At 39.8% G+C, this 72,089-nt stretch overlaps 2 protein-coding genes across 2 annotated transcripts in view; both read left to right on the forward strand.

The window, feature by feature from the left end:
• The first annotated feature begins 8,623 nt into the window (after positions 1 to 8,623).
• LOC116039157 (glypican-1-like) lies at positions 8,624 to 49,897 on the forward strand. The gene is made up of 10 exons (XM_031283956.2): positions 8,624 to 9,367; positions 36,336 to 36,494; positions 38,437 to 38,654; positions 39,281 to 39,454; positions 41,068 to 41,233; positions 41,484 to 41,614; positions 43,159 to 43,296; positions 43,638 to 43,768; positions 45,791 to 45,966; positions 46,316 to 49,897. The coding sequence occupies exons 1-10, from the start codon at positions 9,217 to 9,219 to the stop codon at positions 46,495 to 46,497; spliced, it is 1,626 nt and encodes a 541-aa protein (XP_031139816.1). The 5' UTR covers positions 8,624 to 9,216; the 3' UTR covers positions 46,498 to 49,897.
• A 2,805-nt stretch (positions 49,898 to 52,702) lies between these two features.
• The window catches only part of LOC116039139 (ephrin type-B receptor 1-like), a 101,226-nt gene continuing 81,839 nt past the window's right edge, over positions 52,703 to 72,089 (forward strand). Inside the window, exon 1 of the mRNA XM_031283945.2 lies at positions 52,703 to 52,992. Coding sequence (XP_031139805.1) covers positions 52,899 to 52,992 — 94 coding nt within the window. The 5' untranslated portion in view covers positions 52,703 to 52,898. The remainder of the gene's footprint in view (positions 52,993 to 72,089) is intronic.

Genomic DNA, 72,089 nt, shown 5'->3' on the forward strand with positions numbered 1-72,089 from the left:
TAATTTGTCAAACAAGTGTGCTATTATTTGATTACTATTTAAATGTTATACCCAAATCAGATGAGAATTTGGATTGGAGCCCACCCCTTCATCTTTCACAGCTCTTGCTAGGCGGCCTCCAAAACACCAACACACACCCGTGCTATACAGATAAGTGGATATATAAAAGAGTGGGCAATTGACAGCAATTTTGGACTTATGAAAAATGTAAAAAAAAAATATATATATATATATATTTATGATTTTATTATTTTATTATGAACGTATAAACTTGAAAACATAAAAGCTCTCTTGGGTAATAGTTCAAATGTTATCGTCCGGAAAGTGAAGATGAACTGTAAGCCACTAACTGCTACTGTGTCTGTGGATCACAGGTTTAAATGAGATATATTTGCAGTAAATGACTCTTGTTAGTGCATATTTGTATATGATACCGAGCGATGTTTTTCACATCATCATAGAAGTGACTTTCTGTTGTTCCTCTTGTACTGTGTTGACATAATGGTTCTGTTGGTGTGTTGAGGCACACTGGTGTGCCATGGAGGGAGCTGTGCTGTGTGTCATTGTCAAACAAAAACATTAAATGTACTTTATCAAGGTTTAACAGCTCTTTGTGTGTAGAAATTCTAACGTTGTTGTAGCAGTATGCAGGAACACCAGAACAAACAACCAGTTAGATACAGTAGTATGGTTTCTCTCCCCACACTCTTAAAACTACTGTGCTAATTTATTCAACTTAACCAGTGACAACTCATGTGAAATGTAAAGAGAACTACTGTAATCCATGGTGTCCTGCTACTCTGTTGTGTCATTAATCTGCAGATTAATATCCTCAGTAATAAACAGTTTTCAAATACAGTTTGTACTTTGTCTTTTATATATTGTGTAACAGTCCAAATGTAAGATGGATGTGGGAGCCACAAACAGGTCGGACACAAAAAGTGAGATAAAGAATGATAATTCGAAAACTTCTTTAATTGAAATGTCTATGATAGAAAATAAAATATGACACAGAGTGGTGGTCCTCTATGTACACATGGCTACCTGCGTACAGAGTTTGCAATGTGGTTAAAATTCGAATTTTGAGCTGTAATTGTAGCACTTTAATACTGCAGATATTTTCATTTGTCATTTATCTTACCATAAAATAAAGACTTCATTTAGAAACATAGGGTTGGGTTGTTTTTGTTTAGCGGTGTATTTTACCGTCAGAGTAACCACCATGTCTGGGTGTCTAAAATGGCTTTAAACAGATAGTAGTTTGGTGCCATCAGAGCCTTGTGTGTATATATATGGGAATGCAGCTGCAGCTCTTTGGCCTCTGGCCCTTTGAGAGATTACTGTGATTGGATTGGCATGGTGAGGAAGTTGGCACATATCACTTGGTTGGCTCAGGAAACTGCCAGGGGTTGATGTGAAATAAAGACATCATTGAATGCATATTGCCACAGAGAGGAAGACACACAGAGAGAGAGAGAGAGAGAGAGAGAGAGAGAGAGAGAGAGAGAGCATAAAGGAGAAAGACTGCGAAAAGGTGGAGTGCACCCATTACTCATCCTGATGTTGGCACAATCCAGTCCCACCCATATATTCTGTTTCAGTCTAAGAATGTTGTTTCAAGATATTTATGCAACTTTCTTTTTATCCATTATAACGTTCTCTTCATTCATGGGAAAGGTGTGTTTTTCCTGGATGATGCAATGTGCTGCTTCGATTTATTGGGGTGGCTGTGGATCAGATGTTGAGCGGGGTCGCCCCTTAACCACAACATAGGCGGTTCGATTCCAGGCTTTTCCGGCCACAAGACAGTTGTGCAAGACACTGAACCCCAAGTTGCTCCCCGAGTGCTATATGTAGCTGTCCACTGCTCCTAATGCTTAGGATGGGTTAAATGCAGGGACTCAATTTTACTATGTTGTATTGTACTACTGCATCCTTACCTGGAAGCAAATGTCTGATGCACTTCAAGGGCCAGTATACTCTGCAGACCTCTGAACATACAGTAAGAACACAGAGACAGAAAAGGCAGTCAGCAGGCAGAATGAGAGGCAAAGAAGATAAAACTAGGATGAATCAGAGTTCATTACAGGGAAAAGGAGCGAGACAGGGGATTTGCAAGATGTTTCAACAAGCTGGTGAGGTTGTTGCTCTGATGAATAGTATCCTTCCTCTGTGCCAGCACTAATGAAATCAGAGCTTTGATAATTTTAAATCCTATTTATGTTCCTATCCTCATCAGCGTTTGCAGCCTTCGAGACACACATTATATCAGATTATTCACTGTGAACACGTTGCAGTTCCACATGGTTCAATAGCTGTTTTATGTTTTACCTATAAAAACATGACCAGAGGCTTTCTACGTACTGAGAGCCATGTGGTGATCACCCAGGAAGCACACCTACCACCTTATTGACATAAAAACAACACAACTGGATTTATAATTGATTTATACCAGCTACAAAGGTTAAATGAGGAAATGTATGACCTTCACTGGTAAGTATTTATTTGTAAATCTGGGTATATTTATCTGGAAAGGGTTCCATGTTTTTTTTTCTTTCTGATTTGCCCAAATCAAGTTCTAGTTTAAGTTATGTGTCTGAATAACAACCTAAGACTGAAGAACACGCTCTTGTCCCTTGCAGCAGTAAGTAACACCATCCACAATAAGCTTTACTGACCAACATTGGATATTTAGCCTCTCTTATCCCTGAGATATTTGATTGTGAATGTACAAAGTAGAAGATCCATTTTTTGGGCTTTTCCACCTTTAACTTGACAGCTAGGTGAGAAAGGGGAGACAGAGGGGGAAGACATGCAGGAAATCGTCACAGGTTGGATTCGAACCCTAGACCTCTGCGTCTAGGCATAAACCTCTCAGTATATGCGCGCCTGCTCTACCAACTGAGCCAACCTGGCCGTGATCCATTGTTTTCTAAAGCTTTTGGGTGTTGTTAGGGAAATTCCTGTTATAATCATATTTTTGCTAATATGAATATATGTGTCTCATTTATCCACCATAAATGAAAAACAGTGTTAGGTTGTTTTGAAACTGAGTACAAGAAAGGTCATCATAAAAGTATTTAGCCTGGAAGGGAGGTTGAGGCCTCTTTCTTGTGTGAGAGGGTTCTGAGAGATGAATGAGTTATCTTCCCATAACGACATGTGTGTGTAAGAGTTGAATTGATAGGTGGATATAGGATAAGAAAAGAGTCCTAAGATAAGAAAAAGTCCTGACCAAAGAAAGGATGTAATGACCTCTTTGCTAGGATCATGTGCATCTTGCTGTTGTCAGCAGTTAGTGTGTGTTATTTCAAAGTAAGAGCTGAGAAGAGGCTGCCTCTTGTCAGCCATACCTGCATGACACTGGTGGCTCTTGCTTGCTTGATTTGAATAATGTGTTTTCGGGTATTTGATTTCCAACTCTCATCTGCACTAGACAAGAACAGATGTTTCAGTTTCCGCGACAGTGTGTGAAAGATCCTTTAATGTACGGCAGTGGTGTGGCACTAGTCTAAATGTGGATTGGGTGTTTAGGACTCATTACACCCTGAAAGCTGATCAACTTCACTTGGCAGCCTCCTTATCCACAGTCTACGATGCCAACATAGAGCAGTTCTGCTGAAGCAATCAAGGATTAGGTGTCTTGCTGACGGACACTTTAACATCAGTTAATTTCTTGTGAAAGGAGAGCATTGAATCATCTAACTCACCTTAACACACCCATATTATCCCAATCCTCTCTTCAATGCTCTAAACCAATAATTATTTCTGGTAAACTTGAAATAACAGTTTTTTTTTGCCACTTAGGGACAGCTGAAACAAGCTACAAGCAGTCATATTATCCCCTTTTAAGTTAGCAAAGTTGCCTCTTTACACATTCAGCATATATAGAGCAACATTCATTTGTAGTCTTGTTTCTGTCCACCTAATGCATGTAAGTCCAATATTCTCTGTGCATGGTCTACACCAACTCCTGAGGGAAATATCTGGCTCTTTAGTTGCTAAATGTCGACTTTGTTCAGCCACACCAACAGCTTAGCTAAGAAGTCACAATCTTCTCCCCTGTCTGTTCTCTCACATTTACACTAACTGACTTTGGCCTTCAGCATTAACTTCACGCTGTTTTCAGGTTGAAGCAGGTTCACATTGACCTGGATGCCAGCCAGTCATTCACTCCCATGCCATTTTGTCAGCGTTTATTGACTATGGCTCAGAGATCTTATCTTAAATGACAGATAGTTTGGATCGAGTGTGGCAGGTAAGCTATTAAAGTTTCATCATGTATGATTTATCGTTTGTAGGTGTGTGTTCAGTATGCATCAGGTGTTGGTGGGTATGCTTTGTGATAGACACATAAAGAGTGTATGCTGTGTCTTGAGAAAGCGTTAATCATTTCTTGGTTCAGTCTTGCTATACTACAGAATGACTGACATGTGAGTCAAGAGTGCCAATAGTTTAAAATCTGGTGGTTAGGAAATATCTGTCATTCTGATTTGCAGACTTGACAGGAAATATGTAAAGTATAACAGAGAAATACTTTGCTGCTATGACATTACAGGTCGTAGCAGGCTAAGCTGCCTTGTCTTTCATAATTTTTCTCCCTGACACCTTCATGCTGTGATGCGTCTCAAGCATACACTTGGAAATCCAGAGCCCAAGATCTATGTGCATGTCATGATATTAAAAGTGTAAGTGTGTGTGTGGAGAGCAAGGTGCAAAGGATGGCAAACAGAGAATAGATTAAACAAATGGTGAGTATTAAAGTATTACAACTTTCTACTCTGTGTGTGGGCTTATTTAAGATCAGATAAAATAGGGCAGGATGTTCAGATAAAGAGAAAATAGAAAAAACAAGAGGCCGCCACTGAGTTTAAAAGAGATCAAGAACTGTGCTAAGCTGATGAAACTGGTTCAGTCCTGTGGTTAATTCCAGTGTCTATCTGACCTGGCTTGACTAGCCTCATATTATGTCTTCAGAAAGAATCTCAGAGGTTCAAAACACGATAGAGATTTGGAGGGAATGTTATTTCTATGTCTGAGTACGACAGGATTTTAGTTTGTCCTTTGTGCAAACAAGACCGGTTACCTAACTGACAACATTTAGACATTGTTGGCTCAGTGGCCTGCGCCGACACTAAAATCCTGCACAAACTTGGTGCCAGAAAGAAAATTGAGATGACACTTGTACTCGTCCACAAACAGTATTCACATTGTTACATGAATTAATGACCTGATATTTTTTTCTGGTAGCAGTTTAAACCAGTTTCCACTTTTGGTTGACGTGGAGCTCAGTTGCCTTTTACTTAAATTCATGGTGGATTATATTGATGTTTTGTTATCATTCTATGGTGATTCTCATCCAAAATCTGGCTGCATCAAAACACAACAGTAAAATGCCATTCTTCCACTGGATCTGAAGACAGGAACAGTCTGAGAGAAAAACTGGTATTTAACATGTTCATCACTTTCTCTCTCTGAGGGCTTAAGGTGGCTGGTATCTGCCCGTCTCTTATAACTCACTCATTAACACTAATGGCACTCGCCTGCCAAGGCCATAAAATCATTGGCTGGATTAACACTTGAACTGACGTTACAAGTGTGTACATGGAGTTTAGCATGTGTGGGATTATGTAAAAGTGGGGCTCTTATTTCTCTTCTTCTTTGAATGAACTGGGCCATGAAGGTGTGTCTTTTGGTTGACCTGAAGGTGTGGCTCAACTGTTGTTCTAAAATGAGATGTTCCAGCCAAAACAAATGTTTTTTTGTATTTGACCTGTCCTCAAACAGCCAACAAAGTGGTACCAGTTGTTAAATCTGGTAAATTCCATGATACTCAATTTTATAGTAAAAGTTGTGACATTTAATTTAAATTCAAGATAGACAAGAAAGGTGCTAGGTTGGTGATACATACTGAAGATTTGTGCTTTCATACCTGGCTTAATTTTTACACCTTGCAGTGATGTTTTTTTCTCCTGTGTGTGATTATTGACCAGCTGAACCAAAAGGCAGGTAAACGCAGAGCAATCACATGGTACTCCCTGACTTTACGGGTTGATGAGGACCAGCTGAGTGTACCACAGGCTACACATGTCACACTGTTGAAACACAGGTGTAAATGATAAAATGAATGATGTTTTAATTCTATTTTGCTGCTTCTGTTTGGTATTTTGCATACTGGCTCACTGTCACTGGGACACTTAAATCTACCAGAGCTATTGCTAACCTTATCAATAACACTTGTGTATATCCTACTAAGACAAGTCACAATGTCTGCTGTGGAAAAAGTCTTATTGATGAGTGTGCTGCAATGGAAGGATACATTTCGCTTTTTTTTTTTTGCAATTTTTTGCTAATGTATTGGGTTGAGTGTACAGTACATGGCCTAAACTAAACTCTGATCAAAGTATATTAACACTATATTTTGGGGGCCTGGGGGGGATTTTTTTCAGAGTCAAATCAGGGACATTGCTGTTCATCGTCAGTGCCCCAACCCCTAGGCTTCTCAGGCACCCTGGACATCTTAACATTACACCCATATGTGATTGTTGAGCATCTTATTATAAAACCATGGGTGTTAATACAGTGCTGTAACCTCCTCCACTCTTTTTCCATTCAGTCAAAAGAGAATTAGTGAGGTCCAACACTGATGTTGGCTGATAAGGCCTGGCTTGCATTCAGGTTCATCCCAAGGGTGTTGAATGGGGTTGATGTCATGTTGAAACACAAAAGGAACTTCCTCCAAACCATTACCACAAAGTTGGAAGCACACTGCTGCCTACCAAGAGCCTGGGTCTGTCTGAGGTTTCTCCCTAAAAGGAAGTTTTCCTCACCACTCGAGGTTTCTCCCTAAAAGGAAGTTTTTCCTCGCCACTAAATGGTTGCTCTTGGGGGAATTACTGGAATTGCTGGGTCTTTGTAAATTATAGTGTGGTCTAGACCTACTCTATCTGTAAAGTGTCTTGAGTTATGATTTTATACTATAAATAAAATTTAATTGAATTGAATTGAATTAAAATAGTGTAATGTGCTGTACCATTACTTAGAACAAAGGGAGAGCCCAGACAGTCTACACTTTTGGCCACATATATATTCCAGTCTGGAGCGCTGGGTGATAGGACTTATCATGAACTGGTCATGTACAGTATGTGTAGTGAAGGACAGTGGTGTTTTTACTGTATTGAGCGTTACATGGTTGCCCACCCAACATTAAAAAATCTGTTTAGAATTTTTTGAAGAGAATATTGTGACAAAGAATAGATACTGAGGCACAGTACAATGAGTTCTGCTAATGTACGGCATGTATTAATTAACATGCCTTAACCTTTAGACTAACCTGTGTTGCATTAACAGTACTCACACTGTTACCTTCACACTCATCTGCCACATCCAATTTAAAAGTAATTAGGGTGTATTGAAACCCTTTGTGGATTTAATTTCACCTACATTTTGATTTAATTTTAGCTGCATATCTGAGATGTGAGTCAGATTTCAGGACTGCCAGTGACCTTTCCAGGCCAGTCTTTGGACCCGGCACTGCTGTTGGGGAGGATGTAGAATGTAGGAAGATTGGAGAGCATCTGACAGCTCATCAGTCACGTCCACCAACCCAGCCAGATTGAGCCAGAGGAAGGCACTGAATCCCTACCAGCCGCTGATTTCCCTGCAGGGATACATAGTGTGTTTACTGCTTTGTGTGTTGTTTGAGTCAGGTTTAATTTTCAGAATGTTTCTTTTTTTTTTCTTTCTTTTTTCTTCCCATTTCATATATTTACTAGCAGAAAAAAATGTACCCTTGAACCTTAAATCCTGACCTCGATATCATTGTCACGAGTTTCTGTGGTAAAAGATTTGACTGCTGTTTTAATGCTGCAGGCCGACTGAACACTGTGGTAGAACAATGATTCACTCAGGATCCCTTTAGCATTCCAAATTCCTGACAAACATATTTTGTATCAAAACTAATCTTTTAAAAGAGACTTTTATTAATGTCATGTGCCTACAGTTAAGTTCTAATATCTATTATATTTGTTTATTTAGTGCTTTTCATCATAGTTTATTCTATTTCACTCACTGTACTTTTTTTATTTGCCTGCTTTTATTGCTGAAATGATTTCCGTATGTGAAGAAGGCTACTTTGTATCATTCTTTTAAATTATACACGGTTGAAGATGTGTTTTATGTATGTAGGCCTATCTATACCAAATCATCTGAAAGGTCTTCCATTCATTTTCTATTTAAATTGCTTAACACACATTCGTACACAGATTTCTGGCTGAAAACTAGTTTGTCATGCAAAGAATACCAATACATTAGGATTCAACCCCTATTGGATTTTATACAAATGGCAACTTTTACTAATTTGTGATTTATTATAATTTTAATCCTTCATTTTGAGGATTGTGTGTAGAAATAATGAAACCACGGTGTACTTTGTCATTTTACAATTAATGAGATTAAATATGATGCTTTTTTGATGGGTATTCCCTGAAATCTCATTCTTATACGCCTTCCGTGGGACCTGCAGGTGGCGCTGTTTAGCCCCTGGTCCTTGCAGCAGAAGACACACACACACACACACACACACACACACACACACACACACACACACACAAAGAGAGAGAGAGAACATCTACACTCTCTCCCGCACACTCCCTTAAACACTCATTTCATTGTCCCAAAGCCTGGAAAGAGGGATTTACAGGACAGTTCTCCTTCTGTCTGAAACCTTATTTTAAACAACGGATTTAGCTCGTGTTGCCTTTAAGCCGGCTGATTTCCATAATCATGAACGGGTAGTCTGCGCGTGGATCTACACCGAGTTTGACTGACCGACACCTGCACACTCTCTATCTCTCCTTTCCTCTCTTTTGTCTCTGACATCTCTGCAGCTCACAGCCAGCAGCGCTGGAAGAGGAGGAGCAGCGGCGTGTACCTGACACCTACAGCCGCGCGTCGCAGTTCTCTTCCCGAGCAGAAACACCCTGCAGGACTTGCCCGCCACGGGTGCCTCCTTCTATCGCCAGGTTGTCCGTGTGCAGTTTGAACGGGGAACACGGCTTCTGCTGACGGACTGAAAACTCTTTAAAAAATAAAAAAAATAGCAACAACACATTGAAGACAGGGGACTTCGAACAACTCCTGCTTGATTCACTAGGACCAGACATCTTTAGGATTTTCTGACTGACTGTAAGAAAGAAAAGGACTACAATTCAGAAGATGCGTCCCCCGGTGTTTCTCTGTGTGTTGCTGTGTCTGTCTGCAGCGGCGGGCCCGGTGGCCGGGGCGGACCGAAGCTGCTCCGACCTGCGGCAGTTCTACACCGGGAAAGGGTTCACTCTAGTAGAGGTACCTCAGACGGAGATCTCCGGTGAGTTTTGGGGAAATTTACAACAACAAAAACACAACATTTCATGCACTTTACAGCACTTATTAGGCTAAGTCTGTTTTTATAATTATGATTAAGACATGAAATAACTGCATGGCTTGCTCAAATGGCTACTAGGATGTAGGCTAATGATATGAGATCTCTCTGACATCACCTTATTATGTGGGATTTCTAATATATCCTATAGCAACAGTAACTATAGCCTATATGATTTACAGTGTGTTTGTCATATTGGTATTGCAATAATGCCTTAAAATACAAATACTAAAATTATTTTTTTCATAAGGATGAAATGCTTTGTTTATGCATTGTGAATAGATCTGCACCTGCATCTTGTTTAGCCAAGTTTTAAGTTGCATTGACTTGTTTTAAAAGGCAGTGTGCTTATGATAGTAGTCTACATCTCAGTTTATGCATTTTGTGCAATTCTCCAGCCTCTTTATACACTCCTATTATCCATTTCCTTCACTGAGCAATGCACCCATCCGAACTGAGGTGTTTCCCAGTCTATAGACTCTCCTACACATCTCTATTATAGTCCTTTCTGGGGCATTGTCTGTTGAAGACAGGATTGCAGGTGGGTGTAAGCGATGTGTCTTGTGGCGCTATTATGGTCTATTCAGGGCATTTACTGTTTGGTTTTGCTGCAGGTGTTAACAGCTTTTAATATAAACTACTGAGGAGAATATAGATTTGCTTTCTGCTTGTGGCTGTAACTCCATGTTGGATAGCAGCATTGTGTTCTGGGGCATTTTTCATTGTCTGCTCTGCTCTGGACTGCAGGTGTGGTGTGTGTGTGTGTGTGTGTGTGTGTGTGTGTGTGTGTGTGTGTGTGTGTGACACTCAGTAGATGCTGAAATGTGCTGTCCATTTGCATAACCTAATAATTTAGGCTAGCCTGGGGCACTATTCAATAACAAGTACAGCTCAGCAGGCTCACAGCATTACCTGCTGTAACAAAGTCGGAGAGATTTGGGATGGTTATTGTATTCTTTTGTTTAACCCTGGTACCCTCTCTTGTCAGTCAGTCATCCATCCAAACATTCAAGCAATATTGCATTTGATCAATCAGTTAAATGCCCCGCTAGTCAATTAACCAATCAGCTCAGCACTCAAACAGAAACAGTCAAACAGAAATCACACATCTAAGTCCCTGTATCTCGTCTCTCTGGTCGCCACTCTTCGCACATACTGATTAAACTGTCCCTGCTTTGAGGAAAGTGGGAATTGTGGAAATTGAGTTGGTTTCACCTTTAAGGCAATCACGACTCTCTGTTTCACCCCGTATTTCACCTAAAGATGTACAGAAGAGGAGGAGATAAGAGAGAGGTGAGATTGAGTTGTGCGTATATGTGTTCAGTGTGTGTGATCTGAAGGTCATTTCATGTTGTGTCAATGAAAAAGTCTTGAATGGGCGGGTGAGTTATTAATATTGGATGTGTGTATGTGAGTTTGTGTGTGTGGGTGTGTGTGTGTGTGAGTGAAATAGAGACCAACAAACAAGACAAGGCTGAGCCAAAGACAGGTGGAGACAGAAACAGACAGAAAAAGAAAAAAGAGAGACAGTGAGGTGGGTTGACAGAGACAGAGCAAGTGAGTCACACAAGGTCTCTGTCGGACCCGGCACGACTCTCTTTCTCCCTTTCCATTAAAAACTCATCTTTTATAGACAGATGAAAAACACAATGCTTTTAAGTCACTTGGACCTTGATCTGCTCTAGTTATTTGAGCAAGAGTTCTTCCTTCCAAGAACCCATTAAAACTGACAACCAGATAGGAACAGAAAGATGGCGACTGGCAGCAGAATTCCCCCAGAACAGGGGCTCTTCAATCTTTCTCATCGCAGAGACCCAAGGCTGGTAAATTTAGCGTTTTTCACTCAGGGAGAAACATTCCCCTGCACTCCTGTGTCATTGTCACTCTGGAGGGTGTTAGTGTATTGACCAGGGAGAGAGTTCCTCATATTTTGCCTGGGGTGGTCATGTTTGCACCTGGAAAGACCTAATTGGTAATTTGGATGAATGAATTTGGACCTCATTCATATGGATGCCTTTTTTGCACCTTGACGGCCATTAGGAGGAATAGGCCTATATATTGTTCGGATGATACAGCTATACTTCATTGTTACAGTGTTTGCATTTTCAACCACCGTGAGCTTTTTGTATTTCTTTTCTCTTCACTGTCTCCAAAGGTTCAAACTTACCTGATTATAAAAACATTCAGGTTTGATGCCAGTAAGAACTTATAAAAGGTCTTAAAAGTGACAGACAGAGTAATGCTGGATGAATTTAGGAAGATCTTAAAACTGACGGACAGAGTAATGCTGGATGAATTTAAGAAGATATAAAGGATAAGATAACGGGAATGTGTCTTTTTTTTTTTTCGAATATAAGACTCTGTATTTAAAATTATCAGTAAGGTTATTCACAAAATCACCACGAAACAAATTAAATTTTACTTAATGTTAATGTCTATGAATGTGTGAATCTGTCCTTCTAACTACATATTGATACTGATTGGACGGGTCTCCTAAGGGGGGGGTCTTACCTCATTGGTTACAGTAGTTATAAGTTATAAAAAAATCTAATCACTCACTAGCAGTTCAAGATTAGCATTATCTGCAGAGCACAATAGTGGGAGGGAAGTTTACTGACACCACTGGGTGACAAACCCCTCACATACAGGATACTCCTGGTTAGTGATGGGTATTGTTTGAAATTTCCTTCGATGTCGTAGTTTGAAAAAAATACAAACCCTTTCATAAAGTAAAAGAACATGACAAACATCTCACTAGTGTTTAAATACCAAGCATTCAATGTTAGCTTTCAGTTTCTACTGTAGTTTAGATGGACAAATTTTGTTCTGAAGTCAAACAGTATTGATGTTTGATACAAAGTCCTTTACTCTCTAGTTGTGCTTCTGGTGTCAGTCAGACATATTTGTCTGTCATTTAAACAGCCCCACAAATAAGTGATACAATGTCAACACAAAAGTGCATTGAAAATTAGTAAAACGTAACACAATTGTAGGCAGGAATTTTGTTATTGTAAGTACATTTCTTCTTCTAATAAACAAACATTTAGATTTCCGTGGGTGAATTCTGGCAACTGTAACTACTACTAACTTGATCAATCAGGAGAGACAAGTGAATGAAGTTAAGATGAATGTTTATTATAAAAGATGATATGTGATATTTAAATCTTGGTAGAAAGTCTTTGACGCTTAGACTCTACCGGGAGATTTGTAATCGGGGGGGGCGTCGGCCCTGAGCAGCAGCAAGATAAATCCCCCTATGGAGTCCAAACACTGGTGATGGTCGTGGAGGCTGATGATTCTGATAAGGCTGATGGAGCTGATGGACATGAATTATCTGCGAAGACTGGAGGTGATGGGGACGTGGAGGGGCGCATTGCCATTTGCGATTATTTTTACTGAAATGACAGCTGACAACAACAGAGAAGATTTTAATAGTGTAACAGCCGTGAACGTACCGCGTGCATAACAACAGCATGAATGTACTGTAGCAAGGAGAGAATCATATTCAAACACAGGCAGCAGCAAACTGATTGGCTTACAATGGAGGTGTGTTGCTGAGCTATTGGATAGATGAGATCAGCTGATGTGACCAGCTGATGAGAGCAGCTGATAGGATAATGGACAGGTGTGGACAGGACAGCAAGGAATAATGAGTGAGCATATGTGTAAAGAATAAATGCAGATGCGTGAGAAATAAAGAAGGCCTAAGCATGCAAAAGTATAGTCTTCTTGACTGAGCGAATGCTATAGCTCAGGGGTGGCGAACCTGCGGCTCTTTGCCTGCTCCTGTGAGGCTCTTACTGTGTGGCTGGGGGCTGTGTCATTGGTTGATTGTTGTTTTTAACTTTTCTGAAACATACAGTATTTCAGATAAGTAAAAAAAACACACATTTGAATGCATCTGCCAATACATTTGCCAATTATTTTAAAATGGAAAATAATGCAGCAGAGTTTTGAGGACAGATTCTGCAACCTGAGGAAAAACAGGGGCCACAGATCACCTTCCTCGTTAACCCTTTCACTGCTGAATCAGATTGTTTGAAAGCCCCTTTAGTGACAAATGAGTGAGAGAGTTCTTCGAGTGGCCACAATCGAGTTCAAGCAAGACCTGAAAAGGACTGTGGATAACAAAGACTGTCAGATTTCCCACTGAGTCAATCTAAGTGAGAAAAAAAACTATGAAAACTGCTATGTATAATGACTGTCATTAGATCTGGAAGACACTGTTGCTGTTGTAGTGTGGACGTGCATGTTTTGTGTGGCTTTTTGCTATGGTGCGTTTTTTTTTGTGGCTCTTTATACCTAACTGGTTGGCCACCCCTGCTATAGCTTCATTTAAACATCATACCAAGTTGCTGCATGGTGTAAAGTAATCAAAATTCTCAATCTGTCTCTTTCATGTTTTTGCTAAACCAACGTAGAAGCTCAGCTTTGAAATTTGCAAGCATGCATTAAAAAAGAAGAAGTGTATAATCTAAATATACAGTCAACTGCAAGCGAAAGAAAAGATGAAACACAATTTTATGCCAGGTGTATATCAGATCTAGATGACATGCATGTTATTATCAGGTGTAAACAGGGTGTGAGACCTGTATTTGTAAGTGGATATTATAACTCCAAAGTAACCAGTGTGTAATTTGACAAGCAGATGCTCTTAATTCCTGCACAAAGTAAAAAAAAAGAGCCTATTCTTCTCACACCTATTGTCCTATAGGTTTAACACCATGTGAATGGAAGTTGTCTTTCCTGCTGTCTGCCTGTCTGTCTTTGTGCCTGCGAGCGTTTTTAACTCACACACATTGTACCTGGTCAATATAAAGACTAGCTCGTTCTATAGGGTGTGTGTGTGTGTGTGTGTGTGTTCACGTATGTGTGTTTAAAAGTCAGTGAAAGCCAACACCTTCTCCAGGGAAGACATTTAGTTTCATTCACACATGCGCTGTCTGTGCAGGACAGCACACACCCATGTGATCGTATGTCACTCGGAAACAGAGAGGGACTATACTGTATATCCTGCACATTTCATATTCTGTATTGGGAGGTATTGAATTTTGACGCCTGTGTGTGTTATGTAGGCTACATACTGAGTATTTGTCACAATGTTGCTTGTTTGAAAGAACATAGGAAGGATGTGTGTTCGAATGACAGAGTTTAACATGATACACTGTGTTTTCGGTTAGATTACCTGCAGATTATGATACATTACAGGTTAAGTTACCAGTCAATAACTCTTTAACAACGCTGAGTCAACTATAGGAGCCTCCATTCATTTACATTTACACAATGTCAATGCCCTTTCTTTAGATACACTTACCAGGGGCTGAGGAATAATTCAGTATTATCATTCATTAGTCAAGTTTCCATTCAAATTAAGTGCACATTTTTACAGAATTTTCAGTAAATTTGCAATAAAAATGCAAATTATCCTACATTTCCATTGTTATGCAAATATTATATGAATGTTTCTTATATCCAAATCAGAATACTCATGCACATTCACAGAACCTCAATGGGGTAAGTGTTAGATACAAAAACATCAATGAGAGTACTGTGGAAACATAGTTTTTGTTAGCAAGTTTTATGCTGATCTTCCTCATCCAAATATATTTTGTAGTGATTTGGTGTGTATTTGCCTGAGAAAAAACTGTGTTGGGTTGAAACATCACCAAATTAATAATACAAAGCTAGCTGCACTTAAAAACTAAATTAGTTACGGACGTTTTTCACTTACACATGAGTACTTCTGATGTATTGTGTAACAGTAGAACAGTTTATTGCTTTAAAAACCTTTAATTAGACTTTCACTTTGATTGATTTTATATGGGATTTAGCATGCATAATCATGTAATAATCATATATTTTCTTTTTTTTACTATTTCTGCTCTGATGAAAAACCTGTAAGGTCAAAAACGGTCTGCGTTTTAATCAAACGTTCCCATGCCTAAGAGTGTCTGAAGAACATTTCCTTTCTATGTATTTTTAAGTTTACATTACATATGAGAATACTGCAATACTACAAAGCCCAAGAAAAAAATGCATGTGTGAATTTAAGCCAGCATCAATAGATCACCTGCTGCAACAGTGTCTGTGAAACCCTTGTGTGTGTGAGTGTTTGTGTGTGAGAGAGTGGAAATTGATACTGTCCGTCATCTGTCACACATCACATGCTCACTCAGGCACTCACAGCACACGCCACCAAGTGGAACGCTGAATACCCAGTCCACAAACACACATGTACACACACACACACACACACACACACACACACACACACACACACACACACACACACACAATCTCTTTATACTCTGATAAAATTTGATCGTCCCTATAGGCCTATTCCTCCTAACGGCCGCCAAGGTGCAAAAAAGGCATCCATATGAATGAGGTCCAAATTCATTCATCCAAATTACCAATTAGGTCTTTCCAGGTGCAAATATGACCACCCCAGGCAAAATATGAGGAACTCTCTCCCTGGTCGATACACTAACACCCTCCAGAGTGACAATGACACAGGAGTGCAGGGGAATGTTTCTCCCTGAGTGGAAAACGCTAAATTTACCAGCCTTGGGTCTCTGCGATGAGAAAGATTGAAGAGCCCCTGTTCTGGGGGAATTCTCGTCTTATTCCTGCTTCCATCTCTGGATTGTTTTCCTAGTCAGGATCAGATCTTTGAATGCAGGGTTGCCTGTTTTTGTACGTGTGAGATAGAGGGGGTGTTGCAAGATCTGGATCTGTTAAAAGCAGAGCTGTGAATCTTTAATGATGTCTGATGCAGCGACATAAGAGAGAGCCACAAAGAGATAGAGGTGAGGAGGAGAAGAGGGTGTGAGGAGAGGAGATCAGACGGAAAGAGGGAGAAGGCTCTGTCCTGTCATCTCTTCTTCATTGACATGGGATGGATGTTGTTACAATGGCTTGATAGTCTACTGATTCTGATTCTTGTGTCGCAAAACTGACCATACGCTAATAAACATTTCCACCAAACAGCCATTTACCAATCATAGTTTAACTTGGCACGGATGAATTTCTTGACATGACAGTCTTGAGGATGATTTTGTTGTCTTTTCTAACCTAAAAACAAAAGAGGAAATGCATAAAAAATGGCTTAAGTGTGTTTATCTGTTCTGATGTACGCTGCAAATGTTAGCATGTTGTGTGGCTTACTGATTACTGCTTATAGACTAACCAAGCGTTACTTCATAGGCAAAAGAGCACATGGTTAACTAACAACATAGGTTTATGGGGTTACAGGGTAGGCCTATGTCAAAAAAAGCCCCGTTCGACTAGCACATAGATCTACTGTGTAGTATTTCTTTATTGTGTGGAAGCTGGTCCTGAATTTATTACTGTTTAGACATTAGCAGCTCTGAATGGTCTTTATTTAATGGATTTGGGTAAGTTTCCGGCATGTTACAGTCGGCAAACACATTGGTAAGTCCTCATTGGTTAGGCGTTTTCTTGTAACATTAACCCTTGTGTTGTCTTTGGGTCAAATTTGACCCGTTTTAAAATTTTCTATATCAGAAATATGGGTTTCTTTTTAACTACCTAATTTTGATTACCCAAAAATAACATGGATGATTCCACACAACGGCTTCGCAAGTACAACAAAATATCGGATCTCCACTTTCATTGAATTTTAGGGTGTTTTATTTCATTTTTTAGCATTTGAAAAAAAAAATGGAAATGTTTCTAAACAGTATCCCGACTGAACGTTGACATGTACCCTTCTATGATGATCCTTCCTTTAACATTAGTCTAAATAATTCATAATTTATGCTTTTGTAACTCAAGAATTAGGTATAGTTTTCTATAAATGACGTTTATTGACCATAAATTCCAAAAATAAGTGTAAAACTAGTGGTAGTAAGTTGGTGTTAGTGGTTTACTTACTGGTTTATGTAGCATACATGGTAGTGAAAAGAAGCGTTAAACGTCATAAAAGCGCCAAAAACATTGAAAAAGCGCCAAAAGTGTTTAAGAAAAAGTCGAAAACGTCAGAAGAAGTGTTGATTTTCAGTTTTCAACCGGCAAATGCATGGTTGATGGAAGACAACACAAGGGTTAAAAGTGAAACCATACTCTTTGAAAATAGTAAAGGCTAAATGTTAAACAGCCGAACATGATTAGAACAAAATAACAGTCTGGTCTTTTTTTCTTATCATACTTATAATACTTGGACTAACTAGTATAATGAGCTAACATTTATTTAGCTAGGTAGCTAGCTAGCTAGGAGCTAATAGTGTGTTCCATTTGTACTCGGAACTCGGATTTTCCGAGCTCGGAACTCGGACAACCTTGCAGTAGCCCGAGTTCAAAATCCAACATGGCTGCCCCCTGTATCAACAGTTGTGAAAGCTGTAGTAACATAACGTTTTTATTAGTGTCTCACTAAATCAGTCGTTCACACAGGCATGTTCAACTTCTATCAGTGGACATGTTGTTACGCTGTTTGTATGCACAAAAAACGGCGTAATGCGTTGTAATCAACTGGTATTGCTAACAATGGCTAACCGGGCTAGAGCTAATGAAAACAATGAAAATCCGACTTGTAAATGGGACGCATTCAACTCGGGTGTGACGTCATTCCCAGCTCGGAGTTCCAAGGTAAATGGATTGCACTATTAGTCTCGCTTTGCTGGACCTTTCTTCACCGCGGCTTGGAGGAGGAGGGTCGTTGAAGCTTGTTGATATAATGCAGCCACATTAATAATGCACACTACATTCTACATATGAACCCAAAGCTATTATCCAGAATGAATGTGGGTAAAGGCCCAATAGATTAGATTCCTCCATTGCCAACCTATAATCAAGTAAAAGTGATAAATGCATGGGTCATGCATCCCCATGGTGATCACGTATAATAGGAGTGGTAGCTGGGGGAGAAGAAAAAGAACTGAGGAGCAAAAGCACAAACCGTTCGATGCCTTGACATCAATCTTTGCACCTAAAATCAATGTGGTACAAACCAGCATTGTTTCTCGATAACCTCTGTCTTTCTTTCCCTCTGCTTCTTTCTCCCCCCACTCTAGTTCACTCCTCTCCTTGTTCTCGCTCCTCCCTTTAATGTTTACTTCCTCCTTCTTATCAGCCGCTATTTTTACTTTTGTCCTCCTCCTTGTCCCAGCCCTCCTCCTCCTCTTATCCTTCTCCCCCTCTCTGGGAGTCGAGCGTCCATCTGTTTTCCTGATGAAAAGATGCGCTGTTTGTCTGATGTGGTGGACTTGGTGGTTGCTCGGTTGCTTTATGAGTCAATGCTCTTCATACATACAGTATGCTTCATTGGACCCAATACACTTTGTGTGTGTGTGTGTGTGTGTGTGTGTGTGTGTGCGCGCGCACACACTGTATGTATTTCTGGATTGAAGGGAGGGAAATGTATTGGTGCTGTTGTATAACAGGCATTTACATGGTGAAATGAACTGGTGCAGAACTGGTTATACTGGTGGCTTCTGAGCTGATTCTTCAGTTACATTAACTATACTGAACAATGTAATCAAATAGCATGCTCATTCAATAGGAGCTGAAACGAGTAGTTGATACATTGATTTCGTAGTTAAACCATGTACTACTTACAGTTTCCAAAATTTGCTGGTTTTCTTCATCTTCAACATTTTGCAGACCAAAGATTCAGCAGAATCCTTTATAATGAAAATAAAAAATGATTAATTTAAGTTTAGCAAAGAGTTAAAACAAGGTAGTATTGTCATTTTTCCTGTGCATTTTAATTGACATTATCTTCATCTGATTAAAAAAATAATAATCTCAGTTAAATTAAGTAATATAGTACAATACTAAAGAAGATGTATAGTAACTTACCATGCTTTCACAAGCTTTCAGTTGCACTTAAATGGAAGTTGACGCATTTTTAATTACTTCGTATGACAGTGAATAGAAACAACAGGAGTGGATGAGAGGTGTTGGCTGAGTGTGTTCACTCTGCGTTTCAGCTCACAGCTCGCAGCTCTGCATATTAACTGTCATGCATTGTGGTTTGTATTTTCAGGGAAGGACACGAGTGCAGTCTCCTCAGTGGGTTATCTATGGACAGACGTATTAGAGAATTTACAGTGACTACGTTTACATGCACAAAATATTCCGGTTTTTGCCCTTATTCCAAAAAAGACAGTATTCATACAAAGCTGTTTACATGGCTAATGAAAGCTAATATTCCAATAATATTCTCATTTACATGCAGTTTACAAAATAGGATTTTTTCATCGGTGGCCAACTTCGACCGTGTAAACAAAGTCTCCTTCTTTCATTCCCTCAAACACCTTTTTGAAAAGGTCGTTGTTGCGTCTTTCGTAATGATTAAAAGTAGGTGTGTTTGGGCACCTAGGTAGCTCACCTGGTAGAGCAGGCGCCCATATATAAAGGTTTACTCCTCGACGCAGCGGCTGCGGGTTTGATTCCACCCTTTGGCCCTTTGCTACATGCCATTCCCCCTCTCTATCCCCTTTCATGTCTTCATCTGTCCTATGACAATAAAGGCCTAAAAATGCCCAAGAAATAATCTTTAAATAAAAAAAGTAGGTGTGTTTCTCCTTCAAACTAGATATGTGAGCTTTGCTCTTGAGCAAATCAATATAATGCAATAGGGTTCACCAGCCTCCAGAATCATTTTACAGCCTCCAAAATGACCATAAAGTTGAATCAACACCTTTCTAAAACATGAACATTATGGCCTTTATGATAGTAGGATTTATTGCAGCAACTAAGTGCTATATATCAGCTTCCAGATCAACAAAGCAAAAGTCAACTACTGTCGAGATTGTTTGTGAAGAATGCAAATAACGTTGATAACTTAATAACATCAGATGAGCATCAATGCTTTTGAGGTTTTTCATAGAAACATCAACACTGCTGCTACTGTACAAGGTTAATTGAAAGTGAACTAATTAGGACTGAGACTTCTGATGGGCTGCATGAAATCAATAAAGGGAGATGTAATTTATCAAGTAAAAACATAAAAATTACCAAAAGATATAATGTTATCACATGATAATTTGTATTCACTTTGCAGCCAGAAATATGTCACTGTCATATTAGACAGCGGGTTGAATGAGTAAATTTGTTCAATGTACTGTACAGTCAACAGGGGACACATTACTACAGCTAATCACATAGTTTGTAAGTATTTTCCTCAAACCCCAGCAGGGTTTTTATCCGTTTTATAGCTTGAACAGTCTCTGTAGAAGGAAATATAAAGCATCTCAGGTATTTTGTAGAATAGAGGATGTTTGTGTCCTAACTGAGAGTTCACGACCACACATGCATGTACACCCGGAGCACTGATAGAATCACCGACCGGTAGAGAGTATTATCACAGGCGGATCTTATTGAGAGTGACTGTGGCAGTTGTATCTGTCATGGCTCTACAAGGTAAAACAAACAGACTTGGCACTAGTTTCCAATAGCAACCGAGGGCAGTGATTCTGTTTGATACATTACATGTTAGTGGAGTGAATAGATGATTGATTTTAATGTTGAGGAGTGTATTTAAAAGACCAGATCAATAAGGAATCATGCTGTAGCTTTCACCTGAATCCAAGTGTTAGCTCTTTTGCTGCTTGTCACTTCCCCTGGGATATCATGAGAGGTGTGGTTAGTAAATGGAGGAAGTGAGACCAAATGCTGCATATGAAGAAAGAATCCATCACAGTGTGTGTTTGCGTGTTTTCATGTTTTATGTGTGTCTGTGTGTGCATGCGAGGCTCAGATAGAGGCCTATAATTAGACATGTTTCTGTGAAAATCCAAATTCCATGCTGTTTGTCTTTCTATGAGCCTTACTGTGCTGCATACAGGCTAAGTCTCCCTTATACTTATTGTTCTAACCTCCTGAGTGTCAACTCAAAAGCTATTTCATGTTATTTTTTTGTGTTATTGTTATGGCATTTCTACTTTATTAGATAGTTTGCCATCCGGAGTGACAGAGGTTTATTTGATAGAGGTGGCAAACTGCATAAAAACAGCTCCATGGCTCATAACATTTTGAAGACACATTGTGCGTTATATCCTGACGATACACCAGGGTGTCCGTATGAGTTTTTCAAAATGTACCAGATTTTGTGCTGCAGATCCAGCACAGTACTTACAAAGCCTTGCTCAAAGGTACCATGGGAGACATAATAATGAATTTCTGTGAATAGACTACCAGGCAGAAGAAGTGCTCCTTATAGAATTTAAATAGCTTCTTTCCATTTTCCTAACTTTTCTTTTGGACCTTGTCAGACATTTTCATTGCAAAATATATGTAGTCATGTTATACAGCAGTAAAACAATCATTGACTATCAGCTGAACATTTAAAATCCTTCCATGGCTTTTTTTTTTTTAATTGGTGCAACTGCCCTATATCTTTAAAGCACATTAGTGATGATGTTTTTGTACACCAGTTGGTTTCCAAAGCACCATTCTAACCATAAATAAAACAGGATGTTTGTGGTTCATTAGGTAGCTATTCAGTATAATTCTGCACTTCATGATTTACGTCCAATGCCAACTTTATCAATGCAGGAAGGAGCCTGCCCAAGATATACTGTAGCGAATAGTAAGAGTGTGGAGGTCGGGGTGGTGGATTAGCATGTAGCACATCAGATTCACATGCAGAAGAAACTAGTTGGTGTCCTGTTTCAGACCTTAACCACAGTTTATTGCCCATAAACATGATCTTTCCCTAACCTTAGCCAGAGAGTTGCCATGTACAGATATTGTGGAAAGCAAGAATTTTACAAATGTTGCCATTTTTTATTTATTTTTAGAATCATATCCCATTCTGTTCTGTGGATAGGGTTGAAGGATCACATCTAGCAGCATCAGACCCCAAATTAGAAAAGTAACCGGAGATGCCACTTATCTTGAATTTTTCCTGCTGTGACATTGCACCAAGTGGCAGCTCGTTTGAATGGTGCAATTTCATTGCAGTAAAAAATTGGCAAGTAGCGAGGAACACTTGTAATCAGCACTTTAATATTGTTTCTAACTGCATAAATTCTTGTATATAAATACTTGTTTACCATATTACCCCTTCTTTAACAACCGCATGAGAGCTATAGCATAGTGATGATGTTTCTCATGAACAGCAGCTAGTTTCACTTTGTAAATTTCAGTGTGTGTGTGTGTTTGTGTGTACAGTATTACATCATACAACTCAGTTTCAAATATGTGTTCAGAATGTTATTATTTCTTTAGTCAAACTTCAGATCACATTTCTGTCCAGCTCCTTCAGTTCTTCAGTCCAAAAGCATGTGTCTGTTGTTCACCCAGCAGCTCTAATCAGGCAGCGAGTGCCACATTCTTTCAGTTTGTTCACCGCAGTTCTGACATTGAAGACTTGACCTGGAAGCGGCAGACCTCGATCTGTGACCTCCCACTTCTTGTTCACTACCTTCCCATCACCACCACACTGTGCGTTTAGATTAGAGACTGATGTCTAATCTCCAGCTAATCCTGACCTGTTAATCTATGTGTTAACAGTTCACAGCTAATGCACTGACTTTACCACAGAGGGAATAACACTCTCTCTCTCTCTCTCTCTCTCTCTTTGAGTTATTCCATATTTGTTTCTGTCTGTTTGACCCTTAGCATTTTAACGTTTGCAGAAACTGTCATTATTTCTTACTTAAGTCTTCTTTTCATTTGTCACAGGGAGACACAATCACCTGTTTACGTTCAACTGTAAATAAGGGATAATCCCAGCAGTCAAAGATAGCTCACTTAATCTTCGCCTTTAACAAAATTATCCACATACTTGCACAAACGTGCACCGTCAGACATAGAATCTCTGCAGTGTGCCACACACCAGTTGGCACTTTTAAAGACCCAGTGAAGGGGAGTAAAAGTAGTAGTTAGTTTAAGAGCCTTTAACTACTCCCAGAAATGACATAGAATTATGGTATTATACGGTGAAGTTGGTGCCATGTGAACACATACACATGCACACACACACACACACACACACACACACACACACACACACACACACACACACACTCGCTGGGCAGCAGACAGGGCTGGACTGTGCAGTGGTGCGGTATTTTTAGTTCAGTAATAATATAAAGTAAGGAAAGGTTTACCCCAAAAACACTGTTACACTACACCTCCCTTTCCTTCTCTCTCTGCCTCTTTACGAGGTATTTTTTAACTCACGTTCTCTAATTTCTTACCCTTTCATTCCCTTTTTATTTTATTTTTACAAGCCTGGTCTTAAGACCTTAAACCATCAGCAATTACATTTTCATTCCTTGGTGATGCATGTTTGTTTTTTCTCATTAAACATGCCTATATTGGGGGACCAATAAATACGGTATTTCATCTGTTGACCATAGTTAATGTGTTGTATAAAGAATGAGCAAAACAGGGGAATGTAAGTGGTTATTAGCATGCTGATGTTAGCATTTAGCTCAAACACCACTGTGCCCAGGTACAGCTTCACCGAGCTGCTAGTGTAGCTGTAAACTCGTAGTCTTGTTCAATTAAGGCGTATTTTCATTATAAATTAAACCAATGATTATTTTCTCGATTTAACCCTTGGGTTGTCTTCCCGTCGACCATGCAACGTTTTGTTTTTCTGGGTCAAAATTTAAAATTAAAACTTTTTCAACGTTTTGGTCGGGGTTTTTTCGACACTTTTCCTGACAAACTGTTAAGATGGTGTTTTCATCTCACTTGGTATGATAAACCAACGGTTCAAACCCCAAGAATATACAGTTTATGATCACATAAGACAAAACAAAGCAGCAAACACTCACATTGGAGACGCAGGAAGCAGGGGATGTTTGTTAAGAGAGAGACTTAAGATTAGTCAATCATTAAAATATCGACTAATCATTTCACCTTGACTTTGAGTACAGTTTGCATTTACAAGATACTTTTGCAGCATTTGCAGTACACATGCAAATATTGATATACTGTAAGCTGCAAGACAAGCAGCCACATTGATCTGCATGTTGACCAGAGCTTTGAATAGCTCTGCTTGCTGTGGGGAAATTGTGATGAACTGTCACAAAACTGCACTGGAGGTCATTTTTTGGTGATGATGGAGAATCATGTTCAATGAAGTGTCAATCAATTGTGCAGTCATTTGTAAGAAACTGTGAATATATCAGCAAAAAAAAAGAGGAGTCTGACTTTAAATCACAAAATCACGGAGAACATATGTAAGCTAGAGATTTATTAGACACTTAAAGGAGTAGATTACAGCTTTCTAATTTACTTCATTTCCCCCTTTTTCTCCCTCTCCTTTCATTTCTATTTTATTGCCTTCTCATCCCGCCATCTCTCTCCTCTTTCATCATTACAGCTGTGTATCTCTCTCCTCCTCTCCCCCCCTCACTTTTCAGTGGATAGTAAAAAGGTAAAAGTGTACTTTGGGAGGAAGGCCATGTGGAACGTTAAATCACATACAGGTGCCCTTAACAGAGTGTGAGATGGAAACACACATATACACACACACACACACACACACACACACACACACACACACACACACACACACACACACACACACACGCATGCACACAGTCGCACCATCAGCCCCTCATTTAGTAGCAGTAATTTGCCGCAGTAAGTGACAGGGTTATTGCAAAACGCTCATTAAGAAAGGGAAGCAGCGAATAAACGTCTGACTGAAGGGAATAAATTCAAACCAGTGCGCCACTTTTACTGCTCAGCAATAAGCCGCTTTGATGTGGTCTGTGATGGCAGAGCTGGGGCAGACTCAGGGCATGTGTGTGTGTGTGTGTGTGTGTGTGTGTGTGTGTGTGTGTGTGTGTGTGTGTGTGTGTGTGTGTGTGTGTGTGTGGTAGTTACATCTTCTAACACTGATTTTACATTTTATTTGTAATGTGATCACAGTATAACATATGATTGTTGCTCTGCATGTATCACGTACTGTACATGTGCACTGTACTGTATGTATGTGCCTGTCCTTACAGCTTCGAGGGTCAGAGGTCAGATCAGTTACTATGAGACAGACTGTTACCGCGGTAACAAGGTACGAGGTCACTTCCTATGACAAACTTTCATCTCAGCGGGAGATAAGAAAGAAAAAGGGTATTGGGTGGATGAAAGTGACAGAGGAAGTGGAGGGATGGAATAAGAAGCGATAGAAACTGATTTGAGGAGAAGAATTCAAAGAAAGGCAAAATAGACCACAGAGCGAGGAGATATTTAAGTAAAAGATGTGCAAAGGGCTGTCTTGTTGTCACGTGATCTGTTTGTAAGTCTGTCTTGTTAATTCCATCATATAGGATGTTGAATGATATTAAACATGGATAACTTTAATGATAATTATGACCAACAATGTATTTTAGACTCAAACACTCGTTCTGTCGTAAGGAATCAATATTATTTTATTTTATTGTTTTCAGCCAGCTGGTGGTGTGGCTCTAGGGAGGGCAATGTAGGTCTGATGGTTGAGTCACCATGTTGGTCCAGACAGTTCAGACTGAAATCTCTCAACAACTATTAAATAGATTGCCATGAACTTTTGTCCAGTCATAATCCCCACAGGATGAATCCTGCTGACTTTGGTCATCCCCTGAATCTTCGTCTAAAGCGCCATCAGGAGGTTGACATTTTTAGTTTTGAGTGAAATGTCAACAACTATTTGACTGAATTTGGTGCACATATCCACATAACCCTTCCAGGATAAATACTAATAACTTTGCGATTCTCTGCCTTTTTCATCTATCAGTTAGCGTTACAAACAAAAATTATACCAGCAAAATATTAGCATGTTAGGATGTATTAAGCTCACAGCTATGCTGTGTCTAAGTACAGCCTCAGCCTTTTTTTTTTTTTTTTATCAGTTTTGAAAATCAATTTTTAGACACACAAACCAGGGAGCCAACATATTGTAGCCAACATCACTTGAACGGATTAATAAGATTGCTTTTGTTTTCTCTACCAAATCAATTTGACTAATATAGAGACTAACTTATTGGTGGACTGACTTTTGTTTAGCAATGTTGCCGCATGTCCAATTCACCGCAATTAACTTTAATTTCTGATATAAATGATGAAAATGTGACTGATGTTTTGATAAACTGGAATTATCATTTAGAGTAATTGTTTCATTCTATGGACAAGAGTAATGCTCCTCCCTACAGAAGAGCTGTTTGTCAAACTCCAATTCTATTCCTTTGTCAGCAGCTGAAACAGGTTGAGCAACGGTCTAACATCTGGAAACTAGTCATTTGAGAGACTTCAGTTATGCTTTACAGTGTGCTGATTCAGCTTCAGTGCATACTGTTCCACCTATGTGGAAGATTAGTCTGCAGTGTTGGTGCAGGTTATATGTGTGATGGAGCACTTTTGTGGCTGAGAGTGTAATTGGATTTACACGTCTCATTTAATCTGCTAGATGCCTCGACAATCCCAGATATTGGAAACATTGCTTGAGTTTCTCAGATAAAACTAAATCAATCTTGTATTTTTCATGGTACAAAAAATACTTTAATTTCTAAGCAAAGTTTTGCCATGTAGATACTTAGTTATGATTAAAGTTATAATAGCAAAATCAGGCTGTTTTGGAGTCAGGCCTGGATTGAAAACATCGGGGGATGAGTGAGGATGTTAATTTTTTTTAGTAGCAGTGTTCCACAGTTTCTAAAACACCAAAAACATAAGTGTTAATAGCTTTATAGCACATATTAGTAAAAACTGTGGTGTGTGTGTGTGTGTGTGTGTGTGTGTGTGTGTGTGTGTGTGTGTCTTAGAAAGATCAGAGATTGTCTTGTGTGCACATTCCTTTCAGCGTAACCTAAGCCTCAGGGTATTATGTCTGTGTAAGTAACATTAAATGTCTCCCTACCTTTGTGTGTGTTTGTGTGTAAGTGTGTGTGTTTGTGTTTGTGATGTGTGTAGGTGTATCTGTGTGTGTGTGTGTGTGTGTGTGTGTGTGTGTGTGTGTGTGTGTGTGTGTGTGTGTGTGTGTGTGTGTGTGTGTGTGTGCATGCGTGCGTGCGTGTGTAGATGGATAAAAGCTGGTATTATGAAATACAGTGACCTGATCTTCTTAATTGTATGTCTGGTGACCCTGATCCACCTTATCAAGGCCACAAGGGGAGGGGTGTGTGTGTGTGTGTGTGTGTGTGTGTGTGTGTGTGTGTGTGTGTGTGTTTGTGTGTGTGTGTGTGTGTGTGTGTGTGTGTGTGTGTGTGTGTGTGTGTGTGTGTGTGTGTGTGTGTGTTCTCATAAGCTCCCATACAGTGTTGGAAATGTACCCTTTTGTATTTAGCAGTAATAATCTTACCCTGTAAAGATGTCTTTTTATGTTGTGTATATATAGTGGTTTATGATTGAATTATTAGGAGATAAACTGACTGAACTTAACCACTGTAAGATGTTGAGGATTCAAACCAAAAACCGCAAGTCATTAAAGTAATTCAAAAAGTAGCGACAAGGTGTTCTGATGTAAGGATGAAGCAAAAAAAAAAGCCTATTGTGAAGTAAAGTGAAGAGTGAAGTGTAATGATTGCTATTGTTACCTGCAATAATACACCTACACTCATGTTTGATGGGTCTTAAGGTATAGTTTTAACTATACTAAACTAAGATCAGGTCAGTTTATTGCACTCTAAAACAATCCACTTGAGCTCAGCCACAGGAGGTCTATCTATCTCACATTCTCTTCGAAAAGGTTTGATATTTCTGCAAACAGTCCAGTCAATGATGAATGCTGGTTCAAAATCAGTATAATCAGCTTGTCATGTCATGTAGCATAGATAAACAACTTGTAGAGCAAACATCTTTCCACGAACATTATTAAACATGCATTTTATCAGATTATGTAACCAGAAGCCAAACCACTATACTATAACTATTCCTGTGTCTCATATAGCCGGCAGCACGGCACCATAACACTAACAAAAAACAAGAAAATGATTAATTATGAGTGTCAAACAGAGGTAGGTAGGTAGCAGACAGCTGCTGTTAAGTGTTTAAATTAATGGATGTATCAACAATGTCCTGTCTTTGATTACATGTGGGTGTTGCCAAACCTACAGTGTATTTGACTTGGCTTATTGAAAGTTTGGCTGGATGGGAGTGTGATTTGAGTTTCAATTTATTTCTGCTTAAGTTAAAGATGTCTGAGCGTAGTTTTGGATTATAGATGTTTCTTAGCAACAACAGGCAGAAAGCACATCACCTCGGAAGTGTCCGTTAACTGAGTGGTTAAGATTCAGCAGCTTTTTGCAGCGTGGCTGGATGGCTTCCTGTCCGCCTGCAGTGCGGTGCAGGGTACCTGTTCACCTGCTTGGCACGTGCGCTGATTGTTGGCTCACTTGTTGAGACGGGCTCAGGTATGTTGGTCCTGCCACAAGGAATGCAGCGAATAAAAAGGGAGACAGAGCAGGAGGGTGTGACAGAGAGAAGAAAGTGAGAGCCAGATGCTTTTGATGGAAAAAGGAAATGAATGGCTAAGCAATGTTGTCTTGATGTGGTCTCCATGGCGACCAGTGTAAGCTATTAAATGTCTGCAGGAAAAACCAAAAACAAGTTTCGAATTAAATGGATTCATCAAAGATTAAGTGCAAAAAATACCCCGCAGCAGAACAAGGTTCTGCAGTTTCTCTAATGCAAAATTTAGCTCCAGGAGGGCTGTGGGAAACTGTGATCTCTACTTGGCCCAATAGCCATCATTAAATTAATTTTTATACCCATAAATATTACATCAGACATTTCCACATAATCAATACTAAAGAATCAGGATTAATGCAAGTCTAACAAATAATAAGCAGGGTAATCTGAGTTTAAAGTGGATTTTGCCTTGACTACATCCTTGACTCAGATTTTAAAGAAAGCAGATCGAGGCCATAAGGTTGTTGGTTTGAGTCCCTGAGCTGCTGGTAAAATGTAAGAGAAAGCAGTGGCCAAAAATAGAAGGCTGTGGTCAAACTAAGGAGCACTCCGAGTTGATTGTTATGATGATTATAATACTATAAAGCAGTATTTTACTGGATAACAGCCCAGCTGACCTTTCATGCACTCATAAATGTATAAAATATGAGTGGGCAATGATTAGACAAGAGGTTTTTAAGTTAGATTAGTTATTTATGTTACTGTTACTCTTCTGTAGCTGCACACTCTCAAGTTTCGTCATTGTTTACGGAGCTGGAGGAAATGCCTTTCTGCTGCTCAGGTTCCCTCTAGGAAGCAATAAAAAGGTAGTCAAAATCTTCATACCTCCGCTGCAGATGTTTAACCGCCACTGAACTGAAGAGATATCTTATACTCCATCTTTTACTTCGTTTTGCCAACAACTTTGGATTTTGCACACATGCACCAAAGAAGGGGCTTGAACGCCGGAGATGAACTTGCTTTTGGCACACCAGAGAACTCAGATCATATAGAATTTCCGAAATGTACATGATGTAAACAATAAACAACAGCGCCGCCATAGTAATTTGTATGTAGCCCCTAAATCAAGCATGCAGTGACAATGTTTCTTTCTGCACTGCCCCTACCGTTCATGGTTATATGACTATTGCACCTTGCGGACATGTAGCGTTAATTTCTGAGGACGTGCACAACCAACGCTCCAAGCGAATGTAGGATACGTGAGGCAGCCATCATGCAAATGCATTGTTAAAAGCAAGTACAGTATATCCCCGTTTTAAGTATCTGACAAATATAAGCAGGGGCAACACCGGGGTAAAGAGTCCTGGTGGCATGACTATGGGGTTGTATTGAATTCAGTTGTCAATGTGCCTTTTTTCCCTTCTGCACTTCAACTCGTCATTTGAAACTGTAAAGATAAAAATAAAAGCCCCAGTCGAAAAAAATAGACACACACTATCACGCTTCTTGGTGATAGTCCAGAGGGAGTCTATCTGATCACTGCCGGGCAGAAACTAATGCTCTATTTATTGTGCATTAACTGTGTGTGTTTCTGTGCTCTTGTAATTCTGCTGTATCTTAAACAATTTCCGTTTTAGAACTCGAGAGGAAGAACAGTTGTTTTTTCTGGTAATCATTTCTTTGAAGGCCTCTTAGAAGGTTAAAACTGTCGGCCACCTTTCCTGTTTACCACTAAGTGCAACACCATGAATGCCTTCCGAGAGAAAAAGTGTGTCATTAACCACATTTGAACGAGTCATCACATCTGCCCACCTCTGTATGAAGCTTTTCACACTGCCTCTCCTCTCCTCTCCTCTCCTCTCCTCTCCTCAGATCTGGTAATGTGATGCGGGCTACAGAGGCCGGCATCACGTGATTAACTTTTTGTAGCTATATGTACGTATAGTTCATGAGAACAGCCTGAAATAAATAACTACTAATAGATTTGTAGGAACCGAACACAGAGGGTGCTTTCACACCTGAGACCTGTTTGGTCTGTTTTAAATGACTCATGGTGTATTTCGTCAGATAGTCCGGTTGGTTTGGGTTGGTGTGAAAGCTCATTTGAACTCGGACCAAACACCAAATTCTGGTCTGGTAAACAGAACACTTTAAAATGAACACACACTACTGTACATAACTGCAGCCAGCAACAGGTTCTTTATGAGTTCACCCAGGGTAATTTCTTATCTTCTCTCATTCTTTCCCACCAGCTGCATTTTACCATTTAGACTTCTCACCACATTTCTTTGTAATAGAAGATACATTATCACACAAGAACAGGAATGCTCCAGCCTGCCGTTCAGGCTAGTGTCTTTCACAATAAGCTTTCTTGTATTTCAATTTCAAAACAACCTAGACATTGTTACTAATGTTGAAGAATATTGTGAGTTGGGTTTATTTTTGGCAAATTTATTGATTGACTTTTCTCCAACAACATGATGCGCTAGCCTCGAGTTGTATAATTTTTATTTTTATTACTATTTTATTCTCTATTATTGTGTTAAATGTTCCGAATGTAAAGCACTTTGAGCTGCACTCTGTGTATGAAAGGTGCTATACAAATAAAGCTTATTATTATTATTATTATTATTATTATTATTATGGATATGAGAGACATCTAGTGTTCCTCCAGGATGATCTTTTTTCCTCTCTTTGTCTATTTACTTTATGATCATATCTGCTTCATAGTCTCTCAGGATTAAAGTAAACATACACATTATGCAAGTAATATATGTACTGTGATTAAAATGAACACCCCTAAGTTATGCATAACCTAATTTCCTTCAACAATAACCTGCACTTTGTTGGACCTCCTGGTCTTTTCAACTTCTGTAATGCATCCATCTGCATGTATTAGCATGTTTGCAAGCTTGCTTTTCGAACATGTGCTGGTGTCTCACCACTGTGCTCAGTTCTGTCTTTTTCAAGTAAATTAAGTTTTTATAGCAGGATGCCAGCTGCTTCCATTACCCAGCAGCCCAGGAATGCAGTAAAGCATATGTGTCCGTGGTAAACGCCCTGCGTCGTCTAGGTTGGTAAGCAAACCAACAACTAAATGCTAACATTAGCTGCAGCACATGAGTGCGCAAAGATGCTGTCTGCTGTCTCTGGCCCACATGTGTAACACTAATGGTGTGGTTTTAAACACCAGCAGAGGAGTCTGTCCTTATTCTGCCCGACGTTTTCAGAGAGGTGACCTGATCAAAGAAAACGACATTGATTGATACCTCAGATCTCAGCTGTGTCCCAACTCTCATCTCCTCTCTTCCTTAACTTATAATGCTCCATTTTGGGGAGAATGTGTCAGAGGTATTGATTTAAGGCAAGCTGAAATTTGAAATATAATCTATAATCATACTGTGGCTATTCATCACACCATTTTTTGACATATTGGTGAAAACAGGCGTTTTCCACAGCAGCAGTTGACTGAAATTTTAGGGCTGGTGTTATATTGAGAAGCACCAAGGCTGAATTACCAACCAGGCCCCTGACCCTTCAGGCCCCATCTTCACTGTTTGTCAGTTGGATATTGATCATTTTTTTAATTAATTATAAATTGGGCCTTGAGTCGAATCCTGTCCTCTGTCAAAATTTATGTAAGAGCCAACTTGTGCCCTTGGAATAAATACGAACCGATCTTTGGTTCCTCAGGTGTAACCTGGAAGCACATACAGTTTTTGACCATGCACACACACACACACACACACACACACACACACACCACACACACACACACACACACAGATATGTTGCTGCTGTAACACTGTAATTTCCCATTTCTGGGATCAATAAAAATCGATCTATCTATCTATCTATCTATCTATCTGTCTATATATATATATATCTACACACACTCTCACCACACACCACTACACAGGCACACATACAAGCGGTGTTATTACTTATTTATTATCTACCTCTTTGAGTGTCCTTATGTTGTTTGTTTTGCGATTCTTATGTGTGAATTGGCTGCTGTTGGCTGGCTGCGATTCCACTTTGGGATCAATAATGTACTCTATATTCACAAAATACTTCACCTTCGTCTTGCAAAGCTAATTATTAAGTAATTAAATCCAAAATGGCCTCAAACTTTGAAGATTAACTACAAGATGACTCTGGGGTGTGCACCGTGTGCCCTCATTTGCCACATTTTTTGATCCGCTAACTTAAAGTCATTAACAATGTACAAAAATACATTTTTGGATTCTGTAAATCAATAGCAAAAAAAGATAAAACTGGTAATTCTTAGTTGAATCGACATTTTCCTCCACCTATACAAATCATAATAACAAATAAACACAAAGAGGTGGAGGTGATGCAGTAGTTCTCTCTGTAAACTAGATTGACAGGATTGTGGTAGTCGTGTGAAAATTCACAGCTAACGTGTGAGGACGCCGTTACACACACACACACACACACACACACACACACACACACACACACACACACACACACACACACACAGCTCAGTTGAGAGCAGGTGTGATTAGCAGGAAGTGATTTAGTTTGATGGTGTTGGGTTCAGAGGAGTAAAGTGTCTCACCTCAGAATGACAGACCTGCACTCCTCACAACTCTAGACCTTCATTGTTCACTTCCTCTTGTGCTCTTGTAGGCCTATTTGTGATGAAGCAAAAAATTCTTAAAATATCCCCAAAAGATGCAAGAAAAAAAGTACTCCTGTACTATTGTTGCCAGTCAGACAAACACACACACACACACACACACACACACACACACACACACACACACACACACACACATACACACACACCAGCCAGTGCCAATGAAAGATTCATGGAGGGGTGATGATTAAGGCATCTCTTCTTCTGCTCCACTTACCCTGGTAGACAAATTCTGCCCCCAACCCACATACACACACACACACACACACACACACACACACACACACACACACACACACACACACACACACACACACACATAGGACCTGTTAAAAGGAAGGAGAGCAGTGATGCAAACAGCTGTAGGGCACTTCCTTACCCTTAACCTTTCCAGGCGTGGGCACCCACACACAAACACACACACACACACACACACACACACACACACACACACACACACACACACACACACACACACACACACACACACACACACACACACACAGAGTCTGTCAAGAGACTGATGCTGCAGACTGCTTTCTAGGCTGTCTGGCAGACTGTGTCTCCCATGGGAGTATCCCCATAAGGATAGGACATTTTCTAGCCTCCTATTGTACATTTTCATATTTTCAAGATTAGAGTAAATGCAGGTTCAGGTTGGGTGTGTCATGACTAGGGTTGAGTTGCAGTTTCTGTGTTTCACTTCTGGCCAAACAAACATTTTGTCCTGTGCTGACACAACTTTGCACATTTAAAGGTTGAAAAAGTTACTCAGCCTTTATTTTGATATTTTGAAAGAAGAGAGGGGCAGTAGTTGAATGTAACTAAGTACATTTACTCAAGTACTGCACTGTACATATTTGAGGTACTTCCACTGTACTTGACTATATAGATTGTATGCTACTTTATACTTCATTGTGCTTTTTATTCCACTACAGGTACATTTATTTCACAGCTATACTTACTAGTGACATGTCAGATGAATGTATCAAATGCATGACTGAAAACAAACATGGTTGCTATATTTAAATCAAGTGTACTGTATTTAATGTACAGAGTGCTTTTCTGGCTGGTAACTATTTATAAAAGGATTCAAATGAATTATTAATGCAGTGGTGTGAGAGGCACTCAAATCCTGTACTCTAATATAAGTAAAAGTAAAATTAAGTAAAAGTAAAGAATTAACAAAACAGTACACACTAGTATCCAAGTACTCATATTAAATACTGGTTCCTTTGAAAGTACTTCATTATTTTTGGATTAGTAATATAGAAGCAGGGTTTTGTAAAAGTGTCTGATTACTTCTTCACAGCTCTGGTAATGTGTCATTGTCATATGAAAACCTTGTTACTCCAATGTTGGGAATTTTATGCTTTTAGATCAGTTGAAGAAATAATCGGTCCTTTACAGCAGTGGTGACCAAACTGACAGTCAGGACCAGCAAAAGCCATCACAAGTTAAAGGTGCCGTAGGTAGGATTGCGAAGATCCAGGACTTAGCCAAAAAATGTGAACCTCGACAACTTCTTAGTCCCCTCCCCCCTTTCCGCTAAAGCCCAAAACGGTCTCCTAAGCCCCTCCCCCCACAAGGGAGAATGAATGCGTGTGCATGAGCAGTGATTGACATGCAGTTAGACACCCCCCCTAACCCTGATTGGTGTATCTGAACAGGGAGCTGTGGATTTTTGCAAATCGCACTACAGGCTGTAGGTGGTGCCAGAGGAGCCGGATTTTTAAAAGAATGACCTGCTTCATTTAGTTCTACTCGAACATAGGGTCAGTTTCAGCAAATATGACAGAAAGTTAGTTTTATAAGTCTTACCTAATACACCTTTACATCTGAGGGGTCGCAAGATGTTTAACAGGATAGGAAAACACTAAGAAACATGTTTCTGCTACACACAATATGTCTATTTTTGTCATAATTTCATTTAACCTTTAGTTTTTGTTAAATTACTTTTTAATTATACAACAACTGGTCGATTTGAAACTTGGCTACTTTGTAAGTAGTGTTTTAATGGGTCAAGAGCCAAAAAGTTTGCGGGATCTACCGCTCTAGAGACTTTTAAATCTCTGTTAACTTTATAACTTTTCTAAAACTATTAACTTTATTTTCAAACTGTCAATAAGGTTAAAAGAAAACAGTTTTTCATACTATAGTAGATTTTTATCTGAATATTTCCTAAATAATGTTGAGAGAATTAAAGTAGAACATTTCCCATGAAAATAAGCATGTACAGTTAAGTACACCAGGTGACACTCTGTTACTACAGCTTTGCTTCTATAATGAGAAAAAATATATATTTTTAAATCACATGTTATTGGCACAGTGGTGCTTTGATCTTAAGACTAATGTGAGGAAGATGCTACCATGTGGATGTTTGGCATATTTCCCGACTTAGTTGAGAATGTTAGTATGCTGACATTTGCTAATGAGTACCAGACAAAAAGTACAGCTGAAGCTGATGGAAATGCCATTAGGTTTGAAGGTATTATAGTCATGAACCAAAGAATTGGACACCCTAAAATTGATGCCCTGATGATAAGGCGTTAGATAAAAAACTCATGGAATAAGTTATTACAATTCATCCTGAAAGGGACATTAATGTAAAAATTAATGTGTTAAAAAAACATGTTACACAAACAGTTTTGAGATATGTCAGTCCAAAATGAACCAGAAAGACCAAAATGGTGGAATGAACACCGTTACCATAGATACATAGAGCCATAGAGCCATGCCACAGCGTTGATAATAAAAACTATACACCTGCATTAACAATTACTATTTATCATATTATTTAACCCTGGTGTTGATTTGGTGGTACATGTACATGTAAAGGAGCTGGCATATGCAATGACTAAAATATGTAAATTAGTTAAAAAAACAACAACAATTAACTTAATTAACTTTGTCTTTGTGTCTTTCCCATCTTGCCAGGTGAACATTTGAGGATGTGTCCTCAGGGTCCAACTTGTTGTACCAGCACCATGGAGGAGAACCTGGGAGGTCTGAGCGCTCGAGAGACCGAGGGACTGATCAGAGAAGCCGGCAGGTCGCTGCAGTCTGCCTTCAATGCTCTCCACAGGAGCTTCGACAGTAAGTAGGGTGTGTGTATGTGTGTGTGTGTTTGCAGGATAGATGCTCATTACTTGCTGAGCTCAAATTAATACCAAAGCTTCAGGGGTGAGCACATAGGAGTATGACATTAGTATTTTGTGGAATTTGTGTTTGGTACAAAGCTCTGACTGTGCTCAATACTCAATACTGCAGCTTCAATAGTAACGTGTGTGTGTGTGTGTGTGTGTGTGTGTGTGTATGTGTGTGTGTGTGTGTGTGTGAGTGTGTGTGTGTGTGTGTGTGTGTGTGTGTGTACGTGCGGGAGGGAGGGAGGGAGGGAGGATGTGTTGGTATCCTGTGCGTCAAGGGGACCCCTGACTGGGTGTTATAATGAGAGCGGAGTCAGCCAGACACAATGAAATGTGATAAGCCGATCCCCTGATCTCCAAGGGGCACACACACACACACACACACACACACACACACACACACACACACACACACACACACACACACACACACATACACACACACAAACAGAGGGGTGTCCCCTGGGGCAGTGGCTGGTTCAGCTAATGAGCAGTTGACCCAGTGAGGAGTCGAGGCTGCAGATCACTGCACATCAGAGAAAGAGAGGGATGGAGGTCGGGAGGAGGAAAAGATAAAAGTGCAACAATAGGGAGACAGACGAATGCAGCAAGTGAGAAATGTGTCATTAGTAGAGTAGAAACAGTGAGTCAAAATAAAAAATGAAATAAGAAGAAGAAGAAGAAGAAGAAGAAGAAGAAGAAGAAAAGGAGCAGAAGGAGGACTTGTCAGAGGAGGATAGAATTATTAGTCTCAAGGAAGCAGGCCACCTCAGTAGCAGTAATGTGGCCGCCCATCTGGTTGTAGTTAGAACAGGCTGGCACTGGTCCACAACCTTTGAAGCATGAGGGAAAAGCCCAGACCAATATACTGCAGAGACAGCAAGCTGACTCTCTTATTCTTTCTTTTTGACCTCTTTATCGCTTTGTATCCATATGGCTGCAAAGACACTTTCAAGGAAACCTTTAAAAATATTAAATACATAGGCAGAAACTTAACTGCAGCACATCCAAAGCCACTGTCCATTGATATTATTGGCCTGAGGAGCAATCTAATTCCTTATTCATCCTTTATTCTTCAGTAGTATTTCAACTGCTAGTTATTGGTTAATTTTCTATAAAATAAAATGATACTTAAAGCTGCACTCATCAATAAATTTCAAATAAACAATGGATCAGATGACTATGTGTAATGTGCAGCGGTGGAAGAAGTATTCAGATCTTTTATTTAAGTAAAAGTAATAATACCACACTGTAAAAATACTACAAGTAAAAGTCCTGCATTGAAAATGTTAACTTAAGTAAAAATACAGAGTACCATCAGAAAAATGTACCTACATTATTAAAAGAAAAATTACTCAATGCAGAAAAATCCTCACATTTTAGAAACTGAAAACGATGAAAACCGTTCTTTCAATCATCTAAGTGTTTAATCATCTAGTCATTTCAGCTTTACTTGTAGAACTATATATTGTTGGGTAGTTTACTTTATAATAAAACATCATATTTTATAATATACATGGGTTTTGTGTGCTACAATCTTAATTTGTAAGGTAACTAGTAACTAAATCTGACAGCTTTTTTACTTAGTAAAAAGTACAATATTTCTCTCTGAAATATAGTGGAGTAGAAGTAGAAAGTGGCATGAAAAAAAAGACTCAACTAAAGTACAAGTCCCTTAAATTTGTACTTAAGTACAGTACTTGAGTAAATGTACTTAGTTACATTCCACCACTGGTAAGGTGAAAGGGGCTCATAGTGACAAACCCAAAGATAAATATCTCCTAATTTTGCCATTCTTCTCAGCTCTACAGAGAGTTTTAGTTTTGTTTTAACAGCCTACAACTTTCTTGTTTTAGTTAAGTCTCTCCGCTCTCTCTTTTCTCTACTTCCAGCATATTTCACTGAGCTGCACGGTCGCTCTGAGCGCTCCCTCCCGGAGGCGCTGTCTCCACTCGGCGCCCTGTACTCACAGAACACCCGTCTCTACGGAGATCTCTACACCGACCTGCGACAGTACTACCGAGGCTCCGCTCTCAACTTGGACGAGACCCTGTCTGAGTTCTGGTCCCGTCTCCTGGAGCGTACCTTTAAAATCTCCGCTCCATCAGAGGTGAGTAAAGAAGTGAAACAAAGACTTTTTGACACATTTTGAATGAAAAACTGGTGTACATAATGATATAGAAAGGTAATAACTAAAATAGTAAAGCAGAAACCAGAGTACTGATTGGATAACTGAGATGAGAGAGGTGATGATAGAGCACATTATGGCAGCCTCAGTATTTCAGATGTTTACTAATACACTAACAAGTATATGAATTATACCAAAATATATTAAAATGGAAATACTTGTACAAATTTGAGTTGACACAATTGAAGGATTTTATGAACTAGTTCTCCTGATTCATTCAGCTGCTGGCTGAACTGCCTCTCTTCAGCCCCTGCTGCTGTTCTGGCAAAAGAACAAACATTTGCAAAATTTTCATTTTTAGATATATATCTTGCACTATTTTCATCTATTATTATTAGCTGGTTTGTGTTCTACCGGTATGAAGTAGATGCATTAAATCTCTTCCACTGACATACTTTGTAAGGTTACTGATCATGTAGCTAATAACCCCCCATTTACTGTCAGTTCCATACTGCACACTATCTAATAAAGGCAAAAATGTCAAAACAAATTCTAATAATAACATACTTCTCCTACGTTTTTTCTCCCTATCACCTCCTGTCTGGCAGGTCAACCTGTCAGAGGACTACCTTGAATGTGTTGCTAAGCAACAGGAGACGCTGCGGCCATTTGGAGACGTCCCAAGGGACATGAAGGCGAAGCTGATCCGCGCTTTTGTCACAGCCAGGTCGTTTGTCCAGGGGCTGATAGTCAGCGGAGAGGTGGTCAGGAAGGTCTCACAGGTGAGTGTGTGTGTGTGTGTGTGTGTGTGTGTGTGTGTGTGTGTGTGTGTGTGTGTGTGTGTGTGTGTGTGTGCGTGTGCACGTGGTGCGTGCGTACAGTGGACGTAAGGCGAGACAGTGAGTCAGACAGAGAGAGACAGGATGAGTTGTTGGTGTGAGAGAAACTTAGAGATTGTGTGTGTGTGTGTGTGTGTGTGTGTGTGTGTGTGTGTGTGTGTGTTTGTGAGACTGTGAGACTAAGGCCTGCTGGACTGAGTCCCAGGAAAGCAGATATGATGGATGCATGGTCGTCACACCCTAACTGTCAGAGAAAACGTCTCCACCCTCAAAATAAAAAAACACAAAGATCATCAAAAATTAAGCGTCTGACTCTGCCATCAGAACAAAGCTCTCATTTGTAAGGGATGACAACAGTGTAGTCAAATTACGTGTGATGATGTTTTTTTAGCTCTTGATGCAGTTTTTTTCCCAGCACTCAGAGACGTAGTGTGTCTGATGTGACTGTGTGATTGTTTTCTTGCTATTGTTAGTGTTTGATGTAGTTTATGGTCACTCCGAGACTTTTTTTACCCCCTTCTTTCTCCATTCATCCCTATAAGGTAGATCTACTGTACAAGCTTCATCCAAATTCTGCAATTTAAAGGACCATACCGGTGATTTTTCATGTTTTAATCAATTTTACACAACTCCAATATTCAGTATTTTACATCACAGTTAATCATTTTGCAAAATATTCTGCTGTCTTTTTGAAATCTGAATCTGTATTTTCCCTTACAGTTTCAGGCCTCAATTAGTTTCTGTTCTTTTCCTATTGATGTACTAATCAGAGCACATTCTTGACTTAAGTTGTGAAATCTATCACAGTGAACATCATGTCTGCATTAATTTGTGTCAAAGCTACATTATCGTTATGAGTGCAGACTTTTTACATCAGCACTTAAACCACTTTACCACATGATGATAATGTAACATTGACACAAATTTATGCAGACTTGATGTTGACAGTGATGGATTATATACAACTTGAGTCCTTGGACTGATTTCAATACTGCACAGGAATAAATGCATGACGGCCTGTTGGGAAATGCATCCAAATATCTAAAACTGTGTAGTGTTTCAATTACAAATAGTCAGCAAAAATGTAGTTTAAATCTTGCAGACATACTGACGTGCCCTTATTTTGGAGGTGTCCCTCCATCACATCTGTGCAGCATAGTGGTAAAATAACTCCACTGTGGAACTGGACACCTTTCATGACTTGTGTACATGATCAGAAGCTGACAGTGTAATAGAAACCCTGTACTGTATAAAGACAAGCAGGGCCATCACTGCTTTCTTGTTCACGGCGTGTCCCTTGTAATGTTGCAATACTGCCCTCTGCTGTTTATCCTGTTCCTTGAGCTATTTGTACTCTGTCATGCATTGCCCTCATGGAGTAAATCCAATGTTAAAGAGAAGAGGGGAAGAGCTAAACAGCCAACATTTTGAATTAGGCCACAACTACAAGGGTGAAAGGAAGAAACAGGACCTAGTACAAACATACTCTTGCAGTATTAAATGTCCTTCTTTTACCAGAGGTTTGTGATGCTAACTGTCCTTTCGAACCTCCCCAGGTTCATTTGAGTCCAGAGTGTATGAAGGCCCTGATGAAGCTGGTTTACTGCCCCCACTGTCACGGCATTGCCTCCGTCAAACCCTGCTCCAACTACTGTTCCAACGTCATGAAGGGCTGCCTGGCCAACCAAGCTGACCTGGACCCCGAGTGGCAGAATATTATAGGTGAGGTTCAGACCACAAGGTAAGACATTGTAAAGCTAGATAATCCAGAGATATACTTATTAGGCAGAGTGGATCACTGGAACAGACATTGGGCCTCATGCAATACCACTTTTGTGTGACCATGACAATATAATGCACCATTTATGTACTGGTAAACTGTGATTTAGTGGTTTGGGAGCAAATGAAGTTTTGTGCCACCAAAAACTGGTTCTGAGTGTATCCAAAAGTTCTTCTCTTCTCTTTTGCTCAGACACAATGATCCAGGTGGCCTCTAGTTTCAGCACGGAGCCCAGTCTTGATGTGGTTCTCTCCTCTATCCCTGCTCGAATCTATGAGGCTGTTCACTTCCTGCAGGAAAACATGGACACATTCACAACAAAAGTAAGACGTCTCACTTTGTCTCATCACTTACTTACACACTACATTTCCCTGGGAGCATTTTATCTCCAGTCAAAGGCCAGCTTCTGTCTGCAATCCCCTTAAAATTATTTGTCAAACCCTTCACCTCTTTATCATATTGTTCCCCGTCCAAACATCATTAAAAAGCGTGCACAATCAAATTATTATCCTCAAAAAGTGTTTACCTTGAGGATACTCAAGGTAGCGCTCATCAATGTGCTTCAGTAGCAACAAGCTCAACCTCTCACCACTATCTTTTTATTGGTTTTATTAAATTAAATTCAATTTTATTTATACTAAATCATAACAAGAGTTATCTCAAGACACTTTACAGATAGAATAGGTCTAGACCACACTATAATTTACAAAGACCAAACAATTCCAGTAATTTCCCCAAGAGCAAGCATTTAGTGCAACAGTGGCGAGGAAAAACTCCTTTTTAGGGACTTATTTGAGCAACCTGATAGTAAGGAATTACAATAGTCCAGCCTGGAAGTAACAAATGCAAGGACTAGTTTTTCAGCATAGTTTTGAGACATGATGTGCCTAATTTTGGCACTGTTACAAGGTTTGTTTTAAAGGAACACACCGACTTATTGGGACTGGGTACACCCTGTGACTATACAAATCACAACATGTAAATAGGAACATGTTTGCGTTATTTTGTCTCTTATTCGGAGCAGTAGGCTAGTTGGAACCAGTTACCTGCATGATCTGTGCTAGGCTAAGCTAATGCTGGGGGCGTCAGACAGAGTTACGACACGCACGGAGATGAGAAGGGTATGTATCGACTTATCTAACTCTGGAGGTTACGGTGAATAAGCTAAAGTCCAAATAAGTCGGTGTGTTCCTTTAAGTGGGTGTTAAAGGATATATGCTGATCAAAAATAACTCCTAGATTTCTGACAGTAGTGCTGGAGGCCAGGGCAATGCCATCCAGAGTAGCTATATCTTTAGATAATGAGGTTTACTTGCTTGACAGGTATGAAAGGCAGGCTGGTGGAAGTAGCTGGTATAGTATGGCGTTGTACGCTCCTCTCATCTGACGGCAACATGTGTTTATTATAGACACATATATTTATAGATGTATCCTTCAAATAAGGCTAGGCAGCATTATGAAATTGCTAGGCTCCCATCATTGTACTGATGTATATATCAATGTCCCTTTATTGGACAAGCAGTGAGTGTAGCTATAAACATTCTTGACCTTGTTTTCACCAAGCTGTTCCTATTCTTACACTTTTAGTGCGATTTATTTTCAAGCTCAAAACATAAATTGTAATATTTCCATGTATATGGAAAGCAATAGCAATGATATGTTCTTGAACAAATAGGCTGTGGAATTAATCTAGTCAGGCAACCCAAACATCCTCACAGTTTGAAACACTTGTCTGTAACGATTCATCATTCAGTCATTTCTGGAGCAGTGTGATTTGATTTCAGATGTTTAACTCCCCAGTTCACAGCTTCTAGTACATGTTTGTGTTGATGTATGTCTGTGTGTCTGTGTGTTTGTATGTGTGTAGGTGTACCAGACATGTGGTACTCCAGGTGAACCAGGAACAGGAAGTCCCACACTCCATGAGCAGAGGAAGAAGAGCGGCTCCCTGACCGCATCAGAGTACAAACCCTCTCCAACCGCTGGGCTCAGACTGGAGATGCAGGTGTGTATATACATATATACACCACATATCATATAAAAAAGATGTATTATTTCATAGAAAACAGATGAATTCCTGGATTTGTATGCACCACTTTTTTTTTATGTGGGGACTGCATCCCAGGTTTTTGTATGTTGTATTTGAGTGTCTTTGTCAAAGCTATACATGTATAACAATAGATTTTACATTTATTTTACGTACCACAGATATTCTGATGCTGTTTACAAAGGGTATTTAAAACTCATTATGACTTGTTTTGGATTTACAGCATACCCAAACTAAATGATTTGGGATTTGAGACTCACCTTCGTCTTGTGAAACTAAAATATTGTCTCTGTCCTCAGGTTTCAGATTTGTCGAGTAAGCTGAGGGAGATGCGGCAGTACTGGACCCAGCTTCCTGTGGCACTTTGCAGCAAACTGGCAGCAGGAGGCGCCGGTCAGGATAAATGCTGGAATGGCATCACAAAAGCTAGGTGAGGAAGAAAGGGTAAGGGTAAGAATACCAGGGTAAGCCAATCAGAGGCTGAGGAAAGGACACGCTTTTGCAATCGTAGGAAACACAAATTTTCCTCCAGGAAAACATCTGTCACTGACCAATCACAAGCATGTTTAGTTTAAATGTAACTTCAAGCACCAACTATATCCAGCCTGTTCTCCAGGCTTTAAAATGTCCCTCAAATCGAGTGTTTCGATATGGTTTGACTAGATTTTATTTCATCTCCACAATAAGATAGTTCTTTGGTTTGCATCTAAACAATTTTTTGGCAATCTATTTCTTCTGAAGTTTATTCCATTATTATCGTATATCTGTTCATTTTTCAGTTACATTTCTGTCGACTTCAGAAGTGCTTTGTGATACTGGCTCCATGATGCATAGTGTTTGCATTAATTCCTGGATTTTTAAACATTTCTGATTTCAATCCTTGAACCCATGTTGATGTTAACGATGTTGCTGCAACGAAGCTTCTAAACCAACAACTCCCACATCCTTCAACAGAAAACTGGATTGTAGAGTGTTGGATAAAATACTTTCAAGGTCTGAAATCGGTTCAGGCAGTACAACTTGTATTCATTCAGCACGGAAACAAGATACATTACAGAAAGAAAACTCGTGTTCTTTATTACCTAATAGCCAAAGCCAAAGTTGCTATGATACAGGCCAGTTCTCATCCCGTTGAAGGCCATTTGTATCCTTTGTGTCAGATCATAAGAGGAGCAAGCTATTTCTTTTAAGACAAACTGAAAACAGCGGTGAATGGAAACGTATTTGCATATTCATTACATTGCTTCCACATATGCAGAAATTCAAAAGCCTGTGCAGATTCACATTCCGCAACACTAGCAGTCATATCCACACACTTTACACGCTCCAGCCTCCTATAATCTACGTGTAAATGGATTATAGAACAATTTTATGCAATGTATATATGTATATGGGCCTATATATATGTTTTGTGTGTGAGTGAGAGAGAAATGTGACAAAGGCCATAAAATATAGATGAATCGCTGACTGTGTGGGACAGATTGAGGAAATATGAAATGTGTGTGTCGATGTGGCGGAGAGTAAATTATTACTGTTTACTACAGCTACTACAGCAACATCTCGTGGATGTCTTGAGAGCTCAAACACAAAATTATAACTAATAAATTCTCAGAGTGGAAAATGAAATGTATTGTTGGAGAAGTTTAAATTGGGTGTACATTGTTTCTTCCCTTCTCACTTCTTTAAAGGCAGGTCTTGCTTGCATTAATAATTCTTCCTAATACTGGCCATTAAGAGATCCTTTCCTAATGCACATGGAAGACATGGGGGACAAAATCACAGTTGTGCAAAGGAGTAATTTCATACTAAACGGATACCCACTCGATTTGTCTCAGACTGCTGAGGCCAAACATTAGATTCAGCTAAACTTTGGAGTTCATTTTTGTACTAAAAGGACTATGAATTTTGTCCCCCCATCTCTTCCATTAAAAGCATGTTAGGAATGATTTCTTAATGACCAGTGTTAATTTGAAAAAATTTTAATTTAACATTTCAGACATGGTTTTGAGGTCGAAGTTGGAATTAGATTGAGATTGGTTAGGGTCAGGATAGGGCTGAGCAATCATTCAAAAATGTTGTATTTTTACTTACGTTTTTGTTCTTCAACAATTTTATGGGAGTGAACAATCTGTGGAGTACTTTTGTCAGTGAGGGTCCTCACAAACGCAGAAGCACAAGCTTGTGTGTCTGATTGTTTGTGCTTGTGTGAGTTGTATCTGCTGACCGGGTGCTGTCAGCACAAATTACCTAAATATCTAATTTACACAATTGAGCACAGCTGTGCAGATTAACTGAGTTTGTGCTTGCACATGTTTTCAAGTAAACAAAATATTAGAAAAAATATCCTTATATATATATATATATATATATATATATATAAGGATATTTTTTCTGAACTGCCCTGATTATGTTGCCACACATTCTTCCCCTGTCCCTATTGTCCTCCAATCAGGTACCTTCCAGAGGTGATGGGTGATGGCTTGGCCAATCAGATCAATAACCCAGAAGTAGAGCTTGACATCACAAAGCCAGACATGACCATCAGGCAACAGATCATGCAACTCAAAATCATGAGCAACAGGCTGAAAAACGCACTGGAGGGCAACGATGTGGACTTCCAGGATGCAAGTGGGTCCCTTTCTAATATTTGTACTGAAAGTACTTTCTAGTGTTAATATGTTTTACATGGCACACATTGTCCATTCGGTTATATTTTTGCTTTATACAAAGTCAGCAGTCTCCCACGTTCATGCACATATTCCACTGCATGGTCTGATTCCCTGTGTTAAATGTGATTAAATACTCCTATCTAATAAATAATAAATGTAACTAAAACATTGATTTCATTCATGTAGGTCAAATGGTACCCGCTCAGTAAGCACGTACAAACAGAAACGTTATCAGGAGCAATTGAAGGTGACATATTTCTTGACAAAAGAAGTAAAACTCATCTTCTCATCTGTTTTTACCTCTGTAGGTGACGACATTAGCGGCTCAGGAAGCGGGATGTGCGTAGGTGGTCTGTGTCCTCGGAACAGACCGGGATTGTATGCCTACTCGCCAGACAACAACCGAGTCAGAGGCACAGCCACGTCTCAAACACCCATCTGTGGACTCCTACTCCTGCTCCCATTGACCATCCTGCTGCTTCAGCGATGATGGACCACAGCTGCCTCAAATCAGACTCTAAGTCTACAGGAGGGCTGAACCACGCAACGGACAAAAAGGGGTTTGGTGGGGGGGGAAGATTGGAAGGTAAATTTGCCAAAAAATGAAAAAGACATCTTGGGGAATTAATGGACGACATTTTATTTGACCAAGAGGAGCAAAATTGACAGTGACAATATTCTTTATTTAGTTTTGCTCAGTTTCAATGTGTCTTAGTTTAGGTGTGATTCAGTTTGTTGAGCTGGTTTCAATGGATTGTTGGAAGAAGACAAAGAGAATGATGGCTGTTGATGATGAAAATAATGATGGGGATATTGATAATGATTTATTGACACTTTAGCAGATCCATTTAGCTCCAGGTTCCAGTCAGTAGGCGGCAGAGCTCAGTGAAAGAAATGTTTGGTTCCCTGATATGTGGTGCGTTCAACAAGGCTTTTTTTTTTTTTTACTGGAGTCGAGGTTGACTACCTTAACAAACATTGTGTAAGTTGTAAATGTTTGTGTACATTAGCTAACAGACTGGCACCATATTGAGCCATGAATGTACAGTGTAATACTATATTGGCAATGAATCTCCCCATAATCTGGGATGTAGTCGTCCAGATGTTTTGGTGTGTGTTGGCATAAATGGTTACATTGAGTTGGATTTGTTTAAAATATTGCAGATAAATTATCACACATTATTGTATGAGATGTTGTGATTGCAAGATTTTACCTCACTTTTACTGTATACCCAACCATTTCCAAGGAAAAGGGAAATGACCACCTTTTTAACAACTCATCACCTTCTTAAGAAAACAAGCAGTGTCATCAAAGCACTTGTAAACAAGCACAGACAAGCAGTTTCCTTAAATCCTGTAATTTATCCTGCAGTGAAGACTAAAAACTGCACATTATTCTGACACTTGTGGTTGCAATAACCACAAAAATCTCCACAGAGAACATTTCATGACAGTAATTTTTAGAGAGGACTCCTTGTTGAACGCACACCTGCGTTTAGTAACTTTAAAGTCTTAGAAGCAGCACAGTGGCTGATATACAGTAGGTCAAACCAAAGCACTTATTACACTGAACACTTTTTTACATTTTTTGACAGCAGACATCGCCCCGAGTACGTTTAACATTTGTGATGACCCTTGTGCCAGGTTTTGTAATTGCATATTTAAACAAAAAAGCATCAATAAGAAAACAAAGGTCTTGTGCATACAGTCCAGGATATTGACAACATGTATACATTTACCTGGTGATACATAATTTACTCGGCATGCCTTTCTTTCAGTCTACACTACTATACTGATACATATGGGACTCCTGATTCACGTAAGTCTCTTGCACATACACACATTTACACACACTGGGGTTGTGTATTAAGCTGATTTTTATTCATCAGTGTATTTAATCACACATTTCATTCATTAAACACTGTTTGATTGTGGCAGTGGATTTTGCCATGCACAATTTGATTTGGGTATTGCTGATTAGCATCCATTAACGAGAAACTAGATCTTTATTTAAAGGGGCACTCCACCAATTTTACATATCCTAGTCAAAATTGTATAAAGTCCTCTGTGGCTCTGGATAGAGCTTTCTAATGTTTGAGAAAATAAGCCTGAGGATGTCATAGTGATGTCATCAGCTTGGGCTTGGAGGCTAGAACTTTGTAACAGAAAAAACTGGGGGCATCAGGTTTGAAAGACGTGGGTGTTTACCAGACAGGGAGGATCAAACAAAATGATTAGAGTTGCAATTACGGCAAATATAGGATCTAGTGTTTATGGAGCTTGACCCGTTATTAGGGACTACAAGTCAGGATATCTCTAGGGATGGCAATCTCGGTCTGTCTGTTGGACCACCACTTTGATCCAGACTGAAATATCTCAACATCTATCAGACGGATTGCCATGTTCCCTGCAGGATTCATTCGTATCACTTACCTGTTCATCTGGTGCATCAGGTCAGAATTTAAATGTGTCTAATATTTGGGTTTATGACCAAATACCTGCTAAACCATCGGCCTCAGCTCTACGTAAAGTAAAGGTAAACTAAAATGATAAATATGGTAAACATTTCACCTACTTGGCATCATTCAGTATGTTAGCATCGTTATTGCAAGCATGTTATTTTGCTGATGTTCTCCATTAGCTCAAAGCCCCACTGTGCCCAAGTACTCACAGAACCACCAGCATAGACTCTTGTTTAAAAGTCTCTTGCAAGTCCCCTGAACTTTATGGAAGTGCAAAACTAAATCACTGGAGTACCCCTCTATGTTCCTCTCATTGTGAAGTCTGATACAACTTTACAAACATGTACTGTATCTAAGAATCTATCCATTAGCCACAGAGATATGACTAAGCACCAGTTGCTCTCATCTTCACAATGTCTGTGCCTGATGCTCTGTGGCCTGTGGATTTAGTCATGACTCAGTCCCTGACTTTGCTCATTTTCTAGAAAAACTCAACTTGCCAGCTGCACAACAGCTATAAATAAACATATAACTCTTTGTAACAGGCACTGACAAGCGTCATGTGGCCCTGCTGGAGAAAAACGGGCCCACGTGTTGTGTGTGGGAATGACAATCCTGCACCAGTCAGGGGGTTTCGAGTTAATGCATGATTTATTTTCCTGATGCATACAACAGAATAAAGCAGAGCAGCAGGCACATACACAAAGATTTCACTACACATTTCTGTCTTTGAATGCTGGAAAGGTCTTAAACGTTTTATTTCTCAACATCAGTATCGTATCTTTGGTCGAGAGGACCCGATCTGAACATCCATCTGAATTCACCCTTTTTTTGCATCATGGGTCTTTCCTGAAATGTGTCTTTTCCTGTAATTGTGAATGATGTGGAAGTAAAGGTAGAGTCTGAGTTTTACTGAGATGTGGGAGGACACGTGTAGCAGCCACAGTCTACAACACTGTTGATTTTACTTGTCTAGACATGAAGAAGATTTATCGACTCTCAGCACTCTGAGCTGAGCTGTCTGTCCATGACCAACATTTTGAGTCCCCCCAGGTGAGAGTTACCTTTGAACAAAAGGTGCCACAACTCTTGCTGAACAAATATAACAAATGTAACTTAACTCTAGAGACAGCTTAAACATAATTGTTCTGCTCATGTGGCAGCTTGCAGGTCTAGAATCGATTTTTTGGGTCTCCATCTGTGGTTTAAAAAGCAATAAACTCAGTGCTAATGTGTTTTCTTGTAGACGTGGCTAATTTTCTTAACCAATTTCAAATGCCTCCAACTGCTGGCTCTAAGATTAGAAGCATCTCCCGCTCTTTGTCTGCTTTTCACTTACACACAGACAGATACACAACTCTTTAAGATACTGGTCAATGTGTACAAGGATGCAATAGCCACTGAATAAAGGTGATTGTTGTCGTGGTACATGGTGTAGTGTCATGAAAGCTATTGACAAGTGAAATGTCATGTTGAGAGACTTCAAATAGACTGTCTGGGCTTGAAAATGCAGTGTCACGCCAATGATAAATTTACTGTTGTGTTGTTTAGCAGCTTTTTCCCTTTATAGACACACTGTCAGAGACAGGAAGCTGCAGGAGATGAAGGAGGCGAGAAACTTCAAGAGCAAATTGATCCAAGGCCATCGGGGGTTGAAAACGTTTTCAGTTTACAAACCGCAGTTGTCATTGAAACTTTTAGATTGTTGTTGCATAGGGCCAAAAAAACTTTATCATACTACCTACTAGGGATGCACCTACTTTTTCTCTCTTGATACCAATTCCCATACCTCTACTCAGAGTATCTGCTAATACCGAGTACCATTCCAATACAGCAGATCTCTTTTTCCCTGAACTTAAAATCTATATACCTACTGTATATACCTTACTACATTGGAACCCATTTAAATATTTTTCATGTAAGGTAACATGAAGCCAGGGATCGCTGAGGCACTAAAAGCTGAGTCAGAAACAATCAGTTTTATAATGACATTCTCAGAGAAACTGGATTAAATGTTACCTAGGAGGAAATACTGCTTCATTTAAGTAATTAACCTTTTACCTGTTCATCCTGTGGGATGCTGGGAATATAAAGAACTTTCACTGACTGCTTGGAGGTATTGAAAGTTGGATAGATGTGAACATGCATCATGTGTATGATAGATATTTGTTGGCGTCATTGTGGTCACTTTCAAAAAAGAGCCCCCAATCCAGAGCAGTCCAATGGTGTAATAAATCCATGAAAACCTTATGTCTTAATGTATCGCACAAGTTTCATGATAAAAAAAAAAAAAAAAAAAAAACGCTCTTTTGTTTTAAAGTGCTCATATTATGCTTTTTGGCTTTTTCCCTTACCTTTATTGTGTTATATATCTTTTTTGTGCATGTTATAGGTTTACAAAGTGAAAAAGTCCACCCCAAAGGGACTTACCATCAGATAGTCACAAACTGCTCTAAACAGCTCTATTGTAGTCCAGCCTTTACTTCCGTGACAAACGTGCGTCACTTTGTAACACACGTTATAATGCTCGCCAATGTGCAAGCATGGCACGCCCTCATACTCTGCTTCTGACTGGCTGGTAGTCCTTACCTAGCTACTGTGCATGTGCGACTCCCAACAAAGATGGTACGGAAGTGTGATGCCTCACTCTGTAGCTAAAACAGAGAGCTCAACACACAGGGTGAAAAGAGGAGCTGCAGCAATGTGCAGTACAACAAATATATGGTGTTTTCTGAAAATTAAACCATGTAAACCTATTCTGGTACAACCTCTAAATACAATTATGAACCTGAAGATGTGCATAATATAAGCACTTTAATTTAAATGGACCAACACCAACAAGGCTATGGGTGTTAAAGGGTTGAAGTTGGTTAAATTAATTAAAGACCCGACACACCGCCACAGGTGTTTTCACTTACACTGGCTGATTAGACCTCTCAGGTTGAAGTTTGATGGAGCCGCGCTGAGGTCATCAAAGGTAAAGCTGAATAGATTGCAGCCATTATCAATGTTATTATGCACGTATGGTTTTCTTGCTGTGACTTATCAAAATGTCTGCTGTGAAAAAGGCCTATAAGAATAATAAAGTAAATTGTCCCGCCGAACAGGCACTGCAAAACAAACTAAAGTCAATCAAACACAGTACTGAGAGGAGATCTTTTAAGTCACAAAAAGTGTATACATATGTGTGGCTGAACCATACTGTATGTGTGTAGACCCTACACACACAGAACGGGGCTTTAATGTTGGTGGTGGTTATGAACAATAACACTTGAGTGTTGAACTTGTGTAGCTAAAAGTCAGAGAGAATAAATTCCAAAAATCTGGAGATGCTCATGTGTTGCAGTGTCTGGCTTTGGGAGTGATTAGGCCTACTGGTTTGTCTGTGTTTAATATCTTTGCAATGACATACCATATGTGGAACACATTCTGCTCTGTTTCAACATGCTTTCAACAGCCATGATACATCTGCACAGGCAGTGGGGGGACTCAGGCTGTCTGAGGGGCAGGGGTGAAAAAAAAGGCACTAGCTGCACGTCATGGGGCACCAGTGCGTGTAAGGTTTCTAGAATGTAGGGCAGAATATATATGGCACTGCAGTTTTTTTCTTAATTTTAAGGGCACCCAAGCAGTGATTCCCGACCAGGGGTACTTGTACCCCAGGTGGTACCTCTGCAGTTGCAGTACATGGAAAGATTGTAGAGTAGCTCAACTAATTTAAACAATTAGAAATTAAAATTATATATTCACATATTACCATTAAGTCAACTGTAACACCTTAACACTATATATTGCAGTTATGTACGTGTGTGAAAGCTAGTGATAATATGGAACTATTTTTGTGCCTTGAAAAGCGATACCGTGTGTAATAGTATAGTAGGTTTTTATTTTGATGGACTTGGGTAGTAAGTTGTCAAACGTCCTTTATTAATCATTAACTTGTCAGTTTAGGACGTATACCTTACCAGTTACAAATTATGTTATTGCACCGTGCTTAAAGACCACAACTCCAATCTTATCCTGTCATAAAGAGGCACGAGTCATTCCCACCTGTACAAGTCTCTTTCAATTGCTGTTCTTCCGTTTGACCGCTGGGCGTCGCTGTCCCTTCACACTAGCCACCATGCCGGCGCGCGGGGAAACCTGACCATTGGGCATTCAGCCTGGGTCAGGTGGAAAAGAACGGGTGATTGGTTTACGATCCGCCATACTGTCTCCTGATTGGACAGAAAGGTGCGAGAGTCGAGAGACGGAGATCCACCAGCAGTGTATCCGCTTCAGTCCCCGCTGACTCTGCCCGTGCAGGACACACACACACACACACACACACACACACACACGCACACACATACACTGAGGGCTGAGATGTGACTGTTTACCAGAGGAATACAGCGTGTTTCTTGTGGGATTTTTTATTGTCAGCCGGATAATGGGAGAAGACAGGCGGGGAGTCATTTTAGCCATGCGGGCCACTTGGGTTGCGGTGCTTCTCTGTGTGATGACTTCGGTGTGCGCAGTGGAAGGTAGGTGTGCAAAGAGGGGGCACATTTCAGTGTTCAGATGGAAATGAAAGCTCGAATTCATTTAACTGTGGTTAAGGCTGTCCTGTCAACTGACCTGTTTTTTCATTATCCTATTCTTATCTACTTAGGGTATACAGTTTAACTTTGTGTAGAGCTCTGTACAGCTTTCAAACTGAAACCTAATGTGATATTTAGCCTAAGTGATTGCTTTAGGAATTGTCAGTAAGTTTTCTTGTTCGTCAGGGCGTGTTTGGGGTAGGGTTGAAAATTCCGGGAATTTTCAAGGTGGAAACTTCCCATTGAAATGAACGGTAATGTATGGGGAATACGTGGAAATTAACGGGAAATAACGGAAAGAAAATGAAAATAAAGAGGTCAGGCTGTTTTTACCATGTCATATGCAGATCAAAAAACGAACCATTTACCATATGATAAGAAGATAGAATTCAATAAGTTTCCCAATAAATCCATGAATTTGTCAAATACAATGTGAAATGTTACATGTGGAGAGTTGGTTATCTAGCAGGTTCAGCAGGGGGAATTTACTTTGAAAAATCGAGACAATGAGGGCTGTGTGCAAACTTAGGGTTTAAGGTGAACAAATTAATTATAATTTATTTTTTTATTTTTTTACAATATGAATGGAAATAGATGAATTCACATGCTCAATCAAGCTACATCCTACAAGGTAACAGCTAGCTAACAAAACTAGCAGAATGTGTTAACAAGTTATAAACTGTGTAGCCTACTATCTGCTGGTTAACTGAAAAATCATAGAAAAAATATAAAATAGATACACTCCTGTGACATAATCAAAACTTACCTGAAAACATACTTGTTTTTGTGTATTTCCACCCAAATAAATTCACTATTAAAAAATACACTTTTGAAATTGAAATTGTGCAAACATTCCAAAATCCCTTATCTTTTTCTGGATTTTCCCAACCCTTTGCAACCCTAGTTTGGGGGTTTGATATGAGGGTTAATTTACCTTTTAGCTGTGGACAGTGTTTCCTCTATGTTGATTTTGTAGTGGCGGCCCACCATGGCAAAATATCTGCCACCACGGTATCAGAAATAGGGCTGTATAAAAAATGTAGTCGCGGTTGCCTTTTAAATCATCCTGTCGACATAATGCACCCCCCCCCCCCGTTGGCAGCCGCTCACATTGCAATTTAATAACAAGTAGAACTATTCAGAGGTTATTGTGCCCGTCCAGTTTAAGTCCACATACTGTTGTGTTGATGTAGTTTATTGTCAAAACGTTCCCTTTCTTCCGAGTCGACTATTAAACGAACAGCTCCACTAAAAACGTCACCGCGGTGGGTCTGTTCTAAGTGTAGACCTGTTGTAGATGTTAAGTGAAAATATGCCTCACTGTGTGTGAAGAGAGGTGAATAAATATGTTAGTTTGTGTTGCAGCGAAGTGTCGGGGGGGTGGGGGTTGTTGTTCGGACAGACCTGCCCCCACTGCCCACTGCTACTGCCACTAAAAAAAAAATCCTAAAGGAAACACTGGTGGAATTTTGGACAGCACAGGAATGCAACTGTGTCTTATTGGAGGTTGAAGACACTAATTGCCCATGAGTCACAACACATTTCTGTAATAAGAAAAGGTTACCTGCAGGCTTTGTTTGCTACTGCTCCTCAATACTCTTCTGAAAATGTTGTTTATTCTACATTTATACAATCATTTAATTGTCTTTTAATAATCTCGAGGAACATGAAACACATGCAAAACACTACCAAGCATGAAATGGCATTATAATGTTTATTCCAAATTAAACATGTTAATCATAGAGCATTGCATTATTATGATATTAAAGGTTTAAATTATATCAGGTATTCACCCATGATATAATTGCACTTTGTAATGGTCCCGTGATATGTTTATGCTGTTTCATATATTGTGTGGTGTTTAGTAGAAGACATGACTATTTCTCCCTTCTTAGTGCACTGTAGTAGTGCTAATAACATACTCGCTGCTGCTCAACTGGCGCGTCTAAGTGAATCATAATTATATACTCCTGCTGCTCCTCACTAGGGACTAGATTTTAACAATTCTGATTCGGGGTGTCACAATTCTCCAAATCCTCGATTTGATTTAAAAAAAGAATTTTTTTAAAGCACAGGTTGCTATGCTATTTTTAGATTAGACTTTTATGCAATATAATATCTGACCTTTGTTTGCAATGTACCACACTACATTGTCAAATTTAAAACATTTATTAACAATATAATGTAACAGTAACTTACTATGTATATCGTCAGTCAATTGGAAACTTGACAATTTGTCAATAAAGTAAAAAGAAAAAAAAAAGTTTGCAGACAATGCTGAGGGCAGACGCTTCGCAGCCACAGCGGTTTTTGGTGTTTTAAGCCCCCAACGTCATCTTCTAGGCAGCGCTGCATGGAAGGCACTAGGATTAGGCAATGGTTATGGTTAGGTGCCTTGAAGACGACGGTCGTAGCAATGCCTTGAAGGCTTGGTTGGGGGCTTAAAACACCATCGAGCCAGCACAGTGGTCTTAGCAGATAGAGAGCAGACAGAGAGCAGAGAGGGTGACTCGGCAGTCCGCTAACTTGTTGCTCTCTCTAATATAACCAATATAAGCTGTTCTGTTTAGGCTACAAAACGTGCATGCATGCTGAAATTCAATTGTGCGGTTTTGTCGGGATTAAGCTATGAACAGAGGAAAACTCCGCTAGCTGCTAGGCTAATGTGCAATGGTAAACACACAGAATATGGTACACGCACATAGCAGTGCTTGCAAACTGTGGCTTTTTTGTAAACAACACGAACATTGTCAACATAACTCACTGGAAATCCAAAATACTTAAGTGAAAGACGAGGGGGTTCAAGTTCTGTCGAGGAGGTTGACTTGCAGCACTTCAACACGTGTTTTTTTTTCTGCTTGACAAACCGACCGGACGTGACATGGGGGCGTGGCAGCATCGACAATACCATTTTTTTATTTGAAATTCGAGATTGTGACTTAATTTCAGTCGATTTCGATTTAAAATCAATTTCGATTTAAAATCGAAATCGTGACACCCTTAATTCTGATTCAGATTCTTCCTTTCGATTCCGTTTCTTATCGATTCTTGATTCCGATCCTTTGATGGGTGGAGTTAAAACGGGTCACATGCTTATTTCACAGATCAGAGGAAAATTTTATTTTGATTGAACGGTGATTTACAGTTTTAGCGGGCTTTTTCAACGTAAAGGAAGTACAGTGGCCGCTATGGAAACCAAAACTTGCGCGTGTTAAATTTGGAACCGATCATCGGATTCGAAACCAAATTTTCTAAACCATTCCAATTTTTGAAACGGTTCCAAGTTGTAACTGGTTCTCGAAGCCCAATCCTACTCCTCACACAGAATCAGCTTCTGCTTCTTCACAAGCATCACCTGCAGCTGCTTCTCCTGTCTGAGAATATCTCACTGCTGCTGCTTCTCCCCAATAATTACCCACTGCTGCTCCTGTTAATTCTCTTCAAGCATGTGCCACTGCTTCACTCCAGGCATCACATTTTACTCCTGCTTCTCTTACTCCTCCTCAAGCATCACCTCCGGCTTCTCTTGCTGCACCTCACCAACTATGACCTCCTGCTACTTCTGCCAGAGCATTACCGACTGATGCTCCTGCTGCTCCTCACACAGTATCAGAGCCCAAGCATCCCCTTCCTGCTGCTCCCCAAGCATTAGCTGTTGTTCCTTGTGCCATTTCTCCCCAAGCATCACTGTTGTTGCTGCTGCTTCTCGCTAATCATCACCTCCTGTTCCTCGTCCTTCAAGCATCAAATTCTACTCCTGCTCTTCTACTTCTCCTCTTTCTTAAGATTCGCCGTATCCTCTTCCAGCCTCTCAGCAACCATGCCTGCTCTTTCTCCTACTCCTCTCCAAGCATCTCCAGGGTTTCCCCCAGTATATTGCAAGCCTGGTGGCACACCGGGCCTAAGTTGCACCCCACCGGGCCTAAGGCACAGGGAATTATTGTTTAATGCATTTTTAAGACGATTTTTTTTTAAACGGTGGGAAACCTAGACCTAGTCATATTTTCAAATCTCCCAGTTAGCTTTTAGCACTGACTTAATGTAGGGCCCTATGAAATCTGTCTTATAGCTTTTTTTAAATTCTCAATTTCGCGATTTCAAGAAACAATTTGGCTCTACATTAATGCTGCCATCAGTCTGTGACTGTTCCCAGCCGGGCCCTCGTCGGAAATAAATAGACACTTTCCACCGGGCTAAACAACCTTTCTGGGAGAAACACTGACACGGTCCTGCTGCTCATCCCCAAGAATCACTTGTCTTTCCACAAATACTACTCCTGCCGTTCCTCTCAGAGCATTACCTATTGATTATTTTAGTGTTCCTTCCAAATAATCACTTGTTGCTCCTGTTCGTAATTCCCAAACATCAGCTTCTGCTCCTGCAACTCTCCAAGTATAATCTCCAGCTGCAGTTTAAATTCGGCTCCTGCTGCTCTTCCTCTAAGCATCACTTCCTCCCCAATCATAACCTCCTTGCTCCTTCTTGATATCCTCCCCAAGCATCACCTACTGTTTCTCCCTTTGCTCCTGTCCATGTATGTCCTCCTGCTGTTCCTCCCATCATGTCCTGCGCCACCTGCTGCTCTTTCTTACGCTTCACCTGCTGCTCCTGCATCATCCCTTGCTCCGTCTACCCCTCTGACATTCCTGCTTCCTGTTCTTCCTGCTGATCCTCGCCATGCAGCTCCTGCTGCTCTTGCCTCTGCTGCTCCTCCTCAAGATCCCCCTTCTCATCCTCTTCTTATTCTCCTACATCTTCTTCCAAGTCCTCTACCTCTCCGACTTTCGACTTCCGCCTCTTCACATTCCTTTCCTTCGTCTCTTGTTCCTCCTGCCGTATTCTCCACTCCCATGTCCTCTACGGCGTCTCCTCCTGTTCCTCCTGCTGCTGCTGCTGTTGTCCCTTATGGAAGCGCTAGATTAGTCTGCTGCTGCGTTTTAATGGTGCATGTAATGACGGGCTCTGTAGTTAGTCTCCCCATTATGAGACATGTACTGTAAATGTGTTGAAGGGCAGGTCTATTTTGATTAAACAGAACTGTGTGTGTGTGTGTGTGTGTGTGTGTGTGTGTGTGTGTGTGTGTGTGTGTGTGCGTGTGTGTGTGCGTGTACGTGTGCGTGTGTGTGGGAGAGAGAAAGGTAGGAGGTTAAGATGGAGAGGAGCGACAAATAGGTACAGTGTGGGTTGTTTTGTGGTCACAGTGGCCTTTTCATGGTAAGTAGGTGCTTAATGAACTGATGTATAAGCTGATCTGAGTCTGATGGTGTAAAATAGACCCACTGCTGACACAGTCAATGCTATTATCTCTGGTCTGTGTCCACTTTCACTCTTCACTTCTGTCTATGACATATCAGAAAATTGTGAAAAACGCACATTACATTTACCAAAACTAGTTTCATGTCACTCTTTTTTCAGTCAGTTTTTTTTTTCAATCTTTTTTTTCATTTTTATCTTCTTTGTCACTGATTTGGAGGGGTGGGGTTTAAGGGGAAGGGCTAAGGGGAGTGATATTTCTAGTAAGCTGGAGAAAAGGTCAGTCTTCTGGACCCACAGCCCACTGCTCCGAAGCCTGGCATCACCACACAGCTAGCATACAATAATATCTTCCATGAGTCTACTTGGAACTCCCAAACAGCAAGTAAGTTTAGTTTAGTCTGTTTCTCTCCGCTGGAAGAAGCACTAATGTTAGCTAATTCTCTTCCGGGCTGGTCGACATTCTTCTTCTTGGGCATTTAGCGGCAGACTAAAACACTTGTAGGCATATATTAGGCTGGGAGCCAGGTCCACTCCTCAGGATGTTTTTTGCTAGCTTTTTTTCCACTATTATTTCCTATTATCTTATACCTTGGGCCATCACAAGTTGATAACGACCACCCCTAACTCGGCCCTGTTTGGTCTCAGGGGCCAAAAAACACCCTTTTTGGGGAAAGCTTGTAATGATGTAATTGTGAATATTAAGGTACTGCAGCTACATAAATGGTCATATAACCCTAATATTTTGCATGGTGTATCCTGACACATAGGGGAAACTAGCAGAAAAAGATTCTGGGTATTGCTGCCTTTTTGCTGTCAAATATCACCCTCAACATACCCCAAAAGACAAAAAAAATGTCAGTCCGCCTGACAAATTGTCATCAAAAGTGATCATTTTCAAGCATTTTATTATAGATATCACTGCCTCAAATATACATGAAAAACTTCCCAAGTTTATAAGCTTTTTTAATTTAAGTCCAAGATGACCTTTCTAGCTAGAGGATTACAGCTGCTATAACCAAAGTTCTCCACTGTACCTCAAATCAATTACACACATAAACACACTAACCAACCAACACACTAACCCAGTGGTGTAGTCTAATGTATTGTAGTTGGTATACTGTAGCACTTTTTTGGGGGGGGGGGCATATCAAAGTTTGGGGTCTGGGTGTTCTCCCCCAGGGTTATTTTGAGCACCAAAGACTAATATCCTGCATTCTGATACACTTTTATGCACCAATTTATGGTGGGAATATCTTTATTTATCCTATGAGAAGGAAAACACAGATGATATTAAAAAAATATCAAAAATATAATATAATGGAAATATAATGGAATATAAAGCAGTAAGAGGGCTTTCACATCAGGGACCTGAGCCTGGATCACAGAAGTTGACCCCAAAGCAACGAGGACAAAATAAAATACTTATAGTTGTCTTAAATGGTGGTGGGAGGATACTGGCGTTAGTGTAGGCGGAGCATTGGGCCCCGGTCGCTAAGCACACACTACACACTATGTACTACACACTACGCACTGCGCTCAGCGAGGAGCGGGTCAGTGAAAGATGAGAAAAATCTTTCTGCATGTTCTGCAGTGTTAGTTTTGTTTGCTGTCACGTGTTCGTAACTCCGTATTTGTGAATACAAATATCTGAAGTGAAAGTTCTGTCACAAAAATATATGTTGTTGTGTATCATTGCACATTTTTAAGTAGGTAGACTACATCACTGCACTAACCAACCAACACCCTAACCCTTCATGTCACATCTTGAAGTTATTCAGCAAAGACAATTTGGAGTTAACTTGATCTATTTTTCTGGTTATGGAAAGATATTGATTCTATTGGGAGATTGGTGTCCTATATTTTTCTACATGTAAGGTGCCCACTCTACTTCTAGATTGATTCAAGTCAAACTCAGGGTCTGGGACATATTCTGCTGGGATCTGTGGAATAACCAGTAATTATGAAGCGAGCCAACGTCATATCCTGACTGCCCATGCCAAAGGAGTTTGTAGAAGCCATGTGGGAAATGACAAGTGGCCGAGGCGAACATACAGAGAAGCAACAAAGACATCTCAGACCAAGTGAAATCACTCGGTCTGAGGAGCAAGTGCAGCAAACAGTACAAGCTTTTCAGAGTTTTATCAACGCATTTCAGCTTGAGACTTCTCAGCCCTTGACAAGTTTGAGTTCAGGAGCAGCTATGCCAGAAGAGGTGTGCTATGATGTGCTGAATGCCCTGAAAAATGGCAAAACTCAAAAAGAGAAGTTCATCCGTGATCGACTTCAAACAAAAAAGGTCCTTTTCTTTGAACCCATCAAGAGGAACATATTCAAGACAATGTCATCTACCACACCTAAAAGGAAGCTTGTGGCATCAAACCAGAAAGTGATCCAGTACAAGGCCACAAGTGGGTTTATCTTTCAGATCTTCATCAAATCACAAGAACTTAAGTCACAAATTAGCATCTCTGACCTAATGACCTATCCCTTGACTCTGACGCCATATCTCAACAATCGATGGCTTTTTCGGAAAAAACAACAAAGCAAAAGGAATTAATCACATGATGAGAATGCACAACTTCCTTCTCCAAGCCAATGTGCTCTCATTCAAGATGGAAACTCCTCATTCTACATGCGCAATGTACCACGAACAATGAAGACTATATCAGAGCGCACCTTCAAAAGTCTACCTGCTGCAGCTGAAACAGTATTCAGCACAGACACATTGACCGTCTTTATTCACCAAAATCAGCTGAGAGAGATCGCAGAGGTTGTGGTGAACGTTTTATAGTTAATGGGCTGAATGTTCATTGACCCGCTGATTGGAATGGGTTTCTCACAAATGATGACAACAAGAAAGCTTTCATTCATTTACTTCTGGATCACTGGAGCTCTCATGATATGATGGAAGACATCCGAAGGCCATTTTCATAGAGGCTGGTCAAGTTTTCAAGCAGTAACGGACTGGCCATCTGGAATTTGGGCAAATGCCAGAAGGGCCGAATCCCTATGGAGCCCTATGGGCCGCTACTGATAAAGTTATTTTAATGCATGCAGCCGCAAGGTGCATGGAAAGATTTACTCGAAAGACAGAGTTACTAATTTCCAAGCTAGGTTGTTGACAAAAATAGGGCCGGTGTGTTGCAAATGCCAGGGCCGTTTTTTTGATCCCAGTCCGTCACTGCTTTCAAGATAGAATGCAATGCTGGAGTTATGTCAAAAGAACTTCTACCAGAGATCTGTTCAAAACATGAAGAAACAGATGTGAGGGTGATCATTTACATGCAGTATATCCAAACTAAAATGCCTCACTTCAGAACAGTTAGAGTCAGAGCAAAAGACTCTGACATTTTCTTCATCCTCCTGTATTATGCCAAGTCATCAACTGTCAACATCATCTTTGACGTGGGAGATAGACTTGCTGACTGCACTTAAGCATTCAAAGGCAAAGGGAAGGTCCGTCCGATAAAGATTCTTAATCAGAATTCAAAGTTTATTCAGTGAAGATGAGGAAGAGGAGGAAAATGATGATTGAGAGTTTATATTCTACACTAATACAATACACTAACATGACCTGTCGTCAAAGTGCAGCATGGATAAGCAGCAAAAAGATCTAAGAAGCCATTTGGCTGTGAAGAATGTTTACCTGTACAGGTTACTAACGTTTACTCAATTAAAGGTTGGCTTTTTGATAACAGACTGCACACTAGAGTCATCTTTATTCCTAGACTTTGTGGACTTTAATAAATTTCACATTTGGTTATTTGATTTTGTGTGATTGTACCCTATGTTGCATCCTGACCCCAGTCCACCTAGGGGCATAACATTACTCACTTTTCATGCAATTCACTTCATATAGTATAGCAGTACATAAGTCAAGTCTCAACTCTTGTTTAAGATATTGTTCATGTGGCCAGGATAGCTCAGTCGATAGAGTGGGCGCACATATACAGAGGTTCATGCCTCGACGCAGAAGGTCCAGGTTTCGAGTCCAACTTGGGACAGTTTCCTGCATGTCTTTTCCCTCTTTCATTGCTTTCCTATCATTAAAGGCAGAAATGCCCAAAAAAGAATCTTAAAAAAAAAAAGATATTGTTCATATGCAAAAAATATACTTAATCCCATATGGAATGGTAATGCTTGAAAGTCCTGTTTTCTCCGATTTAAGGTACAGTGGAGAACTTTGGTTATACCAGCTATAATCCTCTAGCTAGAAAGGTCATCTTGGACTTAAATTGAAGCTTATAAACTTGGGAAGTTTTTCATGTACATTCGAGGCAGTGGTAGATATAATAAAATGCTTGAAAATGATCACTTTTGATGACAATTTGTCAGGCAGACATTTTTTTGTCTTTTGGGGTATGTTGAGGGTGATATTTGACAGCAAAAAGGCAGCAATCCCCATAATCTATTTCTGCTAGTTTCCTCTGGTTATATGACCATTTATGTAGCTGCACCTACACCTGCTGTACCTTAATATTCACAATTACATCATTCCGCCAAAAGCTTTTCCCAAAAAGGGTGTTTTTTGGCCCCTGAGACCAAACGGGGCCGAGTTGGGGGTGGTCGTTATCAACTTGTGATGGCCCAAGGTATAAGATAATAGGAAATAATAGTGAAAAAAAGGTAGCAAAAAACATCCTGAGGAGTGGACCTGGCTCCCAGCCTATATGCTGCCCATGTCAGGTCCGGAAGATTTGCATTCCCTGGTACCTATGGTACCTGCCGAACTGTAGAAAAACAAGTCATATTTTCAGAATTTTGGTATTGACTTGGTAACCGAAGTGTCGGTTCTCGTGGCATCCGTAAACAAAAGTGTAAGGAATACATCACTCTGGCTATAGCTGTTTGCTGTCTTCTATGTTGCACCAATACACTGACCTTTACATTCCCTCAGGATTTACACCTTTTCATAGAGCCCAAAATGCATTACAGTAGTCCAGCATTTGACCCTGTAATTTTGAAGTCAATGCAAACCCTGACCCAGCGGATACTGTTGGGTATAAGTGCTACATATCCCACAAACAAGGCTTGGGAGTGGTAGCAAAGTCATCTGTGTCTGAACCAAAAGCCCAGTCAGCAGCAGGCTCCGTCACTGAATTTGCTGATTTTTGTCAGTGTTGAGTGTCGAGGGGTCGAGGAGTTAATTTCATTCGACTTTTTCATGCAAGAGGTGCTACTGTAGTCTGAGCCTAATTTAGAAATCCTGAATTTGTGTGCTGCTGAGGCATGGCTACATGTAAAATATGCACTGTAGATATGAATTCCACTGCAAATATAATTTCTGCTCGTACACGTAAATTATTTTGGTCCTTTTCCCCGGAGCCTGAACACATACGTGCTGTGCACCATCTGTCATCTTGTGGGAATGCTAAAGGTTAAACATTGTTGATCCTGTTTTTAGATGCTGTTATTAACATGACAAGCCGTAATTTGTGACTTTGTTTAATATGTTCGATATGAGTGTGTGTGTGCGCAACTAATGATGAACATATCTCCTCTGGGAAACCTATCACACACTTATTGCTAAGAGAAATGCAGATGAGACTGCACGTACGCAGCACTGCCGCCACACACACATATACACACACATACTGTACCCTGCACCATCCTCTGCCAGCTCATGTTTTAAAGATATGGTTTCTATATTCATCTGGTGACAGGTCATCAATGTGACAGACAGACAGTTGAACTGGGGAAAAGTGGGAGCCTGGAAGATCAATCTCACCAGTCCTGAGGCTTTTACTCCAGTGTTTCCCAGTCTATTTCTCCTCAGGGCCTCCCATCAATACTAAATATTTATTTCCACCCAGCATTCAAATTGTTTCAAAATAAATTTTCTTCCGCATGGTACTTGGAACCTGTGGGAATATTTGCCTTTTGCTGAGAGACTCAGAGTCCTGGACTTTGGCGCTGTGTTTCCCAGGGCGAATTGGGCATCAAGAGTCTGGTATAGGGATAGGCCGATTATCAGGCCATTTTTTGGCAGTTTGCAGATTATCTGTATTGGTGTTTTGTTTGCCTGATAACCGATAAGGTTAATTAATTAAAAAGTGTGGTACTTTTGGCTCCGCTACAGCTCTGTCTGTCCCTCTGCTCACCACTGAGTCTGACTTAATGTCCTGCCCACAACACTATCTGACTATCTTTAACTCTGTATTATGTTGAACATTTTTAATTTATTAAATAATTGCTTAAAGCATTTAAACAAAGTTTTGTGTTGCATTTTGTAACATTCCAAAATCTTAATTTTGACTTAAAGATTTTAATTGTTCCAAATATCAGTTATCGGTTTTATTAACAACTAATAATCGATATCGGTATTGGCCTTGAAAAACCAGTATCGGTCGATCCCTAGTCTGGTATTGGATACTATCCCTCTCCATACCCAGGCTATTCGACTTCAGTAGGCTATTACAGCTTTCAGTGGTTCAAGAAGTAATTTAACAAAATATCAATGCTCAATATTTACTGAGATGTGATTATTAAGTGTGAAAATATATCCTTAACTATGAATCGTCTTCACATCTTGGCTGTGAATTTTCACACAACTCACAATCCTCTTCTTATATTCGAGGAAGAACTTGTGATGAGTCACGTCAGTTACTGAGGAAAGTTTTTTTTCAATGCATACTTTTGACAGCATTTCTATACCAAATGTTTGGCTCACATTGTAGGCTACATCTTTATCTGATGTGGATTTAATCTGTGCATCATGATCTAAAATAGTTTATACTCTATCTGCAGCTGTACCCAGTTAGCCTGGTCCTACCAGACTCTGGTACATTTCATTTGTATAGAGAGTCTGGCCACTCTCCATTGACAAGTGTTAACTTCCTTGAAGGTGGGTACTCTGTTGAAGTTTAAAACTATTGGATCTGCCCAGAGCCACTCTGGATCTGCCATAACCAATCACTAACGTTTGGTCATGATGTCGGCTTAGCATCGCTAGCGTTAGCCTTAGCCAACTCCTTCACTACTAACGGAGCGAGCTTGAAAATCTAACTTTTCCCGAACCCCGTGTGGAGGAGGGCCACAACATCATGGCCACCAACACAACTCAGCAAAGATTGTTCTTGCTCGGGCTTTAACTTCTGGATATTCGGCAGCGTTACCACAACGGACCGAATGGCTTCGCTCTCATCTTTCTCCACTGCCATTACGGAACTGGGTTACATACATATATACACAAACCTTATTTGGCATTTCGTGCTTGCAGTATTGTAATTGAGTCCAGGACAATAACATAAAAAACTTGAAACCCTTAATTGATCCTAAAATGCAGAGAATGCATTGGTGTCTGTACATACAATGTCAACCTTGAATTATGGTCTTTTTTTTGGTGGGGGCCACTTCAGGGCAGCACAACAATCTGTAAACACATTTACATATTATTACCTTATTAAGTCGATGTACTGTGTGCAAACAGTTCCCTGTTAATACATACAGCAGATACGGAGCAACATTAGCATTCATTTAAAATCTTATTTCTGTCCACCTGATGAATCAAAGTCCAATATTCACTCCTCTTTTAGCTCTGTTTTGTTCTCCACCAACTCCTCATGGAAATATCTGGCTCTTAAGCTGCTTAATGCTCCACTGTGTTCACCAGATAGTGGCTAACTTTGGCTGCCTGTCATTTGAAGCTCGGCAGGTAGTGTACGGTTAGTTTAAGTGCTTTTCTGCTGCTGAAAACAGCTGCCTGTGTTGTAAATGAGGTTGAGAGCAGTGAGAGCGAATCAAAAGACCAAAAACAAAACAATGAGCTGAGAGACACTAAAATTCTCAGTAGAGTTGAGGGGATTATAGCAGCTTTAAGCTTGACATGGAAAATCTGTGCTGCTGCTGTCTGACCTCTGAGCGGAATACTATGGCTTATAGGCATTGAGTGTTGTGTGAGTGGTCCCAGCTGTACAACCAGCTCAATGAATATATTGTTTATATCAACAACAGTCAAACAGCATCTAAAGCACCTTTTTAACAAACATTTAACTACAATCACTATTTCTCCTCCACAGCTGCCAACATTGACATGTTTTAAAAAAGCGTAAATTTATTTTAGCTGCAGAGAAGCAGAAGGCTGGCGCATTATTAAACACTTCACCACCTAAATTTATTTGCATAACAAACGAGTCTAAATAGATTATTTTCCCCAATAAGAGACTATAATTGATACAGAGCATTGGTGGGCATAAAAGGAATGTAAGAATCCTTTGTTTTCACCTAAAATTCTCCCTTTCCCTTCACTTGGGTCCATTATGCTGTCACTTCAACTAATTTGCAGCTCAAAGAGTCACATCATTACAAAGCTGTATTAGTGAGACGGCAAGGGCATGCTTCTCTTTTTCAACATGCAAGGTAAGCCATAGCATCAATTACCCTTTGTTTCAGGCAACGACGCTCTTGCAGTCGTTGACTTCACCAATAAAAAAACAATTTTCAGGTTTATAATTGTATTTAGAGGTTATATCAGAATAGGTTTACATGGTTTAATTTTCAAAAAACACCATATTTTTGTTGTACTGCACATTGCTGCAGCTCCTCTTTTCACCCTGTGTGTTGAGCTCTCTGTTGTAGCTACAGAGTGAGACCTCTCACTTCTGTTCCATCTTTGTTAGGAGTTGCACATGCGCAGTACTTAGGTAAGGACTACTAGCCAGTCAGAAGCAGAGTATGAGAGTGTGCCACTCTAGCAGCTAGGCGAGCATTATAACGTGTTACAAAGTGACGCACGTTCAATGCTGGACTACAATAGAGCTGTTTGGAGCAGTTTGTGAACAGTGTTTTCTCTGGAAGATGGTAAGTCCCTTTGGGGTGGACTTTGGGCTTTTTCAATTTGTAAACCTATAATGTGCACAAAAAAGATATATAACACAATACAGGAAAGGGAAAAAGCCAAAAAGCATAATATGAGCACTTAAAGTAATAAACTTATTTTTACATTAATGTCACACTTATTTTCAAGAATAGCATGTTTATATTAGGGCATCAGCTAAATATTATTTTCATTATCATTTAATCTTATTTGTTTGATTAATTGACTATTTGCTTTATTTATAAAATAAAAATAATAATAAATAATAAAATAAAAAATAAAATGTCAAAATATATTGTAAAATACCTGTCACATGTTCCAGAGCCCAAGGTGACACATGGTTGCTTTTTATATATTTTTATATATAAGAAAAATATCCTCACATCTGCAAAGCTGGAATCAGTGAATGTTGTTTTATAAATTGCTAACAACATAAGTTTTCATTATCAGAAAAATAAACATGAACAAACATCAGCGTGATAAAAACTACCTAAAATGACAGAAACCCTCTGGAATGTTATTTTATATACATAAAATCATTATTCCAGTTATTTTATATTTGATGTGTACTTTTTTGGTTTGACCCATGTCCCATCCACTAACATGGAGCAGGCGGGTTTATGACGTAAACTGCAGCCGGCCACTAGGGAGTGACCGAGATGTTTTGGCTTGACTTCTGCGGAGCTGTTATGTTGTCCATCTTACAGACTATGCTCCAAACTGTAGACTGATAAAGTGTTAAATTATATTGTTTTAAATGTGTTAATACAGAAGACGTGACGTATGGGTGAGGAGGCTTTGAAGTTGTTTAAAAGCATCTTTGATAGCGCTGAGTAATGTAACTATAAGTTTACTGTTGAGCAATTGATAGTATCATAGTATCACTTCTATTCTGTTCTTGTTGTTTCTTCCTTCTGCATGCTGCATACTGCAGCTCTGAGCTTTAGACCTTTATAGCTCAGCATATGATTGAACATAATGGCCCATTATTTATTTTCTGGTTGAGAGTGGGCCCTCTGCCAGCCTCTTCAGGGTTCCTGCTGTGGGCATATGGTCTCACAGATAGCCCTGCTGGATATTAAGGACTGTGTCACTGTTGAAGCAAAAGAAAAGGGGGGAGAGGACATAAAGGGTGAGACAGTACACATCAGTGCATTTGCCTCACCTTGAAAAGGTTGGGGGGAGAAGTGCCTCATCAGTAATTTTAATCAGTTTTAATTAACAAGTAATGTTAAACAGTAAAATGTGTTCAGTGAATGGCTTAAAGGATAGGTTTCCAATTTTCCAAGTCTGTTGTAAAACATTATTCCATTGCCCATATGAATGAGGTAAGAGGTTTTGCTTTCTGTAAGACCTTATTCCCTCGTAATGTACTTCCAATGTAAGTAATGGGGTACAAATTCCACAGCCCTCAATCGGTGGAAAAGGCAAATCAATTTGATATCTTTCAAAATTACAATCTTCTTAGTATTAAATGTCCTCTTTGTGTTTCCCTGTTAAGCTGCAGTGGAGGAATAGTAACAAGAAGACAGATTTTCTTTTAAAAAAAGGCTGTACCCCTGGAAGACCTTTTGGATTTTTATCTCCCATCACTTACATTGGAAGTGCATTAGAAATGGATCTTTAAATGGCTGGTATGAACAGGAGAAATAATTACAGCAAGAAAAAATCTCTTTCAATAATTATATAAGCACCTGACTATTGTTTTAAGATGGACTTGAAAATGTGTGAACCTTTCATTTAATCATTTAGTCAAAAAAGAAAAAGTCCATCACTAACAATTTCCCAGTGACCAAGGTGATGTCATCCAACAGGAAAAAAAAACATAAAATAATTTCTTTACGAAGATAAAACAGAGAAAAGCACAATATTTGTGAAGCCGATGCAGCAAATGTCTGTCTTTTCTTGATAAATGATGTGGTGGCATTTTTGCAATTCCACTTTGACAAAAGAGGAAGAAGACAACATGAAGATAACAATGGCTTACATATTACATACTACGTCGCACTTTTTTGATGCTCAGAGCATCGTACGCAAAACAAAGGTTAGTTAGAAATGTGAGAACCCAATAAAAGCTGCTCACTGCCTTCATACCTTGGAGCAGTCCCATCCTGTTTTGGTCAACCTTCCTTCAGCCAAGGTGATTTCTCATCATCTTGACATTTCAGACAACAACTAACCGAACTCTGAGCTGGCACTCCCAGGGGTCAAGCTTAAACCATGCATAACATCTCCTGGAGATGAGGCTGCCTCCCTTGATTGCATATATCTCAATGTCTCAATTTAGGTTTTCTGTTGATACATTCTAACCCCAACAGACTTTCTGTCCCGAACACACTTTCCCAGGAACACTCTGTGACATTTGTAACACTCTGGGGAACAATCGGGCAAGCTTGCTTGGGCACAGACAAAAGTTTGTTCGGGCAAAGGTTACACGTTCACAGTAGAGAATAATCAATAAGTAGGTACGTAGGTCAAGTAATATCTAGATACATGTAGTTGTATAATATTTGTTACAATGACCTGAAGGATTAATTTATTATCAAAATCATAATCAATTAACTAATTGTCTCAACCCTGAAAATCTCACATTTTCAGCAGCTGTCAAAACTGATTCGGCTTTTTGACAAGATCAGTTATTTGTTATGAATGTTTAAAAGACATTTTCCTCGGTCAACCTGGTAGACCACCTGGTTGGGCGTGTGGCCCATAAACTAAGGCTCAGTCCTTACTGCATTGGCCCGTAGGGCTGGGTATCGTTCAAATATTTTCCAGTATATGCCAGTACCAATACCAATGCCATGACTTTTTTTCTATACTGATTTTACAAAACAAAAAGAAATTACAACATTACACATTACGGCACAAATCTTTTTATTTATTGTTCAGCTCCTACTACGTGAGCCCATCTCTGTGTAACGTTAAGTTTTTCCTCACAAACATTATTAGATCTTGATAGAAGCATGCTTATTGGCTCACTGACGCTGAGGAGATTTACTCCTTATGTATTGAAATTAGACGAGGCATTTTTCGATACTCGATACTTCAGAGGCAATTCGGTCAGTGCCTAAAAAGTATAGAGTTCGGTACCCAGCCTAGTGGCTCGGGATTTGAGTTCTATCAAATAAATGCCAAAAAATTATCAAAAAAATTATCTTAAAAAAAGCATTACCCTCTTTATTTGTAGTGATTAAATAAAGCAACACCAGTTCATAGTTGTAGTTCTCCATCTGCAGAGAGTACAGTACATGTAACACTGTCCGGTGTTTCTAACTCTGTTTAAATTTGATCAATTCACACTAGCTTGACCAAGCGCCTTTGCTCTTTTATAGCAGCTTCACACTTGCTCGGCTTCATCCACACCCTGCCTTTTACAGCCACAGGCTTCTGTACTGTTGGCTGCTAAGGTGCTCTACTGGAGCAGTGGGGCATTCAGTGGTTCTGCTAGGGAACAGAAGAAAACTGACCGCAAGAAAAAGGAAAGATTATTGTTCAGGTCCGACACGTGTAGTCTGAGTGTTGGCTTTTGTCTGGTAAAATGTCACAAGCTTGAACAGTGCACGTATCATGACCCCACATTTCAGGCTTTGTGTGCTCATGTTTTTTTTATTTCTTGTTCTCCTTAAAAAATATTCATCACAACAGGAGCAAAGCAAAAAACCAGGGCAGACAGGCGACTGGGGCGAATATAGTTTGAGAGTTTTACTCTGCACGACATCTGTTATGATAGCAAATCTCCTGAGAGATGGATAGAGCAAAAGAGGGATAGAGGAGGACATCAAATGAGTTAAAGCAAAGTAAAAGACCATAAATACAGAGATGATGAACCCAGCGGTTACCTCTCTGCAGTTTGATATATGGAGCAGAGAGCCAATAAGTGTCAGGTCCCTCCCACTAGGGACCCATTTTAACAAGCTCTTAGTGTTTGAGTAGCTGTTAGCAGGTTTATTATCCAGCCTGGCAATTTCCGACTGCTGTAGAATTTAAAATGTAAAGCTGTCAACACATACATAGGTATACACAAGTAAGTAAGATATAGCAGCTTCTTTCCATAAGTATCTACAGTTGTGTGAGCTTTGTGACCCAACCATCAAAATACTTATGCTTTTATATTATTATTCTTTAAGGTATTTAAAGTATGAGCACCGCACATCAGTCTCCATCAGTCTCCACTGACTTCAATTGCAAATTCAGAAATTCTGAATTTTACACAGTAGCTATCACATTAAAGTGAGTAACCAGCAAAAATAGAGGCTTGTTTAGATTGTAATTCAGTCCAATAAAAAACTGTAGTTTGTGGTGTTGCATTGGATTACATTTTGTTAGCTGTTACCAATATTTAGGTTGACAAAATAATGTCTCAAACAGAGACAAAATGTGTTATGTGTTTAGTTTCTCTATGGCCTTGGCAGGCTGAGCAGCACTGTCTTATCATACAGCTGTTACGTCTCCCGTCTTCCATAGAGGCACAAAGTTGAAGTGCTCCTCTGCTTGGAAAGGTTATGAGGTTATGTTGGTCACTGACCTGAATGAGACCTGGGGTATCAACTTACATAGTATGAGTTCGTAAGCTGGAAATTCCACCACAACTACTACTGGCTCAGTTTAACTTGCGTTGTTTTTAAATTTAAAGGCATTTTGAGACAAACTACTCTGCAGTGCATCCCCCAGTTATTTCACTAATTCTTCTGGTTATTTTGGTATAATTACTACCTAAAATGACAGAAACCATATTTGGGTAAAATTTAATTTGACGTGTAGGTAAATTGTTTTGTTTGGCCGATGTCCCATTTGCTAATATGGAGGGGGCGGGGTTTATATTTATGACCTATACTGAAGCCAGCCACCAGGGGGCAATCAAGATGTTTTGGTTTCACTTTCGGGGGAGCTATCATGTCGTTTATATTCAGTCTATGAGTCCAATTTGTACATCAATGAAGGCCTATGTATAGTAGTACGCCTATGCAGA

The sequence above is a fragment of the Sander lucioperca genome, chromosome 11 (assembly GCF_008315115.2).
Source record: "Sander lucioperca isolate FBNREF2018 chromosome 11, SLUC_FBN_1.2, whole genome shotgun sequence".
NCBI classification, from domain to species: domain Eukaryota; kingdom Metazoa; phylum Chordata; class Actinopteri; order Perciformes; family Percidae; genus Sander; species Sander lucioperca.

Bases quoted from the DNA above. Each gene is read 5' to 3' on its own strand.
- LOC116039157 (XM_031283956.2), top strand. From the start codon at position 9,217: ATGCGTCCCCCGGTGTTTCTCTGTGTGTTGCTGTGTCTGTCTGCAGCG. The intron at 41,615-43,158 runs GTAAGACGTCTC...GTATGTGTGTAG, and splicing joins TGGACACATTCACAACAAAA to GTGTACCAGACATGTGGTAC. The intron at 43,769-45,790 runs GTGAGGAAGAAA...TCCTCCAATCAG, and splicing joins AATGGCATCACAAAAGCTAG to GTACCTTCCAGAGGTGATGG.